The sequence below is a fragment of the Lemur catta genome, chromosome 15 (assembly GCF_020740605.2).
Source record: "Lemur catta isolate mLemCat1 chromosome 15, mLemCat1.pri, whole genome shotgun sequence".
Classification (NCBI taxonomy): domain Eukaryota; kingdom Metazoa; phylum Chordata; class Mammalia; order Primates; family Lemuridae; genus Lemur; species Lemur catta.
Window position 1 is genome coordinate 53,473,595 of NC_059142.1, and position 64,835 is coordinate 53,538,429.

The following is a 64,835-nucleotide window of genomic DNA, read 5'->3' on the forward strand; positions in this document are numbered from 1 at the left end:
CATTGCCAGAGCCCCGCACCGGAGGCTGGGGCTTTGCACCATGCAGACCCGAGTCCCCCCGTGTGCCCTCTCCTCATCCTCCCCTCGCTCCTCCCCGCGCCAGACTAAGTCTGTCAGAGAAAGGACTTCAGTCACCATGTGGGGTCCCAATGGCCTTTGCTGAGGACTTTGGACTTTATCTTTCAGGCCATATCCACAAGAAACAAAAGGCCCACATGGCCCGAGGCAGGGTCTGGACAGTGGCCAAGCTCGTCCTGTCTACGCCGTGCTCACAGAGTACCGGAAAACAGGGGCTCAGTTGCTCCTCGGTGATGCTAATCCAATAACCGAGGATTTGTTTGTCTCCTTAAGCCATAACTAGGAACGGAAATCCCTTTTAATTCTCCTCGAAGACTGTAAAGGAGTCTCCCCTCGTGAAATCAGTCAGGAAGCCTCGCTCCTCCACCCCACTCCAGGGGCGATCACAGAGCTTGGAGAGCCCCCCTCCTCCTCTCTCCTAATAACTCAGGGGCACCCCTGCCCAGGAGACACTTAACCTGTGCAACCTTCAGCTGCACTGCAGCACAGGGCTCGGTGACTACGGACATGGCTGTCCCCTGGTCCCCACGTCTCATCATGCTGATCTGGAGACTGGGACCCAGGAAGAGGTTAGCATTTCCCTACCCCCACACCCTGCATCTGCACCCCCACATCCCTGCAGGAAGTATTCCTGCAGCACCAAGTGGCCAGGCTGAGTCCCAAGTGTGGCGCCAGCTGGGCACCTGTCACACCGTTTGGGCCACTGCTTCTTGGTAGATCCATTTAGGTGCTTTTGGCCGCAGTAACAGAGACCCTAAATCCACAGGGCTTTGTCGCTAGGGGCTTTGCTACCTCACCGAGCATCAGTATCACTGAGAACTTGCTAGAAATACAAGTTCTTTGACCCCACCCCAGAAGCACTGAATCAGAAACTCTGAGGATGGGCCTTAGCAAACTGCATTTTTTTTAAAAAATATGCTGTATTTTATTAGCTAGAATAATTGCTATGGTTTAACCACTGTTCAACAGAACAAGACCTAATGTAAATTCCTAAGATTATGTAAAATGAAGATTTCCTAAGTAAATATTCCCAAGATTTTACAAAAGGAAAGTCACATGATTTTATATAGAAGCAATTTGTCTAAGTGAAGCCTGAAACGCTATTGGCTTTTTTTGTTCAAACTGCATCTTAGTAGGTGTTCCAGGTGATTGTGTTGTATGGTAGAGTTTGAGAACCGTTGGTTTAGACTAATCATTTGGGATGATGCATCATTACCTGTTGCTGTGAAATAAAGCACCCCAGACTTAGTGGCTTAAAACAGCAACGACTTTATTTGCTCATGACTCTAAGTGAACAATCTGGGCTGGGCTCTGCTGGGCAGTTCCAGTCTCACCTAGGGTGGGACTGCCAGATTTAGCAGATAAAAATACACGATATCCAGCTGAATTTTAATTTCAAATACACAAGAATTAAGTTTGTGATATAAATATACCCCAGACAATAATTGATACTAAAAAATTATTTGATGTTTATCTGAAATTCAGTTTTAACTGGGCACCCTGGATTTTATCTGGCAGCCTCTCTGACTCATGCAGCTGTGGTCACCTGGGGGCCAGCAGGTGCCACATGGCCCAAGGAGGCCTCCCTCACTTTATTGGGCAGCTGGTGCTGGCTGTTGGCTGTCGGGACGTCTTCCTCCACGTTGTCTCTCATCCTCAAGGAGCCTAGCCTGGGCATATTCACATGATGACAGGAGCATCCCAGAGGGCAAGAGCGACAGCTGCAGGACCCTAGTGGTCTGGGCTCAGAAGTCACATGACATCTGTAGAGTGAAGAACTAACCTGACCCAAATGGAGGTCTGGCCTTTGCCCTCCGCTACTGGGAGAGGACCTCATTTCTAGGCCTCTGCAATGTCCTGCTTGACAGGGCCCCTAGTCACTGGACAGTCTAGCAATGTGGTTTATGATGGGGGCTTTGGGACACACGCTGTCAGTTCTGACCTCCAAAGGGACTGGAGACACAGGCAGTATGTGACAGAGCCCAGGGAGGAACTCTGGACACCAAAAGGCTTGGATGAGCTTCCCTGGTTGGCCACACTCCTGAGTGTCGTCACAAGTCATGGCTGGGGCAGGCGAGGGTGTCCAGGACTCCATGGACAGAGGGTGACCAGAAGCTGCACATCTGGATCCCACCCAGACTTCACGGCATTCGACTCACCCCGTGGCCGGTTCTAATTTGTCCTTTCATCATAATGACGGCAGACGTAAGTATAGCACTGTCCTGAGTTCTGTGAGTCCTTCTAGAGAATTATCAAACCTGAGGGTGGTCATGGGAGCCCCCAAATTTGTAGCCAGCTGGTCTGAAGTGAGGGCTGTTTCGTGGGGACTGTGTCCTCAAACTGTGCAGTTTGCCTAAACTCCCTTCCACATCACTTCTGCCACAACCTATTGGCCAGAGCAAGTGGCAAGGGCAGACCAAGTCCAGAGGGGTAGAGTAGACTCTGTCTCTCGGTGGAAGGATTTGCAGAGCCACGTGGCAATGGGATGCATGTGCAGGGTGGAGGGACTCGGGGCCACGTTTTGCAATGGATGTGGGGAATCGGCCACCAAGACTGTTCTATTTGGTGGCCTGTTTGTCTTCCCCACTTGACTTTCACCGTACACTCCTCAAGGGCTGGGACAACATTCTTCACTCTGTTTCCCCATTGCTGGGGTTGTATCGGGGACTTGGCACATAGGGCAGACCTCACCAGTGTTTAAGGAATGAACGAAACCTAGTCAGTGTTAGATGAATGAATGAATGTTTGAATGAACTGACTGCTGTGAGTCACGTCTCAAGCTGGGCTGCACATTAGAGTCACCAGGGGAGCTTTTAAACTGCCCGGTGCCGGCTGCACCTGAAAGCACTTAATTCCAAATCGGGGGCAGGGGTGGGGCCCAGGCCTCAGCATTTCTAAAAGCCCCCCAGCTGATCTGGGCATTCCGCCAGGGTTGAGAACCATTGACAAACAGAACTGGACATCTCAGAGCTTAAAATCTCAGACTGACCTTGAGACACCAAATTCCATGCAGAGGACACAGAAACCAAGTCAAAACCATCAGGAAAGATGTGAAAATCGACTGAAACTGCCAAGCGGGGAATAAAGACACAAGATACTCAGATCACACACAAAGAACCAGAGGAGACAGAACTGACGAAGGGTTAGTGCCTGTCCCCTGGGCCAGCACTTACTAAGGGCCTGTTCTGTTCACGACACTCCCAGGGGCTGTGCTGTCTCAAGGAAGAGCATCACACAGAAAAATCGTCTTCTTCCAACTTGACTTCGTAGCCCAGCGACTGCCCCGGCCCCCGGCTCAGAGCTGCTCTGGCTTTTGTCTTCCTCAGACTCGGTCTCAACAGTGAGGTTCTGGGGCTCACACCGGCTCACACCAGCTCACAAGACTGTTCACGCTTCGGGACTTTAGCAAACAGATTGTTACATAGGGCCATTAATTAAAAATAAATGATGTCAACTTACAGTCCCATACATAAAAGATAATAAATACCCAAAATGTATCACTTCCTAATCATTTTCCTATCTTTTACTGCTACCTATGCCCTGAGGTCATTTACATGCATTGTATCTATAGGGTGGGGAGGTCAGATGATGGTGATCAGCGATGTCACCTAGGCAGCTTGAACCCAGCCGTGGGTGGAGTATTCACCACAAGAGTGGTAAACGCTATAAATCATGCCCCCTCCTCCCGAGAACCAGTTGTTCAAATTTACCAATGCACCCTGGGTCTAAAGGTTAAAAAAATGATAATGTCAAATGCCAGCACTGGGTTCATTGGGAACACAGAGTCCACGTTGAAACCAAGTCTTCTCAGCAGGGAACTCACGTGTGACCACACCTGATACAGCACCCTCGCCGGTCCCCGTCCACCCACGCCTGCTCAGCTCCTCCCAAAGGCTCCATCGGCTCGGGAACACTTCCCGGCTCGGTCTCCGCGTCCCCAGCCTCTCTGCTTGTTTCAGTGCAGCCTGTACTTCGAGTCCCCACCTGGAGCCCTTAGGATGGGTGACGGCAATGGCCTTGCTGCCCTGGTCTCTCCCGATGTCTTGGGTTCTGCCAGGCCCCCTGTCTCACAGCCTTAAGCCACCGCCCCGCCCCCCAAGCATCCACACGCCCTTATCAACATCCTACCGTTCGCTCTTCATGCAGTTAGAACCAGTGCCCAGAGGAGCTGCAGGGCCGCCAGAGCTCTCTGCTCCCCACCCTCGGAGGGACCCCACCCCACCCCAGGCGAGCTAGCAAAGCCAACTCCGACCCGCTAATCCTGGCAGACAGCATCCAGGAATACAGCGCCCCAGGGAAAGCCTCACAGTGGCCTGGAAGTGTTTTCTCAACACTCGGCTGACCGTCTGAGCACCTGTCACCCTGCATTACCGGCCACTGCCTCTCCCGCACGCCATGGCCGTTGGCTGTGGTGAGTGCCACAGGCCACACCTGACAGGGGCCTCAGAAGGTCCTCTGTTCCAGCCCCCTTCTCTGGGTAGACCTGCATCAAATACCAGCCTTTCCCAACCTTTCCCAGTCGGTGACACATTGATGAACTTCCTATATGATCAGGACCCGCGGGGGACTGAGCGCTGCAGAAACAGAGCAATATCTGTCAATCTCTGTTGAACCCCAAGGCCAATCCCGCCTGTGAAGTGTGTGTCACTTGGATGCTGTAGAGAAGTTTCTCTTTATCTGTAAAGCCGGCACACCTTTCCTCTAAACAGCAAATGATCCTTCATGATACCCAATTAATTTTTTCTAAACAGTTTTTTTCTAATTTACAATTAAGTATAATGTACACACATTGAAATGTACATGTCTTAAGTACACAGTTTCACGAGTTTTGACAAATGCATGTCCCACACCCCTATCCAAACCCAGAACATTTCCCTCACTCCAGAAAGTTCCCCCCGTCCCTTCCCCGTCACCCTCCCCAGAGACCATGGCTATTCCAGTTTCCGTCATCAGAGATTAGGTTTGCCTATTCTAGAACTTCACAGAATGTGCTCTTTTGTTTTTTCTTGAAAGGGGATACAAGCAAAAGAAAAGAATGTACTCTTTTGTGTCTGGCTTCTCTAACTCAGCATAAAGCCAAATGATTATTTTTAAGCAACTTCAATTTTCCATGCAGTCTGTGTATTGGAGAAGGCTTCTAGGTTTGGAATCTTTATGTTGAATTCAAAATGGCTTTTCTTTGGCCAAGCAAACCTTTGCCCCCCTCCCTCCCTCTCCCTCCAGCTTTCAGCCCTCTGAGAACCAACATCTTCAAAAGCACCTTTGAACTTTGACTTCAGGCCTCACCTTTGCACCGGGGCAGAAAGTGACTGCCCCAGGGACACCCAGGACAGGATGAGACGCTGCACCACGAGGACCAGCCATCACACAGTTTTATCGAGGAACGAGGAATGGAGAGAATCCGGGATGGGTTAACTCCCTGCTGCTGTCACAAATGGCCTCAACTTTAGCAGCTTAAAACCACACAAACGTATTAATTAGCTCACAGATCAGAAGTCCAGGCTGGCTCAGCTGGTTTCTCTGACCCAGGTTTTCCAAGGTCAAAGGCAAAGTGTCAGCCAGGTTGGACTCTTCTAGGGGGTTTTAGGAAGAATCCATTCCCACCAGTATTGGGTTGTCACCAAACTCAGTCCCTTGAAGTTGTAGGACTGAGGCTCCTCCTCCTTGGGGGCTGTGAGCAGGGGTGTCTGTCCCAAGGGCTGCCCACGGCCCTCCACCTGTGGTCTCACCTCCAGCCGTGGCAGGTTGAGGCCCTGTCACACTACAAATCTCTCTGCCTTTTTCTTTTGAGTTCACTGGAACGAAGTTTCCTGCTTTTAAGGGCTGCTCGTGTGATTAGCTTGCACCTGCCCCCATTTATCCAAAACAATCTCCCTATTTTAAAGTCTCTGATCATAATTATGTCTGCAAAGTCCCTTTTGCCATATGCAAAATTTGAGAGTCCCCAAGATCACCCTTAGTTTTGGTAATTCACTAAAAAAAAAAAAACACTATAATAAGAAAAAGTCTGTTATACTCACAGTTGTGGTTTATCACAGGGAAGCATAAGAGTTAAAATCAGCCATGGAAAGAGGTACATGGGGCAGGGTCCAGGGGAGACCAGCGTGGAGCTGCATCTGTCCCCTCCCAGCTGTGCAAACAGTGCCTGCCCTCCCAGCAATGAGGCAGGACCACACACATGGGGTGTTGACAACAGAGAAGTTCACCCAAGCCTTGCAGTCCTGAGCTGTAGTGGGTCTGGGTCAGGTAGACATGACTGATCTCAGTCTCTAGCCCTCCAGAGTCGAGCCGAGGCAGCCTGGCCCAAGCTCCCACCATGTCACATTGAAGCATAGACTGGGGTGGCCGAAGACCCCAGGCAAACAAAGATGTTCTTATCGGGCAGGACATTCCAAGAGCTTAGCATTGCCCTCCCAGGAGCAAGGCCAAACCTGTCTTTGGGCAAGGTTAATGTCTTACTGCACATTGTTTAACTAACATACTCACGGATTCCAGGGATTAGGGAATGGACATCTTTGGGGTGGGGGTGTTATTTTGCCAACCACAGTAACAGTTGATCTTCCAGGTTCTAATGGAACAGCGTTTCCCAAACCTCAGACCTGCTGCTGGGGCTCCCCACCATCTTCCTGGATCTCCTTGACCTGACTCACAGGTGGGCACAGTCAGACCAAGCAGCCTCTGCCAGTTAACCCCCAGGAGGAACACCTGGGGCTCTGGAAAGCGCCTGCTTCAAAGTGGGGAGCCCAGGTAGACTCCCCAAGGGGAGCTTCTTCCTCTAAGTCAGGGTCAGCTTTCAAACCTCAGATCAGGCTCCCAGACCAACCTCACCGCGGCATGCAGACCCTTTGGTCCCCTACCTGGGTCCCTCAGAAACACAGCTGGCCGCAGCACCTCCCTTCTCCCCTCCCAAAGGGCCACACGCCCCACCCACGGGTCTCCTGGGTCTGTCTCCCGCCGGCTGTGGCCATCGCCCGCGGCGGCAGACTCGGTCCAGCCTCAGTCTTTACTGCCATCTAGTGGCTCCCGGACTCCCGCAGGGGTTTGAGTTCTCAGGACAATTTCGTTAGTGTTCGGGGCCTACCCTGGGTGTCACCTGGCCTCTGACAGGTGCTCACTTTCTTCTCAACTGGAAGTGGAGGGTCCCTATGAAAGTCGGAGGTATTTTTTGGAGAAGACTGAGGGGGCTCTAAGGACAGAGACCGAGGGAGGTGACCACGGGAGCTGGGGAGCCGGGGCAGGAACCGGGTTCCGGCTCCGGGTGTGAGCAGTTATCTCCTTTGTGGGGGCTCGCAGCTCACCCTCTCTACAGCCCGGGCCACAGCACCCCTGGGAAGAGCATGAAAGGATGGATGCTCTCTCCCCTGTCGTGTTCACTCTGGTTTCTTGTTTTTTTAATGCACCCCTTCCAGGAAAGGAGATGTCTCGGTCCCATTCCCAAAGAAAAGAAATGCTTTTGGGAGCCGGAGAGTGTATCAAAGCATGCATGCTTCGTTCCCTCGCTCATTCAAAATGTACTAAGCAAACACTCTGCTGAGCATTGGGCTGGATACCAAGGCCCCTGCCCTTTGGGACTTTGTCACCCTGGCCAGGAGGACGGATGTGCTCACAAACGATTGATACAGCCTGAGGGGGGCCCTGTGGCGGGAGAGTGGGGTGGTGGTGGTTGAGGTAGGTGGGCAAGGATAGTCTGCAGTCCAAGATCAAGATGTGGGCGGGGTTGGTTCTTTCTAAGGCCCTTGAGGAAGGATCTGCTCCAGGCCTCTGTCCTTGGCATGTAGACGGCATCTTTCCCCTGAGTCTGTCCACATCCACTTCCCTGTGTGTGTGTCCAAATTTCACTTCTTATAAGGACACCAGTCACTGGATGGGGGCCCACCCTAATGACCTCTTCTTAACTTGATGACCTCTGCAAAGACGCTATTTCCAAATAAGCTCAAGTGCTGAGGTACTGGGGGTTAGGACTTCAATACATGAATGCTGAGGCTGGGGAGAAACGGTGCAACCCATTTGTCTGAAGTGACACCTTTTGTCTGAAGGCCAGCCAGGAGGGTGTGACGCTGAGCACCACGCTGTCAGATGAGTGGATGGTGGCGCATCCTCCCTGTGCAATCACACAAGGCTCTCGTGAAAAGCTGATCTGTGAGAATATTCCAGACAAATTAAACACACAGCATCTGAGAATCCAAGAGGCCTGGAAAAATGCATTTCAGGCTTAACAAAAGATGGAGCAGTTGGACGAGCAAGTAAGACACGGCATTAACTGGCAGCCAGTTTTGTTTTCTCCCCACAGCTGCCTCGTGCAATCGTAAAACCACCGTACATGTTGAAGCCATGAAATTAAACTCTTTTAAAAAAAACAGGCCAGTGTTCCCAGACACCACGTTTTAAAGATAGCTTTTGTTCCATGTTCTGAGTTTTCTCAATCAGCAGAAAACAGTGTCTCCAGTTGACAGGGGCACAAAGAGATAGGCAGAAGACACAGCCTTAAACATCTCTCCAGCAATTTCCTCTTCTATCTTATCACCAGCTTCAAGACACGTTATTTTCATCTGAAGTACGCTTCCAATTTTTGGAAGAAAAAAGGCTTTTCATCTCTCCCATTCCTCTTTTTTTATTTTCCTCTCTGTCTCCTGAGGGAAGCTTAGGGGAAGAACATTCCTCCACTCGCCACGGTTTTGAAATCCCATAAAATATGCCAACGACTGGAGTGTTTTGGACTGATAAACGCCTTTCCGACCCACCATGTTGCTCCAGCACAAGCTGTCACGGCCATTATGCAAGCCCCGCGTGGGGCAAAGCAACACGGCTTGGCAGGGAGAGGCGGGGGGTGGAGAGACGTGGGAGAAGGGCCTGGCTGCCACCCTGTGTTCCCACCCCTCCCACCTCCCGAAAGCTAAGCTGCTGAGGGCTAGAAAAGTAGCTGCAGATCCCAAGTGCACTTATCTGCCAGCGGCTGCACGTACACCCCGTTCCCTCCTCAGGCGTCGCTGCCTGTCTCAACGCCAGGGCTGCATTTGTGTTTTCACTCACCCATACTCAATGGTATCTGCGAAGCTAGCCTATCACTCTGGCTTAAAAGGCTCCTTTTCCTTTGAACCTTTCAAACGCAGAAGTGGAGGAGGGCTTGGAGGCTACACTTTTCCTGTCGTTTTCCATATCTGCTCCCCAAACAAATAAAGAGATTTCAAGAGCAATTTGATGGGTGATGGCAGCGGTCAGCCTCAGGAGTGCTCTGAGCTCCTGGGACCTAGAGGCCACCCAAGCTGTTTGGGCAGATGAAGGCAAAGGTCCCACACGGGGCCATAGTTGACATCTGTGTAGTAACTGGGAGTAAACCTGTTGGGATAACTATGTCTTCTGATGCCTTTAGGAACATTCACCATCATCATTATTCATTCCTTTCTTCATTCATTCAAAAAATATCTTTGTTGCCACTCTGTGCCAGGGCCTGCTCTAATTACTGGGCATATAGTATTTTTTCAAAACAATTATTCCCTACTCTCATGGAATCCAAGCTCTATGGAGCTCAACAAACAGTAAATTAAAAATTTACACTGGTTACATTTGGTGACCAATCAGCAAGGTGTCACCAATGGACTAGAAGTGTGTCCTGCCCAGCCACTGCCCAAGCCAAAGAAGTACGGGCTGCCTCTGGGCTGGTGTCACATGACACTTCACTTCTTCCCTTGACTGCAGCAGGTTGTACCCTGTCCACGTCACATGACCATCCAGTCCATCATTACTCTAGGAACCCATGGTTAGAACCAGAGTATGGATGTGACGGTGGTTGACGTGTGACAGTCTCCAGGAGGGGTTGCAGTAGCCTAGATTGGAATGTATCCCCAGTCACCTCATAACACACCTGCCTCTCTGGGCTCTCAAGCAGAGAGAGCCCCTGCTCCAGGCGGATGGGATCCAGTGAACACACGCCTAGGTTCACTTCTTCTCTTCTCCCCTTCTTCCCGCTCTCCTGGCAGTCTGTCTGCGGAAGCCTTCCCAGCAGGTAGGAAAGAAATGGCATGTATGGGGAGCGTGGGCTTTAAACATTCTGCTCTTTCCAGCCATGGCTGATGGGTAATGTGTGGCAGGAACCTGCTCAGGAGAATAAATGGTGGTGTGTCACCATGCTCAGGATTAGGGAGCACTGCATTTGCGCGTGAGCACTGACACCCACTGGCTTCCCTGTGGCAGCTTGCAAATTGAGAGCCTCCAGAGAGACAAAAATAGGACTTTATTTTATTATCTCCATTCTCTTTCTTTTAGTGGCCCCCCTCTTCTCTCTCTCCCTCTCTCCTTACTCTATTGTCTCTGTGAGAACAATTCTCCCTGTGTGTCTGTGTCCTGTCCTCTCTTGACTCACCAGAGTTCTGCTCAGCCCTACACAGGCTCACAGGGCGTATCACCCTGTGGACATGACCTGTCTGGTGCCAAATGAAGTGGGAAAGCTGAGTCATGCCTCTCACCTTCCTCCTTAAGCCAAAATTAATTCCAGTTGGATCATAGATATCAATGTGAAAAACGAAACTATTACAGTACTAGAACACCTGGATAAATATTTTAAGACTCTTGAAATAGAGAAAGCTTTCTAAGTTTGTTAGGTATAAATCCAAGTCAACAAATTTAGGGATACAAGAATATGTCTTTATTCTTTTGTAACTTAATTTGCATTTCAAGCAGGCCGGTGGGGCCTCAGCTCCTGGGTTGAGCCTCAATTCCTGACCCTCAGGCGGTGCTGGTAGCAGCGTCTGGTCTGCAGCACGGGGTCCGCGAGGGTCCCTCCATCAGCACGACCCCAGCCCTCCCGCTCCGGCTCCCTCCGTCCATCCGCCCTCCACAGGCTCAGCCGCGCTACCCACGTGCCTTCAGGTAGAGGACTGCCAGATTTAGCAAAAATGAATGAATGCACGAATGAATGAAGGACATGCAATTAATGTTAATTTCAGATAAACAATAAAAAAAGTTTAGTGTGTGTCCCAAATATTCCCCTCCGAAAAAAATCGTTATCTGAAATTTAAATTTAATGGGCTTCCTGTGTTTTGTCTGGCAGCCCTATTCCAGTAGGATGGCTGTAACCATCACGACTCCACGCGTCCTCATTCTTGTGTGGCAGAGTCAAGGGAGGGACCAGGAGAGTCACCAAGCGAGGGGCTGACAAAGCTCCCCGCCGGCCACCAAGCGCAGGCCCTTCCCTTTCGCCTAGCGGGGCCATCTTGGGTCACATGCTCGCTCCTGAGCCAATGACAGGCTCCAGGAGCACGTCCCGAGCTGATTGGCTCAGGCTCGCGTGCTTGCACCAATTGCTGGCCGGGGCTTGTGGGGCCCTGATTGGCTGAGACCCTGGACCCACCTTTGAGTGGGATTTAACACAATGCCATGCTAGAAGAAAATTTTTTTTCCCTTGGGGCCACAGTGTTTTATTACAAAAATAGAATAAAAACTCCAGAAACAAAATGTCCTTTCTAATTTAATGAAAAAAAAAATTTTTTTTAATTGTTTTCTGTGTGTGAGTTATATGGAACTTGAAAAGATCACGCAGCTCCCCAGTTAAAGAGACGTGTGAGTGACATACGCTTCACGAGGGCCCGGCTCAAAACTAGCGTGAGTTAAATGCAACTCACATGGCAGTTAATGTGTTAAATTCAACATCAAGATAAATTTATGCAACTTGAAGAAAGTACTGTTTGCACAAGAGAAGGAAAAAAACAACGTTCTGGGTCCCCTTGCTGCTGGGCTTTCTCCTGACGACTCTGGACGTGGGCATTGGTGGAGTGGGTCTGTCTTCCTGACGTTGCCTGGAAGGACTGAAGCCGGCGAACGCTAGGGGCTGACGCTTTTTCCTAGCGTCTAGAAATTGGGACTTTCACAAATCTGAAAGGTTTGGAGATGGAAATAAAGGGGACCTTGTTCCCTCTGATGAACGTTAACCATTCACTGAGTCTAGCTCTGGGTTTACAGATGTAAACAAGACAAAAATCCTTGCCCTTCAGGCGCTTTTCAAATTCTACTCCTATAGTAGTAACGGCAACACAATGTGCTAACAGCTGGAATAGCATTCCCCTCCCACACCCCTGCAAAAAAAAAAGTGTCACTAGAAGCACAGAAAAGGGACAACCAAGTGCTTGGAGGGTTGGGATGGCAGCAAGAGAAGATAAAGTTCAGACTGAGTCTCGCGTGATGCGTGAGCATTTCCAAGGTGGAAAGTGGCAGGAAAAGGGCCCAGACAGGAAGCAGGCATTTGGTTCCTCGCGCTCACCCTTTTTAGCTGTGTTTTTGTGGTTTTATAACCCACGGGAATCATAACCGAACCTCTACCAACCTAAAGTAAAATCACCCTGACAGTAAGGTTACTGCAGTCACGCCTAACTCAAGGGAGTGCCAGAAATAAATAATGCATGCTGGACCTCACATGTCCTTGCAAGGAGCCACGACACTGTGCTTGTCTTTTTTTCCTCCCTCTCCCTTCTTTCCTCATCCTTTCTTCCTCCAGAAAAAGGATGAAACCAGCTTGCAACATTTCTTCACTGGCAGGGGAGCTGGGGAGATGGGGTAGAGGGAAAATATGAGGATTGTTACCAAATGTTTAACTGGTTTATTGAGCAGTCTCAGACTCCAGGGGTATAAACACAAAATGGTTTTGTATTTTCTCTAATCAATGCCTTTAGCCACGCTCTGTCAAATTCCACTTTCCGTCTCCAATCGACATTAAAGGCAGATCACATATTTTTTTCCTTCTGATCATTTTCAGTTACAAGAACTCCTTCCAGTTTTTCTTTTTTTCCCCCCACCCCCCCGGTTACAGTTTTAAACCACAACCCCATGTCCAGTTCAAAGCTCGGAGGTCCCAATCCTGCCACACCAGCCCCACTGTGGCTCTGAGACAGGAAGGGAGGGGCTGCCCCCCTCTCTCAGACTTGGTCTGATTCCAGCTGCCCCGGGTAGCTTCTGCTTTCGTGCTGGTCTCCGTGGAGATGGTGTGCCCGTCACCTGCACCCCCACATTTCCTGGAGTGATGTTCAGACTCACGCTGGACATCTCCATTACTGAGGATGCCTTCGGAAACGGATGCCCATGTCTCCCTTCAAGCCCTGCCAGTGGTCCCAGCCTTTTAACACCTTCTCTGGGTAAGGTGTCCCTCCCTTGAGGGCAGTCCAGGCAGTCCATGACTCCTGCCTGTCCTCAAAATCATGGTCATTCACACAGAGCCACAGGAAGCAATGAGGGTCTCTATAGTGCCTTCTGAGGGCTGTAAAGATGTGGGGGGGGGCTCCTCTATCCTTTCTTCCTGGGCAATTACACCCCAGTCCCTAATCGCCCAGCCATCACCAGCTGCTCCAGCCAGATTCCTGCCCTCAGAATGGTCCAGGTGGGAAGCAGACACCAGTTTCTATGCTCACATACACGCCACACTCCTGAGAACCCAGGCCAAGATCCTTGGTACAGCTTCTCTGTGCCCTAGTCTGTCCTGAGAGCAGGAATGAAGGAGACTGCAGACTCTGCAGCTCCACAAGCACCAGGTAGGGAGTGAGCTGAGCTGTCCATGACCTCTGCTTGCAGGAACTCCAAATGCTGGAGCCCCACTTGTTTGGCTTGGTTGGGAGGGAAACACTGCCTCAGCCAGCTTGGGTTTGGGGGAAGAGTTCCTCTCCCCTCCCTCTACTAGAATAACAGCACTGTAGAGTAAAATCATAATATATTAATCACTTATAATCAAAACAATTCCTATACATTACTCCATCTACCTTGCAAGAAATATTCTATTGTTACCTCCATCTTAGAATGAGAAAGTTGAGATTTAAGGGGGATAAGTTATTTGCCCAAGATTGCATACTCAGGAGTGCATATTAATTAGTTTTGTTCTGTAACAAAGACACCTCACAAATCTCAATGGCTTATATATAGCAAGAGTGGGCAAACTACCACCAACAGGCCAAATCTAGCCTAGAACCTGTTTTTCTACAGCCCATGAGTTAAGGTTTTTTTTTTTTTTTTTTTTGAGACAGGGCCTCACTCTGTCACCCAGGCTGGAGTACAGTGGCCTGCAGTTCACTGCAGCCTTGAACTCCTGGGCTCAAGGGACCGTCCTGCCTCAGCCTCCTGAGTAGCTGGGAGTACAGGTACATGCTACCATGCCAGGCTAATTTTTTTATTTCTTGTAGAGACGGGTCTCACTGTGTTTCCCAGGCTGTACATATTTAAATGGTAAAAAATAAAATAAAATAAAATAAGGACTATTTTGTGACATGAGAGAATTGCATAAAATTCTAATTTCAGTGTCCCCAAATAAAGTTTTGCTGGACACAGCCACACTTGTCTGTGTCGTGTCTATGGCTGCTTTTGCACAACAGTGGCAGAGTTGAGGAATTGCAACAGAGACTGGCCCTTTACAGGAAAAGTTTGCCACCCCTGCCAACTTTCATTTTTCTTCCCTCATAGTTCTCCAGGTTGGCTGGGAGTATCACCAGGCTGCAGGTCGGGTTCAGGTTGGCTCTGTCTCCGTCATTCTGGGACCAGCAGCTACCAGGGCGTGTTCTTCTCATGGCAGATGGAGGAAATCAAGAGGGATGAGCAGAAACACCTGACACCACTGAAGACCAGGCTCAGGGTCATGTCCTCCCATGCCCCACATGCTCTGCCCATTCTAGTGGGAGGAACTACAAAGGCACACGCTGAAGGGTGAGAATTTGTAATTCCGAAGCCAAGAGGGAGTAAAGAATTGGAAGCAAGGGTCTCATTCACCACCGTTGGGGGAGTCAGGATTTGAACTCAGGGCTGTCTGAAGCAAGAGTCTGTCCTTGTTCCTCTGCTACACTGACTTCTGTCCCGGGCAAACTATTAAGTGCAAGAAAAAAAGAATAGAAAAAAGAATGCAGAAAGACTCTCCCACCATTCTTCTCCCACAAGGGCTATTCCAGGGCATCACCAGGCACCATCCCTACATATCACCCTCTTCCAGTAACAAAAAAGCCAGCAACTGTAAACAAAATCAGAATGGCTCCTGAAGCTTCTGAAAAGCCTCAGCAAGTGCTTGCAAGAACAACATATTCTTCAGCAACGCCGTGATTAATAACCGAATGCATAGTGGCAGGAGCTTGAAAAATTCTGAAGAGCATCATTTCAATTACTCAGCAGGCGATTCTTGGAGCAAGCTTCTCTCCCAGCCAGAATATGGGTAAGTTATGTGTGTCTGAAAGCTCTTACAAATGAGCAGAAGAAGATGGGAAAATAACACTTTACGATTACCCTGCGCCGGCTTTTCACCGAGGCAGGGAGGAGCAGACCCACTGCAGGCCGGAGCCCCTCGGCTGTGGAATATGAAGCCTCACAGAAGTCGGGGCCGTTAGGTGTTTGTTGTGCCCACAGTCAGGGCTGGGAGCAGCGTGGGAGACGGTGACGAATAAATGCACAATGTCACACAACTCCACGAGCCTCCCGCGGCCCAGAGTTGATTCTCCATGTCATAATGAAATCAGAATCTTGCCAGGAAATCGACAGGAGAGCGAAAGGAGGTATAAAACCCGGACATGCCACTCGGTCTGCAGCTGCTGTTTCTAAAGAAAGACACGAGAAGCAGAGAAATAAAGCGAATAATATGGTGGCGCCGACGTGTTGTAGAACGCGCTGGGTGGAGATTTTTCTCTGCAAGCTCCCCTGGAAATCCAAGAAGCTAAGAAACGGGAAGTGGAGAATCTTTGAATAACCACGTTGGAAATATTGTACTTGACGACATGTCTTCTAGGTTCAAATCCCCCTGTATATGGTCCTGCTGAATGACACCCCAGATAAAATCAGATTTCCCTGGGCAGGTGTCTTTGCTCACATGTGTAGAGGAGTAAAAACTACCGTTGGTTGAGAACCTATTTGTGTCAGGCACAAAATGCTTTACACACGTGATTCTGCTTCACCCTGCCCATGAAATAGGCAGACCCTGCCTGGGCTACACACGAAGAAACTGAGACAGGGGCAGAAAGGTTCAGTTACTTGCCCAAGACAGCCCAGCTCCTGAGAGGGCTGAGGTTGAACACTGGATCTGAGTATAGACCAGTGTTTTTCATTCGTTGTACAGCCTCTCAAAGGAGTAGGTTAAGTACAGTGGACAGGATTCCTTCTAGGACCCGTGTATCATTCGGGAAAGCGCCCAGCGGCATGCTGCTCAGAGAACTACAGTGTCTGAGACTCTCCTTGCAGTGTCACCTTGCAGGGAGTTCCCTTTGCTCTGCCACTTCCAAACCAGTTTGAGTCATACAAATGTTTTCTAAACTTGTATTGCTGCAATAAATCTTTTAACAGTTAAAAAAAGTAGGTTAAAATACTTTATCTCCAAGCAGGCATCATTTAGCCAATTCATGTTGCTGCAAAAATTTTTTTGCAAGATTAAAAAGTCATCTTCCCAACTATGAGTTCCCTGACTCACCTGCACATCCAACACTCAAGGAGCTTGGCCCCAGCCCAGTCATCCCAGTGTGTCCCGCCTCCTTCGACACTGTGATGAGGCTTGCAGGACTCTCCTTCAGGGCCCGTCCACTGGCATCCCCCTAAGATGTCACCCACTCTTTCCCCCCCCAACATTCTATTGTGAACATTTTCAAGTATACGGTGAAACTGAGAGTTCTACAGTGAACACCCGTGTACCCACCGTCTCGGTTCCACCATGGCACCATTCCACATTTGGCGACTCTTGCTTTGTCACACATCCACCCATCCATCAGTCTGTCTACGCATCTGATTTTTGATGCCTTTCAAAGTAAATTAGTCATCAGTACACTTCCCCTAAATAATACGGCATGCCTATCATTAGCTAGAGCTCTATATTTATTTATGTTTTTATCCCTTTGAAGTAAAATTTACATGCAGGGACATGCCCAGATCCTAGAAGTACATTTGCTGAGTTTTGATAAATGTGTATCCCAAACCTCCATCACCACCCAGAGCATTGCTGTCACCCCAGAAAGCCCCCTCATGTTCCAATCAATACCCACCTCCAACTTCCAGAGGCAAAGGAGGTGTGATAACGTGCACATGACTTTGAGATCCATCGGTCTTACCATATGCTCCGTCATCTGGAAACATCTGGACTAAAAGAATGGTCGAATGACCTCTTAAAGGTTCATCTAAGGCACTGGATGAGGGGTAAAACGTTGCAGCTTAGATGTGCTGTCCTCCAGGATACCGCAGATACATTAACTCGATGGCTGACACTTGGGACTGTGTCCACAAGTACTAGGATGCATTGGTCCAGGAAGCAAGGGGAGACCCTTCACCAACTCTGCAAACTTAGGCTTTGCTGAATTTAAGGTCCTGGTTTCTGGGGAGGCAGAGGGAAACTAGAGTTGTTTCCAACAGCAGCTACAGTAAGGGTTCTATTAAACTTGAAACTACAACTACTACCTGCTCATTTTGGCCTCCTCATGCAAGTGGACTACTGGGCAAAGAAAGGATCTAGCATCCTGGCAGGGGTAATTGACCACGAATACCATGAGGTGCTATGGTTGTTGCTACACAATGGTGGCAGGGAGGGAGAAGCATGTCTAGAAACCTGAGTGTTCACTTTACTGTCTCGGTGCTTCTGTTCCTATAATAACTGTAAACTGGCAATTTCAACAGCCAAAGCCCGTTAAGGGCAAGGCAAGTAAGGGCTCAAATCCCCCGTAGATGAAAGTGTGGGTCACACCACTGGGAAATAAACCTAGACGGGCTGTAAGGATAGCAGAGGGCAAGAGAAATCTAGAAAGGGCAGCAGAGGGGACAGCTGATGTGCATCAGCTTTGGCCTTGAACCAGCTGCAGCATCAGGGACTGTGGCTTGTTCCACTAACGCACCAGCACTAAGTCTGCTCAGAGATTGCGGCTGGCCACCACGTTGCAGGGAACTCTGTGACAAATTGGACTTCAAGGAGAAAGACATGACTGGATGTGAGTGGTGCAACGGGTGACCTATATCAGACACTTCCTTTGTGTCCCTGCAGATCCTCCCCTCCAGCCGCTTTCCAGGCTCTGAGTAGTTTTGTGACAACTCATTACCCCAAGCTTGTGCAACATTCTTCTTCTTTTTCATCTGGGACTTTTCCAACACCATTTCGGGATACCTGCAGAACAGGGTCAGCACTCACATATCGTGTTAGTTATCTGTTGCTGCATAACAAGTCACTCCAAAACTTAACCCAACAACAACCCCTTGTTACCCCCCTCAGGCTGTGGCTCAGGAATTATGGGGACAATTCACTGGATGGCTCTGCTGCAGGGTCCTCACAGAGGTGCAGTGAGGATGTCGCCCCGGACCACAGTCATCTGAAGGCTCCACTGAGGCTGGCCGGATGACCCCTTTCCAAGATGGTTCACTCGTGGTTGTCAAGTTGGTGCTTCTGTTGGTAGGATATTTCAGTTTCTTGCGACGTGGACCTCTCCCTAAGGCCACATGAGGGTCCCCAGGACACGGAGGTTGACTTCCTCCAGAGCGAGTGATCCAAGGTGCAGAGCAGATGCTGCAGTGTCTTTTGTGACCTGGCCCCAGTACTTGCACTCCACCACTTCTGCAATATCCTCTTGGTCACATAGTCAGCCCTGTTGAACATGGGAGGGGACTGTCACTGGGGGTTGTCTTGGATCTGGCTGCCACACATCTGAACAACCTAGAACTGCCAAGGACTTCACGCCTAACGAGTCAACTTGTGGGAGACAGGATCCAACGGGCAATGCTTCCCCTCAGCCCTTCCAGGCAGATGCTTCTGAGACATGTTTCAAAGAATTCCTGAGAAGGTCTTGATGAAACCAAGCACCTGTCCCTATGGCAAAATTCATGATATATTCGTCTACTGGTTCTCCCTCCTCCCCTGTCCTCTCCACCCATCCTTCACTCCTGCTCCCTGGGACCACTTCCCAAATCAACAAGCCTTTGCCTCTGGCTCTACTTACCATGTGTGTGTTACCATGTGTGTGTTTCCATGTGTGTTACCATGTGTGTTGGGGAGAGGGGACAGGACTCAGGCTAAGACAGCTATGTAGTATTTGTGGTTGGCTGCTTATTTATTGAGGTACAATTATATAGTAAAATGCAAGCTCTTAAGTGTATACTTTGGTGAGTTTACACACCCATATGACCAACACCCCAAATCAATGTATAGAGTACTGCCAGCACCTGAGAAAATTCCCCTGTGTCCTTTTTGAGTCTGTCTCCCCCACCCCAGAGGCCACTGCTATTCACATTTCCATTCCCATAGACTAGTGCTGCCTGTGTTCGAACTTCATGTCTGTAAGTGGAGTAGATGTGCAGTATTTCCCCTGTGGCAGTGGGTGAAAAAGGAAGACGGCTTAAAATCTTTGTCACTCCTGTCAAGAGACAGAGTTTATCTCCCCGTCTCTCGAGTCTGGGCTGGCCTTGTGACTCGTTTTGTCAACAGAATGCTGCGGATTGCAGCTGTGATAACCAAGGCTGGGATTTTGGAAATCTGCAGCTTCCACGTTCTGTATCTGGGACGCTCCCTCCCAGGGCGGCACCGGCAGACGTGACGTGATGGCCGCAGCTGGAGCGAGCAGCTGCAGTCGGGCCAAGAAGACCCTCGGCGCGCAAGAGAGTAGCTCAATGTGGCCAACGTCAGGCTCAAGGTCATTGAAAAGCCCAAAATGCGTGTACTAAAAATAAAAGATGGGAAATACAGGAGTCAAACATGCAATTCAAGAAGCCAGAGAAAAAGACAACAAGGAAAAGCTAAAGATAATAGAATAAAAGGGACAATAGGTAAAAGCAAAAATTCTTGAAATAGAAAACAATAGACAGCATCATCAAAACAAGCTTTTTCTTTAAAAAACTGATGAAAAAAAGAAAAGCTGTAATCAACTGAAGCAAGAAAAAAAGATAAAAATACAAATAAACAATGTCAAGAGTGGAAAAGGGGCCTTAGCTCCAGACATAACAGGGATTTATTATATGTAAATACTATGAACCACTTTATCTCAATTACATCTGAAAATTTAGATGAAATGGACAAGTTTATAAATGAATATAAATTACTCAAGGATAGAAAACCTGAATTAAAGAATTAACATTAAAGAAATTGAGGATGGGCGTTATGGCTCACGCCTGTAATCCTAGCACTCTGGGAGGCCAAGGTGGGCAGATCGTTTCAGCTCAGGAGTTTGAGACCAGCCTGAGCAAGAGTGAGACCCCCGTCTCTACTAAAAAATAGAAAGGAATTAGCTGGACAACTAAAAATATATAGAAAAAATTAGCCGGGCTTGGTGGTGCATGCCTGTAGTCCCAGCTACTTGGGAGGCTGAGGCAGGAGGATCGCTTGAGCCCAGGAGTTTGAGGTTGCTGTGAGCTAGGCTGACACCATAGCACTCTAGCCCAGGCAACAGAGTGGGACTCTGCCTCAAAAAAAAAAAAAGAAAAAAAAGAAAAGAAAAAGAAATTGAATCACAATCCAGGAGTTTCCTAACCCCCCACTTCCAAAACACCAAGGAACAGATAACCCTTACTTTAAAAAATTTTTGTTTTAGTAAAAAAAAAAAAGAGGGGGTGAGAGGGAGGAGAAGGACTCCCCAATCTAATCTAAAACCGAAAGTGGATAAAGGCAGTATTGAGAAAGGAAATATCAAGGCCAACTCACTTATGAAGGTATTAATAGAAGCAAAATACCTAAATTAAGTAACAGCGAATTTAACTCAGCAGATATATAACAAAATTTATCATGCTTTATCCCAGGAATACAATAAAAATACATCATACTATCACTTAGCCTTGAGATTAAAGGAAAACAGCTATTATATGTGGCTATCCTCAATAGTCAGAGAAAAAAGAAATTCAACAAAATTCACAGTCATTCTTGATTTTAAAATATTCTAACAAACTAGAATTAGAAAGGAACTTTTTTACTTGATAACCAGGATTCATTAAAGACCTATCATAAATGTACTTAATGCTGAAATTTTAGAAACAGTGGCATTTAAATCATAAGTAAGACAAGAATGGCCCAATTTCTTTTCAACATTGTACTAAACATAGTAGCCGATACCAAAAAAGAAAATGAAGTTTAAGCATTTCAAAAGACAAAGCGTTCTTATATAACTACCCACATAGAAGATCCAGAAAAATCTACAAACTATTAGAATTAATAATAGAACTCAGTAAGATTGCTAGGTTTCAAGTAAACATAAACATATAAACAGTGGTACCTCTGTATTAGTAATAATAACGGACACGTGTACTATATAAAACACTATATATGAATAATAACCAATGGAATCAAAGGAAATTTTAATTTAAAAAATAAGATTCCATTAACAATAAGGATATATTCAGAAGGAGCAATCTCCATAAAAATTTTTAAACTTAAACTTTAAAAAATGAGACAACAAAATAAAATATGTACAATAAAACTCCTAGAAGATATGGGATGCCCATATAGAGAACATAAAACAACTTTTTGAATGACATGAAAGAGTAGAGAGACACTCCATATCCACGCAAGGGAAGACAATATTATATGGACATCAATTCTCCCCAAAGTAATGTAAAAATTCAGTGCAATCCCAATCAAAAATCCAATAGAGCTTTTCATGAAACTTGACAAGATGATTATAAAATTCATAAGGAAAAGCAAAAGACTAAAAATAATGAAGACATTTCAAACATGCAGAATAATGAGAGATATTCATGAGCAACTGCTCAGAATAGCAGCTGGGAGTTAGCGCCTTGCTTCTGTGGGACGCTGTGGCCGTGTCGGGTCAAAAGGGGTCAGCCAGGCTTTAGGGACAGCACCGACGGGTCTTCCCTGTGGTCTCCATTTCGTCCTCACAATACGTATATTCCTTCCGTTGGTTAATAACCCCCAAGGACAGAAAAGACAGTGTTCCACATAGAGATTCAGAAAATGGGGGGTGGGGGTTACTTTCCTCTGGAAAGAGAGTTCCAGAAGTTGCAGTTAAAATTTTCGGAAGGAAGAGAACAGAAGGGAAGAGAAAGCACAAAGCAGCGTGGAAGGGACTTGGGGCAGATCGGAGACAACCCCTTAGGAGTTTGCCTTTGGGACGTCAACCAAGCATTAAGTTAGGGTCACAATCCTGGTGTTCTTGCCTTGAAATATCCAACCGATGTTTTAAAAAATTAATTGGAGGTTATTAGGCCGAAATGGGCTTGGATTCCTATGTAAGCAAAGATAGGTGTTTGCTCAGATAAACTCTTTACATTTTGCTATGCTTAAGTTTTTCTCTTAACAGTGAGTTGGGTGCTGATGTGTGACACTGGGTGATCCATGCTGGTCACCTCTGGGTAGAGGCTTTCTGGAAACTCTACTGAGGGCTTACCTTTACCTCACACGGTAGCAGGTGCAGGGAACGCAGACGTCCCTAACCAGCGGGTGAGACGCAGGCCCCGTGGCCCTGAGCGTAGCTGGGGAGACAGCACGACGTGACAGCCACAGCCGGTGCGGGACAGGGCACGAGGGGGCACCCCCCTCCCCGAGGTGGGACCAGATGACACTTTTCAAACAGTTGAAATGTAAAATAAACCTGTAGCTAATTTTATTCAACTTGTTAGTTAATGAGGGAACCAAAAAGCTGTTAAGACCAGCTGAAAGGAAAATTTGAAAATCAGCCGTATACAGAGGAACCAGGAACACGGGGACAAATTTGCTAATAGTTGCAAAGCTGGGCAGCGTCCTATAGGGCAATGAAATGTAATGTCTAATGTCATCTGTTCTAGAGGACAGGAACCAGTTGCATCTCTGAGGACAAAATCCATTTGCATTGCTGTGGACAAAAATTATTTCAGTTTCCTACTATTTAACTTCTCCCCTTTTAGAGTTGTGCAGTAGACTCGTCAACAGAAAGGCAAGTCGAGGGACAGACTCCTGTGGACACGTGCAATCCCAGAAACCGGCTCACGCTGGAAGCATGCGGGATCTTTTGCCCATTTCCCAGTCCTGGACGATTTCTCCTGGCAGGGGACTAGCTCAGTCTGTTCACACCTGCAGGACCATCTAGGGCTGCGGTCCCCAATCCCCAGTCTGTGGCCTGTTAGAGACTGGGCTGCAGAGCTCCGCCACCCCCCTCACCACCCCCATCCGTGGAAAAATTGTCTTCCATGACAGCAACTGAGCAACTGAAGCTTTATCTGTATTTACAGCCACTCCCTATCGCCGGCATCACAGCCTGGGCTCCACCTGCCCCACCGCCCCATCTGTGGAAAAATTGTCTTCCAAGAAACTAGTCCTTGATGCCAGAAAGGTTGGGGACCGCTGATCTGGGGCATCTCTAACCTGGCACACCAGAATCGCCCAGGGAGCTTCTAAACATCCTGATTCCCAAGCCACAATGCGCACCCGTACAATCAGAGTCTCTGTGGGTGGTGCCTGGCTGCAGAAGCTTTTAAAGACCCCAGGTGACTCTGATGTGCACCCACAGCTGAGAACCACAGGCCGCCTGCTCCCCACTCCCACCCTCCCACCCCTTCCTCCCCCTTGCTGGGCTTCCTTCACGGCTTGCGGGTGGGGAGGTCACTGTAGCCTCCTCAGGCTCCTGACATGTCCCTAGTATTTTGCAGAATCGGTGACTGGGGCAGCCCAGGACAACTCCCCTTTCAGTGCCCCCTTCCCGGGAGTCCCAAGAGATGGCATCTTTTGAAAGGGTTTTGCTCCAGGACATGGAAGGAACCCACAGCTTGAGAGCAACTAATGATGAGAAATCTATCAGCCTCAGAAAATTGCTTCCTGGCCATCCCGCAGAGTGACAGTAATCACAGAGCCGTCTTAAAGTGCCCGGCTACATAAATAGGTTTAATAGTGGCAAACCAGCTGCCAGCTCGGAAGCTCGTAACCACCATGTGGTGGGCTTTGGGGCTGTGTCTCGGTGCCCCCACCCATGCCCCACAAGAGCATAAATCCAGGCACCGCGAGGAGAAGCTTCCGCTCTGGATCCTTTACCAAGAGGGTGATGGGAGATGTCGCTTTCAGCAGCCAGGTGTGTGTTCAGCCTAAGGATGGCACCAACCACAAAACTCCCAGGCCCCCCAGCCCGACCCTAAGGAGCGGCCCCAGGGAAAGGGTCTGGGAGGATAGGACTGGCCATTACTGGAACTGGCCAGATTTTCTGGCAGAGAAATCCCTGAGCAAGTTGCTGGGCCAGAAACCAGGTTGAGGGGGAGGAAGCAATGGTTGATTTGGACTTGGCCACTGGGGTGACCTTAAGGGCATCATTGATTCCAGCAGACCATGGGGCAGTCAGGGAATTGGAAGCATAAAATTTTTACCCTATTTCTTGTTTGCTGGGTGAGCTCAAGCAAGTCACTTAACCTTTCTGAGCCTTTAAAAAATAAGCACAATAATACCTCATTCCTAGGTTTGCTTTGAAGTTAAATGACATAATGTATGTGAAAGCACAAAGCTAGGCACCTAGCCAGCCGAGGTGATAATGTCGGTTTCCCTCCCTCCCTTCCTCTCTTCCTTTATACCTGAAGAATTAAGGGATTAGACTTGGGGGGACGACAGTCCTAGGTCTGCACCGTCCAATGTGGCAGCCACAAGCCCCACATGGCTACTGAGCGCTGAAACGTGGCTAGTGTGAATTGAGAAGTGCTGGGAGTGCAAACCACACACTGATTTCTAAGACTTAACACAAAAAATGTAAAATTTGCCTAATGATTTTTATATGATTATGTGTTGACATGATCATATCTTTTGTCTGTTAAACTAGATTATTAAAATTAACTTCACCTATTTCTTTTTCTTTTTTTTTGAGACAGAGTCTCGCTCTGTTGCCCGGGCTAGAGTGAGTGCTGTGGCATCAGCCTAGCTCACAGCAACCTCAAACTCCTGGGCCTAAGCGATCCTACTGCCTCAGCCTCCTGAGTAGCTGGGACTACAGACATGCGCCACCATGCCCGGCTAATTTTTTTCTATATATATTTTTAGTTGGCCAGATAATTTCTATTTTTTTTTTTTTTTTAAGTAGAGATGGGGGGGGGTCTCACTATTGCTCAGGCTGGTCTCGAACTCCTGACTTTGAGCGATCCACCCGCCTCGGCCTCCCAGAGTGCTACGATTACAGGTGTGAGCCACCGCGCCCGGCCTCTTTTTCTTTTTTGAGCCAGAGCCTCCCTCTGTCATCTGGGCTAGAGTGCAGTGGTGTCATCATAGCTCACTGTAACCTTGAATTCCTGGGCTCAAGCGACCCTCCTGCCTCAAGCTCCTGAGTAGCTAGGACTACAGTCACATGCCACCACGCCTGCCTAATTTTTTTAGTTTTTGTAGAGACAAGGTCTCTCGTTATGGTGCTTGGGCTGGTCTTGAACTCCGGGCCTCAAAGTGATCCTCCCACCTCAGCCTCCCAAAGTGCTGGGATTGGTGTGAGCCACCGCACCCAGTCTCTTTCTATTTTAATGCGGCTACTAGAGAACCTACAATGACGTGTGTGGCCCGAGTTCTATTTCTATTGGATGGGGCTGCCCTGGATGGAATCAAATGATCCATCCCAAAAGCCACGGCGCGAGCTCCTGATGAGGTCCCATGAGCCTGTGGTGTTGGGGCTTTTCTGAAAAGGGAAAAGCAATAACTGTTTAACCAGGTTACCCCAGCGGCTCCTGTCTGCCTCCCCGGGAGAGCTGGCGTTTCTTCTGTGCCTTCTAAGTGCTTCACATTAATCCCCACTGAATCCTCAGAAGTTCTATGAGATGATAAATTACTATTCCTGCTTTGCCGGAAAGGCAACAGGCAAGAGGTTAATAAACTTGCCTTAGGTAGAGCGAGCGAGCTGGAGAGCTGGTATGTGGACCGGGGGACGGAGGCCAGGTCGGCACTCCCCTGGCGCCATGGCCTGGATGTGGTCCTCCAAGTTCACGTGTCGGAAGCTGAGTCCCCAGTGCAACAGCTGGAGGCAGGTCTAGCGGGAGGTGATCAGGGCATGAGGGCCTGATGAATGCTTTAACGTCGCTATAAGAAGGGCTTTGGGCCGGCCCTACAAAGCCAGGGCGGGACGCTGTCCTCCCAGAACAGGGCATGTGCTGCCGTGTCAGTACAAAGGTGCACACTTTCCGTGACGCTGTGACAGTCAAGCCTCGGGACTCCCCGACCCCAACAGGAAGTGGTGGGGTGCAGAAGGCAGCCCTGGCCAGCTTCTGCCGAAGCCCCTCAGCCTCTGAGTGAGGACGCCCAGAGCCACTCAGAGCAGTGACAGGGCTCTGCCAGTGGCCTCCTAGGCCTGTCTGAGCCGCTCCAATGAAAGGGGCCAAAGAGTTCTCATTAGCACCAGCGGAAATCACTCAGCTGACTACCGGGCAGCGCTCCAGGCTTTCTGAGGACTGCTTCCTCCTCTTAATCACAACTTCTGAAAGATGTGTCACCGCATGATGAGCCTGTTTGTTAAATCAGAGTCAAGTGTCCCACAAATCAGTTGATCACTCCCAGTCTGCGGAGTTCCTGTCATAGGCGTGCATGTGCTCAGCGTCCAGAGGGGATGTTTGAAAAGAAATACCCTTCACGGACATCATTGCGGAGTCCCAGCTGCTGCCCGGCCCTTCTCCCTCGAGCCTTCCAACACCCTGTGAGGCGTTTGCAGCAGACACACGGTCACCTCCCAGTAGCCGCTGTCCCCTTCTTGGCAACAGGAACACCCAGTGTAGGGCCCACCCGAGCCCCACTTTCTTTCTGGGTCCTGACCTAGAAACAGAGTCACCTGACCACCCTGTGGCTGGCCAGCTGCATATTTCCCCTCAAGACTTGACCCAAAACCAGGGCCTTGCACATTCCCAGGCACTGATGAAGCTGTTTAGGTTGTTGATTGAAACACTGAACGATCTACCACACGTAGAAACCAGCCCCTGCCCTGAGCCAAATTCCTGCAACCCTCCTATAATAAACTCCACCATTGTGGGCACACCTGGGTATAATATCTCTTTTCTTGATTACCGGCTCAAGGATGCCAAAGCCCTCTGTGCATAAGGGTCCCTAATAAATGCTCTAGACTCACCACCTGGGCGTTTAGTGCTTCTTTCTTTGGAATCCCAACCAGCCCCATCTTGGGAGGATTTGGGGCAGTCCCTTTCAGGAACTCCCCTGCTGCCACTTTTGGGGTGACTCTAGCCACAGTTCAACTGGACGGAACACCCAGGTGAGGGCTACACTTTCCAAACTCCCCTGTAGCAAGGTGGACAAACCAAGGTGCTGGCGGGGCTGGTTCCTTCTGGAGGTTCCAGGTGAGAGTCTGTTTCCTTGCCTTTTCCAGCCCCTCCCCTGCTCCCTCTCCCACTCCCTCTGCCTCTGCTTTCGTTCTCACCTCCCCTCTCTACCGCCGACCCCCTGCCTCCCTTTCGTAGGGAGGGACCCTGTGGTTACACTGAACCCACCAGAATAATCCACGATAATCTCCCCTTCTCAAGGTCCCTAACTTCATGATATCTGCTAAGTCCCCTCTGCCGTGTAAGGTGACATATTCACAGGTTCCAAGGATTGGGGTATGGACATCGTGTCGGGGGTGAATTATTAAGCCAAGCCCAGCAATCATCCTTTTCCTCCCACACCCACCATTCCACTGTCCCTCACAGCCTTGCCGATGAGGTCGACTGAAGAAGGCTTTGGTCTTGGCGTTCCCAGATGAGAGCCAGCACCAGACTCTAGCTCTGATATGCTCTACCTTCAGGGGACACGTGTCACATCTCCCCCAGGAACTCTCCCACCACATTCTCTCTGGCGGCAGTGCCGGGATGGGCTGGCAGATGTGCAGCTTAGCAAGCAGCTGGCCAGGGCTCAGATGTGGATCGATGCTTCCTGCAGCCCTCCCCAACTCGGGAGGATTCTCCGGGGTCACCCCCCTTGTCTTGGGGGGGCAGAGCAAAGGCGATTCTGCAAACCTCGTCTTCCCCAGGAGGCTGAGGATGCTGACAAAGTCCCACCTTCAGAAAGAGCTGTCCCACTGAGTGGGAGACCAGATGTGCTCATCAAAAGGTGAGTAACAAATAGCGCACAGGATGTGTCAGGTAAGTATGACAGAGGACTGGCACTGACAAGCGTCCAGGAAGAAGCCATCACCTGGGCCAGAGCTGGCTTCGGAGGACAGGTGGGCTCCGCTGACGTGATTGTGCAGGGAGCGTCCGGAAGCTGAGTGATCACAATGGTCGGAGCAGGGGGTCTGCGTGGGGACAAAGCTGCGGAAACCGGAGGTCACGTTCGCGGGCTGGGGGAGCCGGGCTCTGGGGGGCTCGAATGCCGAGTAAGCTCTGAGACACACAGGGACGGCGGTGCGTCGCGGCTGTCGGCCCGACTGAAACGAGGCGCGGAGGAGCCAGGGCAGGTGTGTTGTCCCGGCCTCGACTGCGCCGGGCGAGCGTTTCTTCCCACGCCTGTCCACGGTTTGACTCGCTGGGTGCACGTGGGATTTGTTGGGGTTTGTTTTTTTTTCTAATGAAGTAGAAATGGAAAAGGAGGAGGAAAGCAGTTGTTGGGCTTTACCCTGCAGGTCAGACTGAGCGCGGGAGACCTGCAGGTGCGCAGCGCGTCGGGCTTGTTTCCGGCCCCACCTGTGGTCAGCAGCACCACCAACAGCCACCAGCGGGGGCACGGGTGGGGCCATGGAGGAGCCGCCTGGAGTTCTCACCTGCCCTGGACACCTTCGTCCCTGCTCCCTTTGGAAGCCGTCCCTCTCCCGCTCCAGGTGGTTCTGACAGGGGTTGCAAAAAACAGAACAAGGGAAGCTCTCTTAATAGACGGCCGTCTCCTGGGCGCTCCAGCTCAGGGAAGGCCCCGTCCCCTCCATGAAACTCATGCAGTGGTGCCCATGGTCCAAGGGACACGCAAGGCTGGAGGCTCCTCTCCGGGAAGACCCCGGTTTCTGCTCCCACCGGGTGAGCCCAATGCCTGCTGAAAGCCGCTGTGTTGTTTCCAAACCTGTTTGTGCCCGTTAGACTTATTATATAATTACATGATGTAATTATTATGTAAACTAATGAAATAGGGTAAAACAAAACAAAATTGTTGCTCCTTCCCCAAAGAAAAATCTAAGATGAATATTTCAGAGTAAATAAAGCTAAAAATACTTATTATTGTACTAGACGTGAGCAAGACAACTCTAAGAGATTGAGGGGGGGCAGGGGTCATAAAAACCCAAACGAGGTTGCTCTCACGTTATTTTGCAAGCGCCTTTAAGACCCGAGAAAGAGGAGCCAGGCGCCTGTAATGCCAGCCACCTGGGAGGCTGAGGCGGGAGGCTTGCTTGAGTTTGAGACCACCCTGGGCAACACGGCAAGACCCGGTCTCTTATCTGATATATGCTACATCGTAAGGAACCCGGAAAATTTTGTGCAAAATGAAAGGAGCCAGACACAAAAGGCCACGTATTGTGTGATTTCATTTGTTAATACATGAATGTCCAGAAAAGGCAAATCCACAGAGGTCAGAGGTTAGCAGGGGCTGGGGGAGCGTAGTGGGGGGTGACTGCGAATGGACACAGGGTTTCTTTACGGGGTGATGAAAACATCTTGGAACTAGATCGAAGTGAGGGTTGCACAACATTTGAACACACTAAAAACAAAACACTGAACTGTATACTTTAAAATGGTTAAAATGAAAAATTATATGTTATGTGGTTTTAAAAATTGAAAAGTCCGGTCTGCTGCTCCGCCGCCCCCCGCACTAGCACCTCTCAGCTGCCTCCGCGCCTGCCCGCCAGGCAAGGTCGCCTCCCCCCCTCCCCCGGGGCGCAGACCGAGCGCGGCGCTGGGGGCAGAGCCACGCGGGTTTAAGCCCCTCCGCCGCTTCCCGGCGAGGGGCGCCCGGCAGCAGCGGCCCCTGCACCTGCTCCCCCGGGACCGGTGGTGAGGCGCAAAGGGATGAGGCTCGCACGGCTCCAGGCACCCAGCAGGCTCTCAAGAGATGGCATGTCCCTTCTGCGTCCCTCGCTCTAGGGCCGTCCCCTCCGGCCCAGGCGCTCGTCTCCATTATTCAAATCTCCGCCTGCGTCCCCTTTAAGACCGCCTTGGAGGACCAGATTTAAAGTCGAAGGCGGCTCTCTAGCTTCTGTCTCTATGGTAAGTCCTCGCTTCCGGCCGGAAGTGTATGGGCGGAAGTGCTTCCGTGCAGGAGGGTCGGCTGAGAGTGGAGACGTGTGCTTTGTTCTGTCCGAGGGGAAACCCGCTCTCGCCTCCTGCTGGTCGCCGATCCCCGGCCCGCAGGACGACGCGGGGCGGCCGCAGCTTCTGCTGCCACCGGGCGCTGCCTGCTGAGATGTTAACGGATGTTAATGGAGCTCCCTGGGGGCGGGAGGCACTGACCCGGAGACCAGAGAGCCTCCCCGCGGGGCCCGGGACTCCAGGGCCCGCTCCTCCCTTAGCAGCCGGGGATTGGACCGGGGCGAAGGGAACTTGGTCCGCACGCAGCCGCCGAAATTGTAGTGCGAGGCTGTAAGGAGGCGCTGTGGCCCGCAGAAGAGCCTCGGGGTCCCAGGCCGCCTGAGCTCGGGTTTCTGGGGGTGCGGTAAGTATCGAATGACTTACCCTTTTACTCTTTTTCCCCGGGGTTTTCGCAGAAAATGAGAAGTATCCAGTCCCCGACGATTGGCTGAAGCTATGCGAGGATTATATCCTGCTCCGCATTGGTGCGAGCATTCGGAGCGCCCGCAGTTTGCAGAATCCAGGTATGTCAAGCGCGGAGCAAAGTGTGCTAAGGCAGATGGTCTGGGGAAAGGCCCCTGTGTTGTTGAACCCGCCCAGTCGTGGGTGCAGCCTTGTACCAGGCAGCCCAACCCTGACCTAAAGAAAATTCCCAGAAGTCTTTCCTGGGATTTGAATTTGCAGTAACAGGTGTGAGCATTCTAGCAGCAGTTTGATGATCATGTATGATACTGCAAACAGGACCTATGCTGAAAAAATGAAAGTTAGTATCACAGAGCAGGTATTTTTTTTAAACTTAATAAACAGTGTTGATGTTATCTGTTTCATGCAGTAAATATTTGTTGATGCTTTGGCCAGGCACCATGCTAAGTGTTAGGGGAACAGAAGTGAACAAAACAGTCGTGGCCCTTGTTCTTAGGTAGCTACAGCCCAGGCAGGGAGAGGAGGTTAAATGAACACACTTAGTAGAGTGTAATTCAAGGTAAATGCTCTGAAGGAAGGCACAGTCGTATCAGAATTTATATCACAAGGAGACTGGAAGGCTTTCCTGAGGATAGAGCCCTTGAGCTGAACTCTGAAGGGTGAGTAGGAGTTTGCTGGGAAGGCCAGGGACAGGGACAGCACGTGCCCAGTGGCCTCACGAGCAGCTGGTGAAGGAACTGAAAGTAGGCCGTTATAGCCTGGAAAGCAAGGTGGAGAATGGTGTGGAATGAAGTTCAAAACGTAGGAAAGGGCCAGACCACACAGAGTCTTGTGGCTCAGGTGAGGATTTTGGTCTTTGCCCTGAGAATAGTGGGATAGCATTGTGGATTTTAAACAAGATGGTGTGCAAAAGTCTGTAATTTTATAAGATCACTATGTACAGAACAGCATTGTGGAACCAGAACTTACTGCAGCAGTAAAAGTCATCTGTACTGTCCAGAGCAGACACAAGACACATGTCACTGAGCACTTGCAGTGTGGCTGGTGTGACTAAGGGGCCGGATTTTTAATTTTAACTTGAATAGCTACACGTGGCTAGTGGCAGCTTTGTCGGACAGTGTGGGTCTAGAGCACATTGGAGGGAGTGGCCACAGCTTCCTGGGAATCATGGCCTGGAGAGAGATCCCCTTTGCCTCTCCCGCACCTCCTCCTTTCTAGGATAAAGGCTGAGACGGATTCCGCCTTTGGAAATCATGTTAGTTTTTCCTGAGAGTCTCAAACAGTAGCTGTTTGTGGATTATTTTTATTTATTTATTTATTTATTTATTTTAAGGTGGAGTCTTGCTCTGTCACCCAGGCTGGAATGCAGTGGCTTGATCATAGCTCACTGCAGCCTTGAACCCCTGAGCTCATGCGATCTTCCTGCTTCATTCACCCTCTGGAGTAGCTGGGACTACAAACTTGCGCAATCAGCACCATACCTGGCTAAGTTTTTAAAAATCTTTTGAGAGCTGGAGTCTCACTGTGTTGCCCAGGCTGGTCTCAAACTCCTGGCTTCCTACCACCTCCGCCTCCCGAGGTGCTGAGATTACAGTGGTGAGCAACAGCACCCAGCAAGTTTAATGTTTATTTCCTTGGCTGTGGTTTCAGCTGCTCCTACATGAGTCAGCATTCTTGCTTTTGTCCTTGCCTGTTTTGTTGTCAGCAAATAGAGGTGACATCGTCAGTGCATTTAAGTACCTACAGTGGTCAAAGCATTAAGTCATACGCCTTGGAGGGAATTTAAAGAAAAGTATGGACCCTGGAGTTAGGGGCTTCAAATCTAGCAAGATAGACAACGGTGAGTGCTGTGGTACAAGAGGAAGGAGTGTTTTCAATGGGACCCTCAGGGAAGGTGACCCTGTGAGAGAAGCAGAAGCAAAGGCCGTTTCCAGCTGATGAAGCATGTGACAAAGGCAGGAAGCATGAGAGTGCTTGGGAGGGTGTGTGGAGCTCGGGTGGGGGCCATACTGGGGGATACATGGCTAGAGGGAAGGGAGGGCACACCAAGTGGGAATATATAGACTGGGGCTAGGTTGTAGGGGCTTTCAATGTCAAGAGTTCAGGTGGCTTTGTACCGGCAGGTTTCTGAGGCTGCAGGTGGTGGTCTATGGTCTACTGATAACAGCCTGGGGAGAGATGGGGTGGGAAGTCCCTGGGATAGTCTTGAGTAGGAGGTGACCAGCCTTGGCTCTGGCAGTGCCGTTAGACTTGGAAGAACGAGGGGCAGGTAGATGCAAGGTCCCCATGGGGCAGAATCCCAGGCACCTTCCACACTGTGTTCTGAGTAGAAGGTGGACTTAGATTTTGGAGAATATTTCATCATGCTAATGGTTTTAAATATTCAGACCTGGTGAAGTAGAATCAAAGCTGATGAAGTGTCCTTTCTTTGCAGGTCAGTTTACTGGAAGATTTGTATGTGTGCTGGCTGGAAATCTGATTCCATTTCTGCTGGTTCTCTGTGCCTGGAATGGAATTGTTTTGGCTTAGGACCTGCCAGCTCTGTTTGGTCAGTTCCCAACTGCATACTTTTTCAGTATTCCTGCTTAAGACCCTGTTTTGTATGGATACAAATAAATGGAATCAGACCCCAAGGTGACTTGGTTTCTGTGCCCAGTGGCCACCTATCTTGAGTGTGTAGCCTCTACTGAGACACACAATTGGCAACGCTGTTTCCAACTATTTTGAAAGAGTGACTTCCAGGGCCACGCATTTAGTCCTCTGTAGGAAAAGCGCTCAGGAGAGGGCCTGGGGCCTAGGAGCACTTTAGACCTGTTAGCCCACGTCCTTATTGTCATTTACGTTTTTTCCTCTGACTTTCAGAGCTTTTTTAGCATCTTCAGCTGTGAAATTCCCTGGGGGGCTGCAGCATGGCAAAGTTTTGGGGTTTTAACAGGTGCTATTTGCTGCAGGAAGATGCCTGCCCCTTCCCAAGGCAGGGAAGGGGGGTAGTTTATTGGAGGCTGTCGTTTTTTACTGTCTTAGTTTGCATGTTTGGGCCACTCACGAAAACATCCACCCTGCAGTAAAGTTACCTATGTTCTCCTGTACGTGTTTGTCTGTAGAGGAAGAACACGTATTAATTGCCTAAATTAATATATTGTGTTAAGATGTGATATGTACTGGAAAAAATAGTATGAATTGATGTTTCTGGAATAAACCACTTTGATGCCCAATTACTGACTCATTTATCTGTGTGGTGTTTTCCTGTATGCGGAATGTCGGCTTCCTCACCGCGCTGGAGGGCGCCTTGGCTGTCCTCAGAAGGTAGGTCTGTTCAAGCTGCTGTGGCCTCCTGTGTGCCAAGTTCCTCGGGGAGTTGGTTCGGTCTGGGTTTGGGAGTTTAATCGGGAGCGTTAGATCCTGGCCCCCTGAGCAGTGACGTCGTATGGCACGAACGCAGTTCATAGTGGCAGAGCTGTTTGTAACCGCGAGAGCTTTCCTCTTAACCGGGGGAGGGTGCTTGAGTGTCCCTGTGAGTCCAGAAGAGTCTGCCAAGAACAGGGAAATAAGGACAAGATGAGCGTGACTGCCCCATGGCAGAGCAGCACAGGCTGAGATAACAACCCTTCCCAGGAGCCTCCACCCCTCAAGGTGCTGTCCTGTCTTTGCACCCCTGTCCTGCTCCAGTCTGCTGAAACGCTGCCCGGAGGTGGCTTCTTAACACTGAGCCACCTCCCCTTTTCTCATGACAGCTGATTCTCCCACACAGTAAAGGGCCTGGGTGACAGGTGTGCTGGGCATCTTTGTGGTGCTGGGAGGGAGGCCTGGAATCCACGGGAGGAGACTCAAGAAGGTTTGTGTCACTGCCTGGAGTATTCCGTAGCTGTCCCCTGCTCTGTCACTCAGATCCGGCTCCATGGAGTTGGTGCCTACAGGCCTAGACGTGGTGATGCTGGACTTGTTTTCCCCAAAGAACACGTCTGAAATAGGCTTCAGTGTCGTGGCTGGGCCGTGGCGTTCGTGACTTTCTGTTCCGGATTGTGTGAGGGGGGGCTCAGGTGGGCGGAGTCCTGTCCTTCAATGACGGTACGCTGAGGACTAGCAAGGGGTAATGAAATGTGTGGTTAAGTCATTTTTTACTGTTAAAAACTGCTGTGGGACACACAAGTCCTGTATCAGGAAAAGTATAAAAATTGAACTAAAGAGTAGTTATAGCAAGTCAAGTGTGTGAACTTCTCTCTTCGTCCACTAGAGGATGTGATCCTACACCAAACTCTTTTCTTTCATAACTTGGTACAAAGTTTGGGTTTTTTTTTTTTTTTTTTTTTTTGTAATTTAGCCAATACCTTCTTTCACCAGAAAGTTATGCAGAAGATTCATCTGCAGGGTTGGGCTCTTGCTTAGGAATCTGTCAGGGTGCCCGGTGACATACAGTTCCTGGGAAGGACCCATGTCAGGGACCAGCTGAACCAAGCACAGGCACTCGCACTTGGGCATCAGAGCACATGCTGATGCATTTCTTGCATTCACTCCGGTGCCAGCTGGCGGGCAGGAATCCCGTGTAATACATACCTGCGTTCGAGGTTCCAGACAATGTATTAGAGGTTCAGAAGTATCTCTGGCACCAACATTGCTCATACTCGAAATTGAAAGGTACGTGCCAAGACTGAACCAAGTTTGTACAAAGCCAGTACGGTTTAGCTTGCTGGCTGTTACCTGTTAGTGTTGTTGAACAGGGGAAGAGTGATTATTCTGGAAGTGTCATTTTAAGTAGAGGTCTGTATGTTCTCTGGTTTATGAGCCTCGTTTAACAGCTTTCTGGTGGATTAAACATGTTTAGTTGAGCACTTACGCTGACTGCATTAAACAAACTCCTGCCTTCAGGGAGCTTACTTTCCAGGACAGGGAGACGGGAAGCAAATCATTGGAAAATGTGGGATAACAATTGAGTGCTATGGAGAAAGAGAAAGCAACCTGGCTACGCTAGGGCTAGGGCGCGTCAGGGGTGCCATTTGCAGTTTCAGGTAGGGTGGTCAGGGAGGTGGCCTTTAGCAAAACCCTTAGGTAAGGAAGTAAGTCATGGGGCGGCCGGAGGAGCATCCTAAGCAGAGGGGGCGGCTAGTATGATGGGGAAGGAACTAGAAGGGTTTATGAGGGTGTGGGAGGGGCCGGGTCTCACAGGGCCTTACATGCAGAAAAGTGTGGGGCTTGTGCTTTCCTCTGAGTAGTGTAGCTCACATTCTCTTCTACTGTCGCCTTTTAGGGACCATTTTTCCCCTAATAAAGTAGTTTGCATTAGCAGCGTTTCCCATTCTTGTGCTAACAGACTTGCCCATGAGAGGATCCCAGATCTGTGCGTAGGGAGCTTTATCTTCCTCTTGGCTATTGAACCCCGTGTCCCGAGATGAGTGATGTGGACAAAGACATTTGGATGTGACAGGTAAAGTTCCCGGCACAGCCAACGGTCACATGAAGACTTTGTGTCCTCCACTGTGTTGAAGCCAGAGACAGCCTGTCTCAGAGTGACAAGGAGCTCAGCCCTGGGTTTGTCGTCACCCCGTGCACATCTCATTCATAGAACTCACCCTATTTTATTATTGTTCCCTTGTCTGTTGCCACCTCTGCACTAGCTACTTGAGTTTAGGATCCCTGTACTTACTTGATTTTTCAGCAGGATAGATATGTTTATTTCATTTATATCATTATTTAAATTGCTATCAAGAAGAATGCAGAAAGTGCCTTCTGCAAACTTTACAAGTAGGAGGCCTATTTGGGTTTTATGTGGTTACACCCGATGAGTGCATATAAAACAATTATTCTGGGAGTTTTGGTTTTTTTTTTTTTTTTTCAGAGCAATTATGCAGCCACAGCAGAAAACTAGTTCTTTTGTTGCTAATGTGATGAAAGCAGATCCGTGTAAGTCACTGGAAGGTCACATGTCCACAGACTGTCAGCTGTGGAGAGTTATGTAACCGTGGTTATGTAATGCCACGTTAGAACTGCAGCCAGCAGCAGGGAAGCATGTAGATTATTGTACTGAATTAAAATAAGACTTCTACTTTCTTTCAACAGCAAATTCTTTGCTAACAAAACCATGACTTGGGAAAGTGTTGACTTCCACTAGAGGCTCTGGAGGCCACATTCCACCTGCGCGTGGCTTCTGTGCATCAAGCAGGTTGCTTAAAGTCAAATTTCTGGCGTGAGCCTATTTGGAAACATTGCTTAGTTGTCATCTTATGTCTAGATGAGTTATGGGCAAAGCCCCCCATGAATCCTAATGCACATCTCAGTCCCCTTCACTAACGTGCCATCTTTGTTCCAAGATACTTAGTGGGAACGACAAAAAGAGTTATTAAGAGGTCAAAATGAAATGAAGGCTTCACTTCCTCTGACTTCATGTTTCTTTTTGTTTTAAATTTTTTCCTAAAGTAAAACATGCACTGGTTTAAACTCATAGAACTAAAAGGCTCGTAACACTAAGCCACACTCCCCTGCTCCGGCCCTGCCAGAGAAGGTGTTTTCCACTGCCGCCCTTTCTTGCAAGTCGGCCTGGGCCCTATCTGGGTAGCACACACTGCCCAGGCCTGTGGACTTCCTTTCTGGTAAATTCACACTGAGCTCTTCCTACTTCCTCTTCTGTTTCTCCTTCCTCATCCTCGCAGCACAGTCATCCTCTGTACTTCCTGTTTGAGTCGGCACTGAGTGTTTACGTGATTAGGCGTCTGCAGAGCTCATCCACCCCCTTGTGCTGTGGCGCACACTGCACTTCCTTTGTTCTTCCTCCTTGGCTTCCCCCCCACTTGTCTTGCTTCTTCTTTGGCTGGGCTCTCTTTGAACCTCTTGCTAATTCTTCCCACATTTGCTGGTGGCATCTCAGCAGAACTTTATACCAGTTCAATCATATTAATCTAGCTGTAACAATTTTTTTCTTAGGTGAGTGAAAGATGACTTTTCCGACAATTGAGTTGTGAGTATGGGTTAAAGTTTTGCTACAATCTTGTATGCAAGGGGCAGGGCCCTGGCATGCCAATTCAGAAGTTCGTTTTTAGGTAGGGCTATTTTTTAGGAAAACAAGGGCTAGATTATCGTTGTTAGGCTACATGAAAAAAGAAATGTTGGCTGAAGCTCCCGACAGGCACTGGGTGGGTGGGTAACTGGTTTCCCAGAAAATTTACCAATCTTGCCAATCTCTACCCAGAAGGAAATTATGAATTATACCAGGTAGAAAGGCCTCTGTCCCAAGCCTAGTTTAGACCAGTCCTTTATTTCTTTTTAATTTTTTTTTTATTTTTATTGCAGCATGTTACAGGGGTAGTCCTTTATTTTACAGTCTTTTTTTTTTTTTTTTTTTTACCAGACCATAACTGTCTTGGCTAAATCTCTGTCTTGGTCCAGAAGGCCCACCTTGTTGCATTTTGGTCTAAGAGCTTAAGTGAATTTGTCGTCTGGTTCCAGGCTTCCCAAGCAATGTGCAAAGGGGTCCCCTGGGTATGTCGTCGAAATGCAGCTTCTGGTTCAGTAGGTCTGGGGTGCGCCTGAGATTCTGCATTTCTCTCAAGCTCCCAGGCTGGCTGACGCTGTTGGTTTGGGGACCACACCTTGACGAGTGACGGAGGGCTTGTCCTTTCTCACAGATGGTGGGACTGACTTAGGTGTAGGCTTACTTTGTAAGACACATGTATAATCCTGACTGCTAGTGCTATTTATATACACATTGATGTTGCCCTTTCAGCGAATTTCCTGTATTAGGGAAGAATTTCCTAGCACAGTCCTGTCATGGTAATGATTTCTTGTAGTTTATTCACCTGGGCTTCTATATTGTGCAAGGTGGCTTCGCTGAGGCTTCTTATTAACCTAGGTGCAGCAAGAGGCAGTTATTACCATGCAAAGACCTCCTTGCTGTTTGCTTAATAAAACTGGGGTCACATGTTGGGGAAATAAAAACAATCTCACAGCCCAGAAAACCTCTGCACAAAGGTAGAAGTGAAAGAAAACAGTCTTATTGTTGAATAAGCATACACCCAAATCTGATGAGTGGCTGGCAACGGCTAATGGAATTGCAAGGACAGAAAGAATCTCCCCCTGCACGTAGCTGAGCGGGTACAGCCCATTCAGTAGGAAAGTGGGTTTTGCCATTTGGAGTCAGGTGACAGAGAAGTTGGGCCCATCCCCTCCCAGGAGTTACCTTCCTTAATAATTACCATTCAAAGAGATTAACCTTGGGTCCTTTAGGAAACATAACTTGAGTCATGAGGCTGGTGAGAGACTTATCTAACCCCTAAAAAGATTTATAAGCATTTGAAAAGGACAGAGAAGTTCTGAAAGAAAAGGGGTGGAGGGTGGAGGGTGTCTTCCCGTTTTCAACAGGGAGAATCCAGTCTTTAATTTCTAGTTTGTATTTGCTCTTGCACTAGGTGATTAATAAAGCCAAAGAGCTGACTTCTGTCTGGAGTTTCTAGAGACTCCAGAACAACACTATTGTCCTAGAATTTTTTTTCTGACGGCCTTTCTTTTTTTTCCCCCACTTCAGATGGGTAATGTGCCGTCGTCACTAGGTTTGAGGGTGACACATCTCACACACGCGCGTGAAAACCCGACCATCACGCTCATGAACCACAAAAGGTCATGTAACTGCCTTTGGTCACCAGTGTTCTCTGAGACCCTGAAGCAGAGGCTGTCTAACTCACCTCCCGGCTCTGCCCTGCAGCTCCAGTCTGTGCAGCTGCCCGTCCTTCCTGGAGATTCCCAAGCCTCTCTGGTGGCCCGGCCCGCCTGGAAGTTCCTGTCGGCCTGGGACTCTTGTTTCTCATGGGAAGGAGTCATCGTCCCCAGTGTGACCCTTGTGGCATAAACAGGACTATAGATTAGATATCTCTGTTTATATCCTGGTAGGAAGGAGGGTGATTGTCATTGAGCCCAAGCAAGTAGCTGCTTTGCCAGGGAAAGTAGAGGGACTTTGCAAAGGCATCGTGTCACTGTGTGGTCACCCCTAGGAGTAGTATGGTGGACAGGACCAATCTATATGTGTTGTATTGTCACCACATTATGATGGACTCTGCAGTATTCTGTTCAAAGTCCAAGCCTTGGTTTTGCTGTGGAACCATGTGGGAAACCTTAACTTACTGAACCCGAGTCTCCCTTTCCTGTGCGCCCCACCGCCGCCGTCTGCCCTCGCTGTGAGAACCAGGTCGGAGCAGATGCCTGTGGTGCTTGCCAGAGGCCCGGGGCCTTCCCGGTAGCACCCCGTTATGCTCTTTACGATTTCTGCACGGGATGGAAGCCCCTGTCTGCCTGACTTACGTAGGAATGAGCGGGGAGGGGTCCCAGGGCTTCCTGGAGCTGGAGGCCTGGAGTTTTTGGGGAGAGCGGCTGCTGTGATGGGAGATGCAGAAAACAGAAGGCCGGAAAGGGGTGTTTTAGGAAAAGGGGTGTTTTAGGAGAGCTTTGAGAGAGCCATTCAGTGTAGGCTTGTCAGATTTAGCAGATAAAAGTACAGATTTGCAAGACAAGCAGTTAAATTTGAATTTCAGATGAACAACAAATAATTCTTTTTTTTTTTTTTTTCTTTTGAGACAGTCTCACTCTGTTGCCCGGGCTACAGTGAGTGCCGTGGCGTCAGCCTAGCTCACAGCAACCTCAAACTCCTGGGCTGAAGCGATCCTCCTGCCTCAGCCTCCCCAGTAGCTGGGACTACAGGCATGCACCACCATGCCCGGCTAATTTTTTTATATATATTTTTAGTTGTCCAGATAATTTTTATTTCTATTTTTAGTAGAGACGGGGTCTCACTCAGGCTGGTCTCGAACTCCTGACCTCGAGCGATCCACCCGCCTCGGCCTCCCAGAGAGCTAGGATTACAGGCGTGAGCCACCGCGCCCGGCCGAATAATTCTTATAGTGAGTCCATTGCACGGGGCCATGCCTGTCCTCTGGTCTTACGCCACGACAGTCAACACAGAAGGCTCCTGTGGCCAGAGTGTGGGGGCTTTTGGCCACCCGCTGAGCAAGCAGGCAGTTCAGCAGATGTCAGCTGCATGTCCCCTAATCAATCCGGTTCCAACACTGTCTACCTAGAGATGGCTTCAGATCCCGCAGGGTGAGGGCTCAGTCCTCGAGACTGTCTCACTAGAGACACACTCGCAAGTCCAGGCCTCTGGAACTTCTGACCAACTGGCTCCAAGTTGAGGTTCCCACGACCCACTCCTTGAATTTCATTAATTTGCTAGTGAAGCTCACAGAACTCAGGGAAACACATTTCCTGGTTTATCATAAAGGATATTACAGAGATTACAGATGAAAAGATGTGCAGGGAGATATGTGGAAAGGTGCAGAGCATCCACGCTCTGTCTCAGTGCACCACCCTCCGGGAACCTCCGCATGTTTACCTACTGGAAGCTCCCTGACCCCTGTCCTCTGGGTCTTCTATGGAGACCTCACTGGATAGGCATGATTGGCAGCTGTGGGGGGATGTGACTGGGCTAAAAGGGTGTGATCCGACACTGATAGGCTGAGTGGGGACACCCAGCGAGGCCCGTGTGTCAGATTCTTGGCCTCTCTGTGCGGCATCCTTCCTCCAGGACATGGGGCAGGCCTCTTCTGAAATGGGGGTCTTGTGACCCACAACCAGTCAAGGCAGGAGAATTACAGTCCTGCCTTGGGCGGGGGAAAGGAGGGTGGGAGATCAGGGAGAGAGATCCCGTTTTCTGAGGAGCTACAAGCCAGGAACCGTGGATGAAAACCAATGTACAGCTATCATAATATCACACTTATACTAAGGAAATTTATCTGATTTTCAAAATATAACTGGTGGTTCTGTATTTTATTTGGAAACCTTAATTGAAAAAAAAACCTAAGTGATTTTCCCGGGTTTCCGTGGAGGGTGCTGCTGTCGGCCTCCTTGCTGGCTGCACTGGGCCTGGGCAGCTGATCGGACGCTGCTGGGCCCCGCGGGGAGGCGTGTGCTTCCTCCGCAACTGCTCCGCGGCTGTCGTCTCCAGCAAAGCAGGGACTGGCCACATCGAGTTTTACCCCAGCCCCGCCGTGCTCCTGGAACAGGGCCGTGGTTAAGAAACACCCCTCTGCCCTTCCTGTGTTTCTGGAGACTGATGTGTTTTGTTTTGTTTCTTAAAAATATGAAACGTTTCACAAATTTGCAAGTCATCCTTGCACAGGGGCCGCGCTAATCTCTGTGTCCTTCTGATTTTAGTAGATGTGCTGCCGAAGCCAGCACTGTTTCTGGAGATGGTTTTGATGACCTCAGATTTAGATGAGACCTACAAATTGCCATGCTTGGTCTCACAGGTGATCTGCTGAAATGCTTGTCCCCACTGGTCAATGCGAACAAAGTGCTTGTTATGAAGCAGGGACCTTCACCTTGGTTAAGTTTCTCGCCTTCTTTCCCCAGGCCCCTGAACTTTGGCCTCCCCCAGTGGAGCCAGCACAGGCCCTCGAGAGACCACTGGGAGCAGAGGACAGCCTGGGCCTGGGCAGCTCTCATCTGCCCTTCCCTCCACTCCCACGCCTGCTCCCTCCTGGGCTTCTTCACTGCTCCCTGTAAAGGACAAATTCTGTTTGTCTGGCCCCTGAGGTGCTTGCAGACCTCTGGCTGAGTGTCCCGTTGCAGAACAGAGAGCCGCAAACAGAAACCAGCTCCCACCTGAGCTCCGCTGGCCCCCGCCGGCCCCGTCTCCGGGCTTCACCTCCATCTCGTTTAACCCCTGGAAAGGATTGCTGAGGCTGGTCTCGTTCTGATCTCCACTGTGTGGACAGGGACAGAGGCACGTGACTAGCGAGCGCTGAGTTGGGACGAAAAGAAAGAATCTCACTCGTGTGGTTTCAAACTAGTGAAAAATACAGAAATATTAAAAGTATTTTAAGTACAAATTATCTATTATGTATTTCCATCCTGTGTTGTGTTGAGTTGACGAAGACACAGAAGGAAAGAAAAAGAAGAGGGAGATTGAGAAAGTCCAAGTGGGCAGGGAAGAGAGAAGAGAAACAGGAATCTGCAGACCAGATCAGAGGTCCCCACCCACTCGAGAAGAGCACGACCTTCTCCCCCGCCGAGTGTCTTGGGTGATCCCAGTGATTTAAAGGTGCCGTCCTTGACTTTCTTGCTAAAGATAATACAGCATTGTCTCACAGTAGAATTCAAAAGGTTTTATAAGTGCTAGTGGTTGAGTTGGTTTTCAAGCTTGACTTGGAGCTTGCCAACACTATTGGCAACACCTGAAAGTCCCTTTGAGAAGGGGACTTTGCTGACTGATTTTATTCCGTAGTCTCTGCATATGACAATTGGCATTGACGTTTATGTCGGTGTTTGGCCCCCTGCAGCACACACACACACATACGCATGTATGCACACATGTGTGCATGTGCACACACATACACACACACGCACGGACTCATACTTCCCCCATTCGAGCGGTTTTATTTTTATTTTTTGTCGAAATGGAGTCTCCCTATGTTGCCCAGGCTGGTCTTGAACTCCTGGCCTCAAGTGATCCTCCCACCTCGGCCTCCCAAAGTGCTGGGACTACAGGTGTGAGCCACTGCACCTGGCCTCTTCCAGCCCTTTGTGCAAGTGTGTAGTGGGGATTAAATAAGCATGTTCAATAAAATCTTGATAAAGCAGCTCAGCGCTGTGGGGCTCTGCCATCGTCCGTATTCGGAGTCCGGAGTTTCTGTGTTAAACGTGGTCGGCACAACCTGAGTCCTGCAGAGGGTGGCCATGTGTCTCCTCTGGACAGGTGGGAGGCTAGCTTGACCCCATGCTGCTCTTGGATGCTTCCCACAGGTAAATAAATAGAGGGCCAGAGGGCTGGGACCCCAGTTTCACAAGATTATTGTATGTGCACATGGTGTCTTATATTCTAAATAATTTTTCATCTCGGTACTGTTAAAACTGTGGTCATCCCGAGAAAATAAATCTGATGGCTCAGTCGTAAAGGATGTTTTTGTTGTTTTTTTAGAGACAGGGTGTCACTTTGTCATCCAGGTGGCAGCGCAGTGGCTATTCACTGGCACGATGATAGCCTTTAACTCCTGGGCTCAAGAGAGCCTCCTGTCTCTGCCCCGGAGTAGCTGGAACTACAGATGCGCCGAGTGACGTTGTCTGATGTTTTAACTACCTCCCTTCTGCCAAAAGACAAAATTATAACAAATTTAGTTTAAAGATCTCAATTGGCTTTATTTGCGATTCTAGAGCCAGGCAACACTTCTTCCCATAAAATAGCTTAAGTGTTCAGTGAGCAGAGCAGAGGAACTTAGTTTTATGGATAGAGAAGGGCTGAAGAAAGCAGAAACAAAGAACAAAGATTGGATTGGTCATTTCGAAGTTACTTTCCTTGTAAGGCAGGGACCAGTTCAGGTTAGTCTTTAAGGATTAAAACAGGGAACTTCATTAGCATGCGGGTTGAAGACTGAAACTGGCCTGTTTGGGAAACTAGGCTATTATTTCTCTCTCCTGATTTCTTGGAAGGCAAGATGACAGCTCAGATTCAGTTTGGTGAGTGTGGGTGACTCCATTTTGAGTTTTAGTCTGGTCTGTTGGGGCCTGGTGCAGTTTAGTCCAAAACAATGGCCCCCTATAATTTTTGTTTAACACTCTGAAAGAGAATGAACTAAAATTAATTGTCCAAAGGTATATTTTCTCTCTGCTTTTTATAGCTTTTATTTTTCACGCCTGGCCTTGGAAACATATACTGTGTCATATATTCTAAAGGAACAAGAGAGTCCACGCATACTTAGCATCTGCTAATTTCCAGCCACCAAAGAGCCCTCAGCGTCATTACAGTCTGACACTGTTAGCTGTTATAGTAATTAATGCATAAAATGCTCCTATCCTCATATGCCTATTTTTTGAAAGTGGTATCATAATTCATAGTTTGTAGGCTTGCAAACATTTTCCTTGGGCTCCCCTGTGCTTCTTAATAATGTACTTTCTGTGCAAACAGCACAATAGTTGGAACTGGCTGCAGGCCAACTGCTTCCTTTTAACTTTTGTCATGTTACCCAGAATAGAGGCGTGGACTTGTTTACTTGGTCTTCCTTGAGGAACGTTCTTTGTCTTCCAAGGAATACATGAGAAGAGTTCCTGTCCCAGAACAGGAAGCTCTGAACCGTGGCTTTTCCGCTAATTAGGCCGGTTGACTGAGCTCCGGAGATAAAAAATGTTCTTGGTTGCCCAGTTGCAGGGAGAGGAAGTGGCTTATATGTTGGACTATAAGAAAAACGATTGTTTCTGAGGAAGAGTCCTCAGTCTCCCTTTAGAGAGCCTTGATCTTGCAGAGATCGATTATGGAAGTGGCCCTGGGAATAGCCACTCACCTGGTGATAATGATGTGGGAGGAGTCAGCCGGCAGCCACCTCTATGAATGTAAGAGACATGATGCGTCTCGGCTATTTAATTCTGAAAATTAGCCCAGGATGGCAAGCAACCATAGATGAAAAGGAGAGATCAATTAAAGAAACTGTGGCACAACTGTACAGTAGAAAGATGCTTATGATATTTTGATGAGTAAGGAAAACAGGTTTTTCACATACTGTATGATTCTATTTATACAAAGTCCAAAAGCAGGCAGGAGTAATTTTAGGGTAAGCCAGGCATGATGGTGTGAGACTATAGTCTTGGCTACCTGGGGAGGCTGGGATGGGAAGATCACTTGAGCCCAGGAGTTTGAGATCATGCTATGATCACACCTGTGAATAGCCCACTGCACTCCAGCCTGAGCAACATGGCAAGACCCTGTGTCTGAAAAAAATAATAATTCTAGAGTGCTAGAAGTTAGAAAACTGATTATTTGGGGGAGAAGGATATAGGCTGGGAAGGGGGTCAGGAAGCTTTGGGGACATGCTCCTGATCTGGAGTCGCACGATGGCTAACTGGGTATATGCATATGTAGAAACACACCTAAAATTTGTACATTTCACTCTATGTAAATTATATCTCAATAAAAAAATATTATGTGATTTCATTTGTAAAGTTCAAGAGCAGGAAAGCTAGGCTATGATGTTAGAAGTCAAGATAAGGTTCTCTTTGGGGAGGGTGTTACTAGGAATGGGACGGGGCTTTTAGGGGCTGTCATGGTCACTTTTGAGTTCTTAATTGGAGTTGCAGTGACACAGTATGCTGTCTTTGTGATGATCCAGCTGCACAGTGGGGATTTGTGCTTTTCTGCTAGACTTCTATAAAAGTTTATTTAAAAATATTAGGTACAGGCTGGTCCGAAGGTAGTGAGTTATCTCACTTGATTGTTCACAGTCAGTTACAGATTGAACTCCTTGTTCTACTACTTTCCCCCCTCCTCACTACTGTACTTGACTAATCTTTTTTTTTTTTTGACTAATCTTAAAAAAAAAAAAATATTAGGTACAGTGTGGTCCTGCGCTTATTTTTTTTTTTTTTCTTTTAAGCCCAGGCTGGAGTCAGAGGCATGATCGTAGCTCACTGTAACCTCTAGCGCCTGGGCTCAAGTGGTCCCCCTGGCTTAGCCTCCTGGGTAGCTGGTACTACACGTGGGTGCCACCATGCCTGGTAGATTTTTAAAAATTTTTTTAGAGATGGGGTCTGGCTGTGTTGCCCAGGCTGGTGTTGAACTCCTGGCCTCAGGCGATCCTGCCTTCACCTCCCAAAGTGCTGGGCTGGTCCTGTGCTTTTATGTTGAAAATATATATGCAAAGAAAAAGAACTAGAAGGCACTCACCGTATTAGTTTCCTATACTGTTCTAACAAGTTATGGTAAACCCACAAACTGAGTGGCTTAAAACAACACAAATGTATTATCTTACAGTTCTGGAGGTCAGAAGTCAGACTCGGGCCTTAGTGAACTGAAATCAAAGTACAGGCAGAACCGTGTGATTACACTGGCCCCCCTGGATAAGCCGGGCAAATCTCCCTCGTTTAAGGTCAGCTGGCCAGCACCCTTAACTGCCCTTTGCATGTAACCTAACATAGTCACAGGTCCCACGGCTTAGAATGTAGACATCTTGGGGGAGGGGCATCATTCTGCTAACCACAGGTGTATAATAAAAAGTTAAGAACGATAATTTCTAAGTGGTAAGATTACCCCAACCTCTTTTTCTTATCTTTATTTTCGAAAGTTTTCCTGGAAATACACATATTGCTTTTGAGATGAGAAAAGTTAGGTCTCAGTTATCTACATTGATGATATCTTTATAAGGTGTGTTAAACTGCCTCCCAGGACGGCCCTGAGCAGCTAATTGTGTATCTGAACGATTAATGTTGAAAAAAGATCAATTAAAAAGCACTTAAGCCTCGAGCAGATCATCATCTGCTATCTGCTGCCCTTGGAAATCTTTTGTTCTTTCCAGGAATGCACAGAGATCTTCTTATCCAGAAAAACAGCTTTTCTGCTTAAAACATTAAATTTTTAAATAAAAGGATGGTGTGCTCTAGAATGTTTTAAATATGTGAAACAAACGAATTCTTTTGTGGGGACAGAGTATTGGTAATTTGCCAGTGATAGCTTAATGTTCCTTTGTGCCTGCAAGGAAGGTCGCCTTTCCCGTGTCTCTGAGAAGTCAGTGCCACCTCGGCCCACACAACCCAAGAGTCTCACCTCTCTGCCCTCCCAGCCAGCCCTCCCTTCCTGGGTACTTTGCTGGGACACAGGCCGAATGCACCCAAAAATGCATCTGCAGCAACACACTCGATAAGAATAAGTTAGGAAGAGACACCAGCCAAGGTAAGTCTCCCTGCTAATCCACCCCTGAGACACTCTGGGGCTGAAGTTATCACCGTCTCTAGGACAAACAGTTCAGATCCGAAGTAAAGATCCTTAAGGCTTCTGCAGCAGAGAGTTAGACCTGATAGTTAGGTCTTATTATTCCCCCCTTATGCAGACAGTCGATCTCTTATCCTACTCACAGGCCTAAAAATACTCCCCAGGCACAGGCTTCTGGTCCCAGGAGAGAGATTCTGGCTGCAAAATGCAGGTGCCAATAAAATCAGCAAAGGGCGCCTTGGGTGGGAAGGAGGTGCAGGTGTCAGCCTGCAGGGCCCGCCCGAAGCAAGATGTCTTTCCTAACACTGTGCGGCCACCTGGATAGCTGAGAAATAATCCCAGGAGTCACTCCCTTCCCTCCCCACCCCCCATCCTGGTTCACGAGGCAGGCGCAGACTTTAAACAAGCCATTAAGTCCCGATAGCACTGTCTGGAGGCTGGCAGCTATAAACCGCAGGGACACAGGTCTCTTCTCGGTTCCTGATAGCAGAGCTGTCTTCCTGTTCTGCCTTTAGTCATTCAATTGCTCCAGAAAACTGTCCCCTTCCTACTCCTTCCTGTGTCTGACCAAGCACCAGGTACAAACAAACTGGTAAATGCAAATGTGGTTTTTTTCCACAACCTGCGGCGGCATCTGCAGCTGTATATTTTGTTTAAAGCTCTGGGCCTTTGTGGTTAACCTTTCCAAGTTCGGGCAGGAGTGTTTCATCCTTGATCCCACTTGTTTCAGGCCCTTTGGGGATTAGACCCTTGAACTTGGCTGTGTGTGTGGGCAGAGGGCGGTGGAGGTCTCGGGCCTTCATTCTGAGTGGCTGCTGCTCCTCCCTGATGGGAGAAGGTGCCTGCCACCTCCAAAAAAAGGGATATTTTTGGTGCCGGCTACCCTGGGAGTTGTTGCAACCAAAGCAGCATGTTCTCTTACTTTCAAAACACAGGAAACAAATCACTGTTTCTTAAAGAAAAGGAACTGAGAGAGGCCGTGGGAGATGTTTTCCAAGTGTCTCGGTGTACTTGGCAGAAAGAAGCAAGAACACTTATATTTAAAATACTCTTTATCAACGCCCGTTTGAAGTCAGCTTATTGTGTGGTAAAGAAAACTAAAAGAAGAATGAAAAAGTTTTGACTTTCATAGTTTTAAACCCTGCAAAAATTCACATCAATTTAAGCATTCTGAGGGCTCTTGCTGTTGCAAGAAATTGGTGTGCCTGAGGAATCCCTCAATAAGGCAGAATATTATTAATATGAGAACTGTAATAACGATATTAGCAAAACCTAGAACCAGAACCCAGAGGAAGGAGGAATTAATTCTGACCCTTGGATCTGGGTGTTACACAGAGGAACTGAACCAGGAAGGATGGTGTGGGATTTTGGAGGGCAGAGATTGGAAGACCTTCCAGGTGGAAGAGGCTCCAAGTTCTGGAGAGGGAGCCAGGGAGGGAGGTGTGTGCTCCTCTCTGAACAGGTAGCCGCGTGAGGGACCGGGTTCATATCCTTTGGCTCTTGGGGCACAGTCAAACTGAAATCTCATATTTTTATCAATTTTCATAGTGTGCTTTACAATTCTGACAAGCAACAGATATAAATTTGCTAAAAAGTCAAGGATTCTGATTTGGAATTTCAAGGGACATTTTTATTAGTAACAAGATGTTTGAATAATCCTGGAATTTCACAGACTTTTCTGCAACCTCCTTGCATATCTCCGAGGAGCTATCTGGCAGGATGCACAGTAGGTATCTGACTGTAGACTTCCTCAGCCTCCTTAACCCTGTGGATGTGAGTCAGGGCTGGGGCCGTGGTGGGAGGATTTTTGGACTGTGATTCCAGGCCAACACCCGCTTTTTACAAAATGCATGGTAAGCATGCTTTTCATTTGCCAGAATTGGTTATCTCTGGCATTTGCTGAGGGCCATCTACCCAGCAGTTCTCAGTTTTCTCTGTTCTAATGCAGTGGAAGTAAGCTGTATGCAGAGGCACTTTTTGGGTGGTGCATGCAGAAATCCAATCAACGTCTTTGCAAGAGACTGGTATTTTTAAAAGCCCCAATAAGCTATTCTCACAGGCTGAACGAATGTTTTGACAGCCTAATGGTGATCGATGTGCTCTCTGTCTTTTAGATGGGGCTGATGAATTATAGAGGAACCTCACAGATCAACCCTTAGATGAGAATTCTCCCCATGGACTTGGCCTGTCACCAGTGAGTTACTCAAGAAAACCCAGCCCCTGTTGACCCTGCCGTCTCCTGCAGGAAGAGACATTTGGTAGGGCCGAGGGATAAGGAAGTCTGTCATTGCGATGGAGTCAGGGAAAGGACTTAGTTTGGGGCCTTGAGGTCTTGGAGACTCCTTTAAACTGTCTCCCGGGCTTTCCTCTTCATTTTCACCAACGGGGTGAGTCTGTGTACAATGGCAGGGTGATCGGGCCTGTTACAATAGGCCTCCCTAGGACCCAGCACAATGAGCAGACCCTATAAACAAGATCTGCCTGGCAGATCATCCATCCCCCTGCACAAAGTTGGCACTGAAGTTCTCTTGAACCTAGGACCGGAAGCCCAAGGCTGCACAAGGCTGTGTCTCATCTGCGTCAGCTTCAGAGTCAAGTAGACGGCAGGGATCATTTGATTTTTCCCATCTGGGCACACAGTAGGCCAGCAGATCCACCTGGCTCTCATTGGTCATCGCAGGACCCCAGTGGCTGGAGGTGTGTGGCCACTCAGAGTCATTTGGGGTGGGCATAGCACGCCACTCTTCAGAAGGGGTTGGAGAGCTGCTTCTCCCTCTTCCGTCACCATACGGCCCTCTCACCTAGGAGGTCTCGCAAGGGGGTCCACTGCCACCCGGGCTTTCTCTCCCTCCTTCTCCTGGAGGACAATAAATCAGTGCTCTTAAAGTCTGTCTCCCAGCCAGGTCCCTTCTGAGAGCGAAGGGGGCGTTGTTAATGATTACCTCAGTCAGTAGGCATAAACCGAGACTATCTCAGGCCAAGCTGGGTGTGTGTCACCCTAATTATAAGGGAACAAATGTGACTCATTAATGAAACTCTTAATCTCCACCCAGTTAAGGACTGTCCTCTGAGCCATGCACATTCCAAGGACAATGGACATTTTTCATTATGTAATAGTATCCCGGGTGCCGCTGGGTCCAAATGAACATGGTACAGAGCAGTTCCTGCTGTCATTTAACTCAGGGACAGCCTTGGCCCCAGCCAGAGAAGGCCATGCCTCCCTAAGTCGAGGTTACAATTATGCATCTGGAAAGCCTCCTTCCCGCGGTTGTTCCAGTGCTCGTGGCAGGCACACACGCAGGCGGCGCACCTCGAAGCTGCTGTCTATATTTAGCTGCCATTAGCATCACCTCTGTACCGCGTTCCCATCTTATTATGCGGGGAGCTCAGGCTTTGACTGGCAAGGTAATCCCAGGGGATTTAAAAAAAGAGAAAGAAAGAACTAGTACCTCGCAGTAACCATCCCACCATCTTCAACACGATGAAGGTAGCCTGGCTTTGCTGACTTCCTAAGCGGGGTCCCACAAGCTATCTTTTAACATCCAGGAAAATGACCGTCTGCATGCAGCGAAGGAGGGAGGAAAATACAGCTTGGAAGATCACTAGGCCACCTGTCCTTAGGGACTATGGGTGAATTCCAGGCTCTGTCCTACCCTGGAAAGAATACCTTTCAGGGGTTGGAAGAAGGGTTCTCACATCACACCCAGTCCTCATCAGCATTAGATTAAACAAGAAAGTTAGCTGGGCCGGGCGCGGTGGCCTCACCCCTGTAATCCTAGCACTCTGGGAGGCCGAGGAGGGAGGATCGCTCGAGGTCAGGAGTTCGAGACCAGCCTGAGCAAGAGCGAGACCCCCATCTCTACTAAAAATAGAAAGAAATGATCTGGACAGCTAAAAATATATATAGAAAAAAATTAGCCGGGCATGGTGGCGCATGCCTGTAGTCCCAGCTACTCAGGAGGCTGAGGCAGAAGGATCGCTTGAGCCCAGGAGTTTAAGGTTGCTGTGAGCTAGGCTGACGCCATGGCACTCTGGCCTGGGCAACAGAGTGAGACCCTGTCTCAAAAGTTAGCTGGAGGAAAATTGTACAGGAGCTGGTGTCCTTGTGCAAGAGCAGACTGGGCTGTTGTCAAGGACCTGAGCTCTCTGGCAGGACAAGAAGCAACATTTCTTTTATCCGCCCACAGGATAAAAGAGTATGTATTTAATGAAATAATTTATGCGGAGTGATGCAAAATACCATCCATAACTGCAGGTAATTAATGTCTTCATCCATAAGAAGAGGCTGCAGTCTGGTTAGTCTCAAAGGGCCATTATGCTCGAGCACTTCACACTTCTCTTATGTCTGTCATCCCTGGATTACATAAACCCACCTGTGCTCCACCTGCCCTTACAAAAACTAACTGTTGGGAAAATCAGAGCTTTTGCAGATACATTCTGCTCCAATGCCAAAGAAAAGGCAGCCGCTTGGGACATCAGGAACAACTTCAGGAAGCTGACCTTGGGGACTTTTCGCAGGCTGAACTGACCCTAGGTGTGGATCTGCCCTTACTAAAAATACTTTCCTTTATTGCACTGAAAACAATTTCAGGTCCGTTGTCATACTGCCTCAGAGGTCATCAGTTGGAGAACAGAGCTGGAAAGCATCTTTGCAAAAATGTGAAACACGAAGGGCCCATTAGACACGTACATCGAGGAACAGGATGTTTTAATCACCTTGATTCGCCATTCACGTCTGAGCTCAGCTGGGAATTAACCTGGAGCGTGTCACGTGCTGTCTGTGATGGATGAGGACAGAGGTCCTCCAACTTCCTTGTGTGTCTGCTTGTTCTGCTCCTTATCTGAGGCTGTCCTGAAGGTTTTGAACCTTCTCACTTTCTGAGTGTAAGCATCTCCTTTCCAACACAAGAATATAAAGCCTGCTGGAGTTCAGATGTGTGATTTAGATTCAACTAATTGCATGTTCCTGCAGGAGACCTTGACTCAGAACTGACTTAGGTGGAGAAGGAGGCAGGGAACAGGGCCTCGTTCCGTTGGCACGGATTGCAGTGGAGGGAGCTTGGTTCTGGAGACAGGAGCAAGGCAGCCACATCCTGGCTTGGCAGCTCCCGTGGGAGCCAGTTCTTCAGTGTGATTCCGGGAGTGGGCTGTCCCTGGAAGCCTGCCTAGTGCCTGTGTCCCTGGCCCTCCCAACGGTTATGTGAGCTCTCTCTATCCCTTCCTAAACCCCTTTTGGTTTGAATTAGCTGGAGTGGATCCTGTTGTCTGCAACCATGAACCCCGTGGCTAATACAGACAAGGAAAGACAGCAGGGGGCTGTGAAAAGAGATGCCAGGAAGTGTAGAAGAGTCCAGAAAGAGACCTAATGGCCACCATTTGTTGAGGCCACACCATGTGCACTATCTTTAACTTTTACGACTGGGTTAGGCATTATTATTCCCATTTTACAGATGAGGAAATAGCCTCAGAATGGTTAAGGGGCCTGCCCAAGGCCACACAGCCTTTAACAGTGAATCAGGAAATCGAACCCAGATCTCTCGTGCTCAAACCCCAGGCTCTCCCCACTGTGTTGCTCTGCCTGGCCAACGCTGCCTGCAGAGAGGAGTGGAAACTCCTGTCCCCGTCCGTTTTGCTCCTTTTGGCTTCCAGCTCTCAGGGCCCAGACGTTCAGCTACTGTAACAACCCAGTTTACTCGTATGGGCTTAAAAGGTAGTGGCTGCTTTCATTAGTCAGGAACAGCCCATACATTAGAACACATTGATATTCTGGGAGAACATGCCCAGAATAGACGACAAACTGCAGAGTCCACCGCTCAGGGGATGGGAGCACAGGAGTTGTTTACCTTCTGCACTCAATAATTGTGCTATTTGAATTTTTTTGTACAAAGTAGTGTATTGCTTCTGTAATCCTATTATCACAATTAATGCCACCAAATCAGTTGTTTAAGGGGGATAGGAAGGCAAGAAAACATAAATTGTGATTATTATTGGATGGTGAGATTATAGATGATTTTTATTTTCTTCTTTATGCATCTCTGCATGACACATGTTTCTAAAATGAGCATGTGTCCATGAGGCTTTTAGCTATAAGGAGCAGAAAGCCCTGACTCGCAATGGGTTGCACCGTGAGGTCGTGGACGAGTGCGCACACCCGGAAGTCGAGCAGAGGAGGAGCCCGGGCACAGCCAGAAGAGCCACACCACCCTCTTGACTTTTCCACCTCTCCTCTCTGCAGTCTCAGCATCCCTCCATCAAAGGCCGCTTCCCCTCCTGGGCACGCACGGCTGCAGCAGCCCGGGAATCAGTGTGGGCACGACAGCACCCAGACACGGAAACACGGGACTTCTTTTCTGGTGTCTCCTTTTTAAGAGTGTAGGAACCCTTCCAGAAAGCCCTGAACTGGGTCACAGGCCCCCTCCCAAATCGGTCCCTGGCAGGAGGGAATGGCTTAGCCTTGGGTCCACCTGCTGGAGCTGCGGCAGGGCCCAGCTTCCCCTGGAGCTGCCGGCACGGGCCGGAGGACACCGGGCAACGTCGGGGCCTTGGGAAGGAAGATGTGGAGAAATAGATGCCGTGTAGACAGTCTGTGTGTCTGCTAAGGTGTATGTTATTTTATAATTTAAAACATTTCATTGATTTAAAAACATTTTAAAAATTATCCTTGTTGCGGCTAGAAGTGTGCTTGAGGACTCTGGCAGGAGCTGTGGTGATGGGTTCCTCTACTGATGAGAACTTCTGCTCCTCATGGAAAATAATCGTAGCCAGACACGAGCGAAAACCCTGTCTTGCAACTGCTTCAGGATATTGCCCTGTCTCTGGGAACCTCAGGAACCAAACAGGTCCCACCTGGCAGTCACAGGGCCCAGATTTCCTTAGGTGCATATCACGGGGTCACACGAGGCAGGCCACTGAACTAACGTCCCTCTCTTAAGCTGTGGTGGCTCAAAATTAGCCGTGAAAAGTGCTAAATTTTTATCAGACATTATTTGATGCGGACTTCTTAAAAATCTAAGAAGTCTGCATGAAATGGTCTTGAAGGTGACTCAAATTCCAGCATTGCAAATCTGAGGGCTGGAGTAAGAGAAGCCACTTGGAGGCAACTTAGGTTTACTGAGTCCATAAATTTTCTCAGAGTTCCTTTCAGCAAGTTGGAACCAGCTGCAGAAGAAACCATTTATTCCTTTCAGCGTGTGGTACAGTGGCTTAACTGCTTAAAGCAAGGGCCGCAGAACTAAGACGGCAAATTCAATGTCTTCCCTCAGAGAATGAGGCTCTGATACTTTGTATCGGGACCCAAATTGACCTGGCCTTTGCTGCTAGGATGTAAGAACAAGCAGATTGACAGAAAAAGAAAAAAGCCTTTCTGTGATTCTCACAAAGTTAAAGATACCTTTATTTTCATTCAGCATTCTCAAATGGGAACTTAATCCCTAGATTCCGAAATTGCAGGGTGTTTTATTTTTCTTCCTCCTATTATGTCACGTGCTGGGCACTCAGGAGCTACGTCATAAGTCTCAGAGGAATGAATGGAACATTACCGAGTCATACAGGCTATTGCCACTTGCTATGTAAAGAACTTATGACTCAAAGCAGTTCAACTGCTACACAGGGACTATATGGAAATGTTTTAGGGCCAATGTGTTCTTGGTTTGCTGGTCACCAGAGTGTCCGGGAACACAGGCACCTACCTCTGTCAGGTGTTCACTCGGGGGGCCTTCTTGAGCAGGATGGCCCTGGCCATCCCATCAGCCTCATGTGCTTAGGGCTGATGGGCTTTTTACCATGACACCTGGACGGACAAATCTGGAAACTGGAGAACTAGAAGAAAAAACAAAAAAGGGAAAACCGTGAGCTCAACAGAAGAAAGTGAGCGGAGCAGGAACGTCCCTGTGAGTGCTGGAGTCAGAGTGCTGGGTCCAGATTCTGTGCTCTGAAAGTTACTTATTCTCCTTGTGCCTTGCTGTCCCCATCTGCGAATGGGCTGTTAGGAATATCAGTGATGGCGCACGTAAAGTGCCTGACACGAGGCCTGACAGAATTGGTGTGCAACAGAGGGAGCTACCATTGTTCTTGGAGGGAGCTGCTATTAATCTGCAACCAAAGTGAACAGGGCACTGTGTTGACATGTCATATGGGGAGAGGGGAACTGTCAACTGGCTCCAAAGTTCTGATCTATAAGGACTAAACAACCAGACTGCCTTGTGCCTTGGTTTCCCTGGGTGTGGAATAAGCTCAGGTTGCCAGCATCATAGGGGGTCCTCAAACGCTTCCCTGTGTGGTTAAGAGGCTGGTCCCCAGCGAAGTCCTCTGTGTGCCCAAGCGTGCTGTGTGAGTAAAGTCGAGCTCTCACCAGTGCGCATGAACCTTTGAACGAGGCCAGTCCTGACAAAGGCAGCGTCCTTGTCCTTTCAGAGCCTGGGGTCTACAGAGTGACAAGCAGGTCAGCTCCGCCCTTCCCTTTGCTTCATGGGCAACAGAGGTGGGTGAGTCAGGTAAGCGTGAGCACCTGTGGGATCCGGGAGGCCGACCCTGTGGGGTGCGGGCTCCTCATCACTGCACCGTGCTTGACAAGGTTGCCGCCAGTGGCAGGACAGTGAACAGGAGTGTGTCCCCTCCCTCCAATGGGGGTTTGTTTTCTAAACAGCTGTAGAGGGTGGACTGTGGCCTCCAAAAAAGATGTGTCCAAGTCCTAACCCCTTTACCTATGAAAGTGACCTTATTTGGAAAATAGTGTCTTTGAAGATGTAATTAAGATAAGGAGCTCAAGATGAGAGCATAGGATTTAGGCTAACCCTAAATCCAATGACAGGTGGCCTTAGAAAGGAGAGAGAGGTTTGACTCATGGAGGCACAGGGGAGAAGGTGGAAGCAGAGCCTAGAGGGATGTGGCCACAAGCCAAGGAATGCCTGGGGCCGCCAGCAGCTGGTGAGACAGGAAACCGCCCCTGCAGGCCCTGAACCAAGGCCTCTACCAAAACCAGGAAAACAGAATGCAGTGAAGAAACAGGTTAAGACCAGTAAGAGCCAAGATGGCCCTTGTAACTCATTATGCCCTGCTTATTATGAGTTATATGCTAATGGAAACTTCCACCAGCGCCATGACAGCTTACAATCACCATGGCAACCTCTGGAAGTTACCTCTATATAGCATGAAAAGAGGAGGAACCCCTATTCCTGGAAATCTCGCACTTTACCAAGAACGTCCATGAATAACCTACCCCTTACTAGCATATGATCAAGAAATAGCCATAAATAGAGTTTGCCAGCATTGTTATCACCTCTGCGCTGTCTGTGGGGTCGCCTGCGTGCTGTTTGTTTGATAAATGTTGCTTTGCTTTCCAAAGTAAGGCTTGTGCTTGAATTCTTTCCTGTACGAACCCAAGAACCCTGTCGGCCTAAGGCCAGACATCGGTTTTGGGGTCCACTTTCTGAGGTCAGAAGGTGCCTCCCAACTTCACTTTGTCTACTTTGATGCAGCTGTGTGGCACTTTGTTTTAAAAGCCGGGTCAGGACTGAAGTTAGCTAGTCCAGCGACGCACCCCCAGGCTGTGCAGCTGCCAGTCACACAGCTGGAGGTGGGGCTGGACTCACTGTTTTTAATTGGCAAAGCGTCGGCCTTGCCAACACCTTGATTTCACCTCCAGAACTGTGGCCTCCAGAAGCGTGAGAGAATGAATTTCTGTTGTTTTAAGCCACACAGTTTGTGGTAATTTGTTAGGGCAGTACACCAACAACCGTGGGCACTTCCTGAGCCTTGTGTTGTCCCTGGGGATATGGAGAAAGGTCATGTGGGTTCTTGGTTTTGCGTCAGTGTGGTTGTACATTTCTGGGGTGTAGCAGAACCCCCCACCGTCATGAAGCCATCTGAAGGTCACACCTTGGCACGAGCACAGCACTTGACCAGAGGCCAAGGACAAGGCTGGGCTGGCAGGCACAGACCCTTTTAGGTGCAGTTATGCATTCACAATTTAGCGTTTTAGGGTTGACTGAGCTTTCTGAACTCAGAGGGGTGTCAGAGACTGTTATGCCCAGCTAAGCAAGATAACTGTCTCTCCGTGCACCCCCAGCACCTTGGAGTCTATTTAGTTCGTAATTATAGAAGGTGGTTTGCCAAGAAAGACCTTTGCATATTTTAGCCTGTCTGTGCTAAGAGCCTTACAAATGAGAATTGGTCTTTTGAACAATTCTCATATTGTTTTTCTGTTTGGGGTAAATTTAAGATGGGGAAGAATTTATCTAAATATAGAGGATGATGCTGGTAACCAACTAGAGGCGTAGGGAGGTGATAATAATAATCTACGTGTGCAGAACATTCTGGAGGCAGAGCTGTAGGATGCCTGGCAGTGGGGTGCATTTACATAGAGCCTAACCATTTACAAAGTGTTTTCATAAACATTTTCTTATCCGAGCTTAACAACCCAGCAAGATACATTTCCTGACACCAGATTCCATCAACATCCAATTTAAACATTTTTTCCCCTTTCCTTTGGAGGAGAAAAACCCTAAAAGCTGCTTTGTGCTACTGCGATGTCTCCATCAGGCACACAGGCCCTGCCACAGTGGGGAGGGATACGAGATGGAATCTTCAGCGAGGTGTGAAATGAGCAGATGTGTGATTCTCAGCTGGAGGTCACACTGTGTGCAGAGAAACTTCTGGGGCAGTGCTGTAGGATGCCTGGCTGCGGGACGCATCCCGAATAAGAAATTGAACAGAAACCCTCTCAAGGTGAAACGGCAGATTTGCGGGGCTGAGTGTTCCTCTCCTTCAGCCATAACTAAGAGACAGTGGGAAAGCTCTGGGCTCTGGTGACCCTCGGGTGTCTTCTCTGCGTGGTCCAGTCTCTGCCCACAGAACGAAGGTGAGAGGGGTTTTCCGTAGTTAGCCTTGGGAAGGCTGCTCCAAGTAAATGGGTTGAGGATTCTCTGCGGTTCATTCCTTACCCAGTGCTCCTTGTCACCTGGCCTTTGGTCCATCCTTTCCTGGAGGCCAGTTAAAAGCAGCACGTCCAACCCCAGCTGTGTGACCAGCAGCCACACCTTCCGAGGACTCACTGCTGCACTTACTAACCTAAGTCCTGACCTGGAACATGACAGAAAGTGCCACAAGTGGCGTCAGAGTAGGCGAAGCGAGGACTATGTTTTATGAAACAAACAAGCCAAAAAGAAATATGATTGGGTTGGCTATTTTTCATTTCTCTGAGCTGGAAGCAAAAGACCTTGGGGTTATTCTTTGTTGTCCTAAATCTCATGGGATGCATGCTATGCTTCCTCCTGCAGAAACTCTCCACCCGGGCTGAGCCCCTTCCCTAAACTTGATGTCCCTGCTTGGTGGCACAAGGTATACAAGAGCTGTCTGAAGGGGGTGAGAGCATCACCCCCAAGGATGCTTCAGCTCCGTCCATGTGACAGGGAGGCACGTTTAATGCACTCAGAATAAAGGCCTGATCAAAGGCTTGTTCAGTTCAACCCAGCCATTATTTAATAAGGTTCTGGAAAATGCCAGGTGCTATGAAAAATAGAAGAAAATGAATGGCAATGGTCCCAGTACCCAAGCAACACATATTTAAATATGTATATGAAATTAGTCAATGTAATTTAAGGCATTGGGCCTTATAGTGCAAGTGCAAAGTCCAAGGGGCGATGGAAAGAGCCATCAGAAAAGGCTTCTGGGCGGAGCAGCAGTGGGCTGCTGGGGACCCGGGCTGCGTCTCAGCTGTTGGAGTTCTGTCCTGCAGAGCAGGCTGAGCACCGTGACCGTGACGGCAACCTGCTCTCCTGTAGTGTGTCTTTCTATACCCCAGCGCTCACTATGGCGTCTGAGTAAGTGAAGGTGCTGAATAAATGTTTGTTCAATCAGCAAAGGAAGGAATAAACAGAGTGGAGATGAAAATAAAATCATTCTGGACAAAGGGACTTTGGGGACAAGATTTATAGAGGATCTCGAACGGCAGGCTTTGAAGCTTAAATTTAATTCTGTAGTCAACGTAGATTCTGGGCAAGCGAGTGAGGTTGTATTTTTGTTCTTGAGAGAGAATGGTGCCAGCAGCGTGCAGGGTGCCCTGAAAGGAGGAAGACTCTGAGTCAGGGAAACCAATTAAGTTATAGGCAGCTTTGCCTCCCCAGCTTGCAATGAAGTATTTTAGGAATATATAAGGCTGGAAGATAACTTTTGCAGATCTGGCTTCTTGGCCTGAAGTTTTCCCAGGTTGGGAATGATGCAATGAATTAGCTCAAGGCCACTGGATCCCTGCCAGGGCTCAATTAGGAAATTGTGCCTGTAGGGTAACCTACATTTTCTGTACTTTTCCAGGCTGGAAACTTCGCCAGATGGCCCATGTCAGGAGACTCTGTCGTGCCTTGCAAGGCTGTCCTTAACTCTTTTACCATCCAATGGGGAAGTGGTCTCTCCCAGAAGTGGGCTCTGACATGTCCCTGTAACCGACTGAAGTGGAAGCACAAATGCCAGGGCGTGTGAGGCCACCAGAGAATAAGAAGTAAGTGCCACCGGGCCTCTCGGCACAGCCTTGATAATTAGCTAACCTTGACTCAGCATTGTTCAAAGGGATTGTTCAGACTTATCTCTTGCTGCTTTTGCTGTGGTGGAGAAGAGGTTGGACTCTGGAGGCTGCAATTTTAGTTACGATCATCACGTGCCCCCCCAGTGTCTTCTCTGCACCCTCCCCTAGTCTACACCCCCATGCTGCCGGTGTCAGCACCTTCTCGTACTTTCCTTGAGATACCGCCCAACACTGTGCTAAGAACGGAGAAGACATGGCCTGAGGAACAAGGAGGTGTCCCTACCTCGGGTTAACCCTGCTGGGGAAGACGTAATCTGATAATTCTCATCCACCTGCTGGTGGCCTTGCAGGTGTGAGCCCGCTGCTCATACTGCATTCTGAGTTTCAGACTCAGGCCCCTGAGGGGGGCTCGGCTGAGCAACCAAAGGGACCAGAGTGCCTTGCGATGGGTGTCAGGACGTGGCATCCTCAGCCTCGTCCCAAGGGCACCTGATAAGTGTGGCCCTTACACAGCGTCCTTCAAGGCTGCCCGCCACAACAGACAGGTGAGGAGCTTACTAATAAAAATGCTCATTAATCAAGGTGTTGGAATACACACTTTCATAATACGACTGTAAAGAGAGAATCTGAGGAAGCGAGGAGGTGTGCTCTTACAGTCAGGGCAGCGCTCTTGTCATCTCTACTCGAGTGCTGCTGTCCCATCAAACCTCCCTTCGCTCTGTTCCCCGGTGCCATTTATGGGTTTGGTGGGGGGCCTTGCAGAGCATTAATTCCGCCCTTCCCAGCCTACAGATGACACCATTAGCCCAGAGAATAGAGAAAGGAGGAATGCTACTTGGACAAAACTTGCAACGCTTGCACAATTCTTATGTTTTATTTATGTTTTTTGTAAAAAGGTTGTGTCCTGTCACAGTGACTTGAGCATGTACAATCACCGTCCTGGTTTCCATATTCTCTCCTCAACCCACTGTTGAATTCATATCCAGCAAGGACACAAGTGACCCTCTTGTCACCAAGACCAGGACCTCTCTTATTTCTTATTCTGTTCAATATCTTTGGCCTTTGGTGCTGTTGACCCCGCACGACTTTACACTCTCTCTCGGTGAGCAGGACACCATTTCTTTCTTCTAGTTTTCCTTCCACCTCTCTAACTGCGGATCAGCACCTTCTCTGGTTCTTGTTCACATCCTGACTCTTTAGGATTCCGCCCTTGGTTTTCTTTGCATCTGTGTGCACACACGTCTGAGGGACGCGATGCTCCCACCAGTAACTGCATTTCCTCCTCGGACTGCTCCCGCCCTGTCCCACTGTCTGCCCCGTGAGGCCTTCCTCAACTCCCCAGTCACTGCCGCGCACAGCAATTTCCTGTTTCTCATTTGTAGCACTTACCATACTGCACATCTCCCCTCCTTTTGTTTCCAGATATTTCAAACACACATTCACACTACATTTTAATAGTGTGATGACATCCTTGATGAGAGACATTGTTAGTTGCCACCAATATTCATCCTCTGCTTCTTTTGTAGTAAGAAAAGTCATAATTTTTAGCTGGGTATGTGGCCACTTGGAACACAGGATACATTTCCCAGGCTTTCTTGCACTTAGGCCTGCCCATGTGGCTAAGTCTGGCCAGTGGGATGTACGGGGAAGAGTGTGTGTGTGTGTGTGTGTGTGTGTATGTGATAGCACATGCACACTATCTTCAAGGAAGCATCCTTTGGGGGGTGGGGGGAGATTTGATTTTCACCCTCTCCTCCTACTTGCTGGCTGGAGGCAAAAGACACATTGTGATAACAGCAAAGCAGCAACACGGGAGGGGCCTGAGTCCCTGACCATGAGAAATGCGACCACCTGCGTCCACACAGCTGCACCATCAGGACTGGGATCCGAGACCTCCTGTGTCAATGTGACTCAGGATTGGACCCCAGAAATTCTAGTTCAGGAAGATCAGACTGTCACCCAACAACCGGCCTCACTGTTTGCTTCAGGAAACTCGTGAAAAAGAATTTATTTGGACAAAAGATGGCTCATCTTGGCAAATAACCCCCTTCTCAGGATGACAGATTGCTCACCGGGGCAGACAGTGCACTTATCAGACAACCTGAATCTTCCAGACCTTGTTGTGCTCGCCAGGCCTAAACCATGATATCACAACCTTGGCCTCGTCCTACCCAGATCCCAGCACCGAGAGACCTGCCTGGAACACTTGAGCCAAGGCCCCCGAACCCTGGGCCTCCTGTTGTGACACACCAAGAGTGATCTAGGTGTGACCCCGGTTAAGGTGCTGCTCTTCCCTGCTGCAGTTGGTTTACTCAGCTTAACTTTGGTTCATCAGCAGTTGACAGGGAACACGCAGGTGCCTTCTCAGCCCTGGACTTCAATCACGTGAGAGGGACCCACTCTTCTATCTCACCATGTCATTTTTACAGTGGGCTCTTGGTCGCTGGCAGCAAACCTGACCCCTGTACACACCCTACGTCCCCCTCCACAGCACAGTCATCTTTATGCGTCACACAGTGTCTGACACACAACACGAGCACAGGGCAGTGTATGGACACAATGAAGGCTGTATCTTTTCATTTAACTCTGCAGCACGTTGCACAGTAGAATGTCTTATAGATTATGGACACCTGCCCAATAAAACTGATTTTCAAACAAACATACCATAAGTTGCACATCTAAACAAGTGTTACTTTCTTCAAATTATTCACCTTGGGGATTTTTAAAAAGTATTTTAATGATATGGTTATTGCTTAAGACATTTTCAAATACCTCTTTTGTAAGTATATCTTGATCTGCCATCCTCAGTGATAACAAACTATCTTTTTTGTTAAAAAATATTTTATCATGGATAATTTCAAGCATATACAAAAGTGGACAGAATAGTATAATGAACAGTGACCAATTCAGGACCAACTTATTTCGTCTCCTCCTTTTCTTCATCTGGATTATTTTGAAGCTAATCCTAGGCATCATATTTCACTCAAAAATATTTCAGTGTGAACCCTAAAAGATAAGGCTTCTTTAAAAAATATTAGCCATAATATCATTACTCACCTCAAAAATTAATAATTTCTTAGTGTCATTGTATGTTTGAATAGCATTTAAATTTCCCTGTTTTATAAAATTTTTATTTTATTCTATTTCATTTTAGAGACAGGGTCTCACTCTACTGCCCAGGCTGGAGTGCAGTGGCCAGATCATAGCTCATTGCAACCTGAACTCAAGCTATCTTCCCATCTCAGCCTTCCGAGTAGCTAGGACTGCAGGTGGGCACCACCATGCCCAGCTAACTTATTTACTTACTTATTTTTGTAGAGAGGAGGTCTCACTATTTTGCCCAGGCTGGTCTCAAACGCCTAGCCTCAAGTGATCCTCCTACCTTGACCTCCCAAAGTGCTGGGATTACAGGCATGAGATTACACTGTGCTGGGCATAAATATTTTTTTAGTATTTGTTCAAATCAAGATGGAAATAAAGTTCATATTTTGTGATTGGTTGATGTTACAAGTCTGTTTTTTCTTCAAAACTTTGTGGGTTGTTTTCTGGATCAGGATCATCAAATTTGACAAAATTTTTCATTGAAGTATAATACACTTAGAAAAAGCTTACACAACTCATAAGTGTATGGCTAATACATTTCTCAATGTCTTTAATCTATAGGTTGTCTATAGATTGGCCCTTCCTCTTTTTTCTTTTGGAATTTATTTCATAAAGAATATGTTTGAAAACACAAAAACAATTTTTTTTAAATTAAAAATAAAAAAACAGGCTGGGCACAGTGGCTCACACCTGTAATCCTAGCACTCTGGGAGGCCGAGGCGGGTGGATCGGAGTGGCCCGGAGTTCGAGACCAGCCTGAGCAAGAGTGAGACCCCGTCTCTACTAAAAAATAGAAAGAAATGATCTGGACAGCTAAAAATATACAGAAAAAATTAGCCAGGCATGGTGGCGCATGCCTGTAGTCCCAGCTCCTCTGGAGGCTGAGGCAGGAGGATGGCTTGAGCCCAGGAGTTTGAGGTTGCTGTGAGCTAGGCTGACGCTACGGCACTCTAACCTGGGCAACAGAGCGAGATTCTGTCTCAAAAAAAAAAAATAAATAAATAAAATAAAACCAGAAAAAAATTTAAAACAGAAAAAAGTTTGTCTTGTAGTGTTTGCCACAGTCTAGCCTTTAGTCTAGCCTTAGTCCCCTACCGTGTCCTTTGGCATGTTCCTCTGTTCTCTGCTTCCTGGAAATGGGCGGTGCTGGAGCTTATCAGATCAGGCCGACTGTGTGGCCAGACCATTCCAATAGGTGCTGCGGCTCACTCCGGTCAGGAGGCCCACTGTGCCTGGGTTGTCGCTTTTTCAAAGCATCTTTTGAAGGTGGATGTGATGTCTACAAATGGGCAAAAAGCCAGTGAGACTGAGTCTGGTGAATGATGGAGATCAAGCTCGCGTTGAAAAACAAGGTGTGATCAGGTAATGAATGATTTGCCCGTGTGGCTAGTAAACTGGCTCTGAAGGAAATTCCAGAACAGTTCCAAAAAGGTTCTGTGATGGCAGCATGACACCTACAGCCGTCCAGGGTGACTAATGTCTCGGAACAACAGTGACACTGATGCTGAAATGGTATGTTGGTTACAAAGTCAGCTTTGCTGCGTGGGTGGACATGCGAGGTGTCCCTTCCAGGTCACTGGCTCCTCCTAAGGACCCCTAAATGTCCCGTGTACACCCACTTAGGTTCTAAAGTCGGAGCTGGAGTGCGGCTCCCCGCCGGAAAGGGAGAGCCCCCAGCACCCGCCGGGACCCGGGCCCGCGCAGGGCAGGCGCGGACGGCTCGACAGCCGGTGCTGACAGGGATGCTGCCCGCTGCGCGGCCGCGCTCGCCTCAGCGCCACTGCTCGGCAAGAATGCGGCCGGGCGGCCTGGTGCTTCAGAGGAGATGACAAAAAATGAGGAAGCACAGCGGGAAGACTCCAGGGCCGCCGGAGGCGGGCCTCGGAGCGGGCGCCAGCCGCC

The 64,835-nt window shown here is 48.7% G+C and overlaps 2 long non-coding RNA genes and 3 other non-coding genes across 6 annotated transcripts; 3 read left to right on the forward strand and 2 right to left on the reverse strand.

Moving 5' to 3' along the window:
* The first annotated feature begins 30,724 nt into the window (after positions 1-30,724).
* Positions 30,725-30,908, forward strand: LOC123621404. The gene has a single exon (XR_006729132.1). It is a non-coding gene; the product is annotated as a small Cajal body-specific RNA 16 (non-coding RNA).
* A 1,160-nt stretch (positions 30,909-32,068) lies between these two features.
* LOC123650629 lies at positions 32,069-60,364 on the forward strand. The gene is made up of 5 exons (XR_006739442.1): positions 32,069-32,184; positions 32,294-32,428; positions 33,023-33,894; positions 34,477-34,656; positions 59,624-60,364. It is a non-coding gene; the product is annotated as an uncharacterized LOC123650629 (long non-coding RNA).
* LOC123621425 lies at positions 39,095-39,195 on the reverse strand. Its single transcript, XR_006729149.1, has one exon. It is a non-coding gene; the product is annotated as a small nucleolar RNA U13 (small nucleolar RNA).
* Positions 41,696-41,799, reverse strand: LOC123621355. The gene has a single exon (XR_006729090.1). It is a non-coding gene; the product is annotated as a U6 spliceosomal RNA (small nuclear RNA).
* LOC123650630 lies at positions 43,991-52,234 on the forward strand. 2 transcript variants are annotated; one of them, XR_006739444.1, is made up of 6 exons: positions 43,991-44,076; positions 46,361-46,475; positions 47,082-47,275; positions 48,863-49,040; positions 49,429-49,508; positions 51,906-52,234. It is a non-coding gene; the product is annotated as an uncharacterized LOC123650630 (long non-coding RNA). The 2 variants fall into 2 exon arrangements; XR_006739443.1 differs by lacking the exon at positions 48,863-49,040.
* Positions 60,365-64,835: the final 4,471 nt, after the last annotated feature.